This window comes from Toxorhynchites rutilus, chromosome 3 (genome assembly GCF_029784135.1).
Source record: "Toxorhynchites rutilus septentrionalis strain SRP chromosome 3, ASM2978413v1, whole genome shotgun sequence".
In the NCBI taxonomy this organism is placed as follows: Eukaryota; Metazoa; Arthropoda; class Insecta; order Diptera; family Culicidae; genus Toxorhynchites; species Toxorhynchites rutilus.
Window position 1 is genome coordinate 162519337 of NC_073746.1, and position 72089 is coordinate 162591425.

The 72089-nt window shown below is 44.3% G+C and overlaps 1 protein-coding gene across 1 annotated transcript; it reads right to left on the minus strand.

Annotated features, from left to right (window-relative positions):
* Positions 1-14379: 14379 nt before the first annotated feature.
* Positions 14380-20748, minus strand: LOC129773624 (uncharacterized). The gene has a single exon (XM_055777263.1). The coding sequence runs from the start codon at positions 20746-20748 to the stop codon at positions 14380-14382; it is 6369 nt and encodes a 2122-aa protein (XP_055633238.1).
* Positions 20749-72089: the final 51341 nt, after the last annotated feature.

Here is a 72089-nt window from a genome sequence, read left to right on the forward strand (position 1 = left end):
GTAAAGATAAGAATCTCCCCCCGCCCCTTTTCTCATTCGCAAATCTATTGAGAGCTGTGTTAAAGAAATCGAGGGCTTATGCCCTTAAAGTTCGCAATAAAAAAAGCGGAGGCTCTGTCACAGCTGACACAATTATCTGATGGTACAAACGTCAAGGTCACCTACCAAAAACACTTGAACAGCACCAAGTGTGTTGTTAGTTGCGCACAAACAATTAATATGTCGGAGGAGGACATTGTGGACTGCCTCAAAGACCAAAAAGTGACAGCGACTAGAAGACTCAAACGACGGACCGGTCCAGACGCGATAGAAAACACTCCTGCGTTAATCCTGACAGTTAATGGTACATGTACACCTGAATTAATCTATTTTGGCTATCCTCGAGTAAGAACGAGGCCGTATTACCCGTCGCCCATGCAATGCTTTAATTGCTGGGCATTTGGTCACACAAAAACAAAGTGTAGACAAAACACGCCAACCTGTAGGAATTGTTCCGTAACACATGTGATTCCAGCGGAAGGAGGCAGTCCTGGATCGACGAATAAATGACCTGGTGAAAAAAATAGAAGAAATAGATCTTACCATCGCGAACATGGCCGCTTCAATGGAGTTACAACGCATCGAGGCGTTAAAAAACACGGAGATGATCAAGTCTCTGGTGGATAAAATCGATCAGATGGCCAACACACTAGCGGCCATGGAGTAACGATTGACCCAGAAGGACAAAATCATCACTCTGCAACAGAAGAAGATATCTAGAGCCAGGTCATTATTGCCCCAAACAAAAAGTGCCGAAACATCCGGGTTAACAAAAGACACCCATTCCAGACCTTCCTCCTTGTTCAACACCCCTACATCCTCCCGACCGGCCAAATCCACAAGTATAATACCACAAAACTCCAGCTTGGTCATCTACTCCGACTCCGACATAGAATCCATCGAACTAGATGACACGCTTATGAAAACACAATCTCCGTCTACACCAGTACTTCTTACCAGCTTACCAGCCTGGAGATCGAACTACAAATGCAACACCCTCGAATAAAAGAAAACCCGAATCCCCGCTTATACAACCACCGAAGAACATTCGTCAGAGATCGTCAACAGTAGGCAAGCAACCCGCCTTGCCTCCAGATAACACTCGACCCAATCAGCGATCAGACTCTCAATACCCACCGCCGACTAGTGGTAAGGACCGTCAGCCCAAATAGTGTTTCGTCCAACTCTTACCTCACCTGTCGCCAACCACTACTCCACCAATCAGCTCTCCGGTAAGGGTGGCAACACCTATTCCCCGATGAACTACGTGGGAATTGTACCTGAACTCGGGACGCACAAGGGTGGCAACACCTGTTCCCTGAAGGACCACGTGGGACCAGCACCACAAATTGGGACGCACAAGGGCGGTAACGTCTATTCCCCGAAGGACTGCGTGGGAACTGCTTCAGATCTCGGGACGCACAAGAGTGGAATCAGTGGAATCTCGTTCCACGATCGATTTCACTGGAGTTTCTTCTTCCGACATTGTGCAACTTCCGTTACCCTGTGTCATTACCACCGAAGTATCCATCGCCAAATCACAAAGTAGCGCAGAGGATTGCAGTGACGCCGAACCGTTTTTTTCCGCCGTCGGGTCAAGTGAACGAACGCTGGTTTAGAATTCTACTCCCAGTTCCCGAGCACCGCTGTCTCGTTCGACAATACCACATATCGTTGCCATTGCGATCCTTCCAGCTGCCGACACAACACCATCCACAGTTGATGTCCCAATCCGCCGAAGATCCGCTCGTCTCGCCGCCAGGGCTAAGCCGGCCGCCACAACCATTCCACTTGAAGCTCATGCCAGGCCTGTCTCGCCTATGCCAGCCGAAGCGAGGTCCGATGCCAATATCTATGATGCATGGAGACGTAGCCGAGGAGATCCCACGCAAGCTATGGCCGGGAGTTTAAGCTCCCCAAATGAACCTCACCATCTTTCCTCGGCTGCTTCCGAGTGGAATGTGGTCCCTGTGAGTCATCCTAATAATCCTCTAAATCGGAACTTTCTGTCGCCCTATGTTCCGCAAAAAGTCAACTAGCCCGGAGACGTGATAGCCGAAGCCAACAGGAACCGTCAGCACATGTAGAGAACCTTTGAGGTCAAAATTGGTAACATCAGCTCCCGAGCTTTCCAAAAGGAAACAGGAGTACCTCAAGGTTCTGTGCTTGTCGTCACCCTCTTTCTCGTCGCCATGAGTAGCCTGTTCCAGGTCCTGCCTGGGAGAGTCTTCGTGTTTGTCTACGCGGACGACACTCTTTTGATGGCAGTGAGTGACACCCATAGGATTCCAAGCATCAGAATACAGGCAGCTACCAATGCCATCGGCCGGTGGGCGGCCGAGAGAGGATTTAGACTTTCAGCGCAGAAGAGCGACCAGAAGAGCGACCATACAGACATCAGGGTCCCAACTCCAGGGTCAAGCTATACAAAAACAACATTCCCCGCCGGAAAACGCTAAAGATCCTTGGAGTGTTTGTTGACCACAAACGTAACTTCCTCCGCCATTTCGAGGAAGTTAAGAACAGCTGTGCCACCCGGTTGAATCTATTGAAAACAATTTTCAAACCGCACCGAAGCAACAACAGAAATATCCGGCTACAGGTGGCCAAAGCCATCAGCAGCCGCCTCACCTATGGCCTTGAACTGACGTGTTTGGCTGGAGACAAGCTCCCAAAATCTCTGGCACCGATTTACAACAAAGCACTACTGACTGTCTCCGGTCTCCTGCCAACACCAGCTGCCTCTGTCTGCGCTAAAATTGGAGAACCTCCTTTCGATCCAGCCCAGGAGGCTGAAAACCTCTCAAATAAAGAATAACAAAAAAATCCTATTCGTTCGAAAATCAGAATAAGGGTGATAAACGAGCGACTTAAAAAAATAACAACGTAGTTCTACGTCAACAATGCGGTCGTATCTTGGACATAACCTCCTATAACTTTTTTCTTTCTATTATACAAAGGTTCAATCATAAAACTATTGCATAGCATGGAGGAATGGCTGTCCAACCTGTTATCGTCGGTGGAGTTCCACCGGGAATCATCACATCCAGTACCACTACATATCTGATTCCCCACCACACCGCCCATCACCAGGAAAGTATGTCCACCAACACATCCACCAACCTCGCTCTGCAATGGAACATCAATGGACTGTACAACAACTTGGGAGAACTGGAGACCCTTGACCGAGAGTTATGTCCGTCCATCATCGCACTCCAAGAGATAAATCGAGTTTCCCCAACAAACATACAGAAAATTGTCGGGGTTAAATTCCACTGGCACACTAAGCGGGGCTCCGTTTTGCAACACTCTGTTGCTTTGGGTGTCCGGAGAAACATTCTCCATTTGCGAAAAACAAATATCCACTGACCTGCCAATAATAGCCGTCCAAATCGAGGCCCCGATTCCGGTGACCATCATTTGTATATACCTGCCATGAGGCATAATCCCGGAACTACGACGGAAGCTGCTTGAGGCGTTAGCAAGCTTGGAGGACCCAAAAATCATCTTGGGGGACTTCAATGCTCATCACCGCAACTGGGGAATTCAAACACCAAATGTCAGAGGGAATATCATCGCCTACCTCTTGGAGGTGATGGAACTCTCGGTCTTAAATGACGGCACTGACACTTTCCGTAGAGGTACGAGCAACACAGCCTTTGATATTTCAGCCGCTAATCTCAACTTGGTGGATAGGTTAGGGTGGAACAAAGCCGACGACATTCATGGCAGTGACCATCACCCGATAACCATCAGCTTCAACGGCCCGCCGCCGCTCGCAACTCGCAGACCAAGATGGATCTTCGAAAGAGCTGACTGGACAGCTTTTCAAACATCTTCCGACTTCTTGATATATAGAGACAACCCAACCACCTTTGCCACTTTCAACAAAATCATTATGGAGGCGGCCGAAGCCTTCATCCCAAGAACGAAAACCACTCCGGGGAAGAAAGCGCTGCATTGATGGTCCGAGGACATCAAAGGGGAGGAGAAGCGGAGAAAGTTTCTGCGTACGGCCAAACGACTACCAGCAGGAGACCCAATGAAGGAAGTTGCCATGAACAGGTATCGAGCGCAACATATCAGAGTACGGCGGTTAATCCGGAAGGTGAAGTTAGACAGTTGGACTGGTTTTCTAGAGTCTATCAACGAAAACCAGTCCTCTGCGGATCTTTGGCGCAAAGTAAACGCACTAAATGGGAAGAGAAGGTCACACAACCCCATTCGTCAAGGTATTACTAGGCTGTGTCCCCAACCTGCAGCGATCCGGTTGATACTTCGAACACGCTCGGTGAATATTTCGCGGGATTGTCCTCGATCTCCGAATATGAGCTCGATTTCATCCGTCGACAGGGAGCGGCTATCACTTCGGTCAGCAACTTTGTGGTCCCTGTGAGTCATCCTAATAATCCTCTAAATCGGAACTTTCTGTCGCCCTATGTTCCGCAAAAAGTCAACTAGCCCTGACGGTATCGGCTACAAGATGCTGAAACATGGAATACACACGAATTTCCCGAGGGCTGGAGACACAGCCTAGAAATACCTATACCTAAGGTCGGTCAAAGCAGCAACAACGTGAAAGGCTACTGTCCAATTTCCTTAACCTCCTGTTCATCCAAGATCCTGGAAAGAATGGCGAATAGGCGCCTGGTCACCTTTCTAACGGAAAATAGAAAATTGCACTATCAACAGTTCGCCTTCCGACCAGGTATGGGCACCAACAACAACTTCGCGACCCTCGGAGACGTGATAGCCGAAGCCAACAGGAACCGTCAGCACATGTAGAGAACCTTTGAGGTCAAAATTGGTAACATCAGCTCCCGAGCTTTCCAAAAGGAAACAGGAGTACCTCAAGGTTCTGTGCTTGTCGTCACCCTCTTTCTCGTCGCCATGAGTAGCCTGTTCCAGGTCCTGCCTGGGAGAGTCTTCGTGTTTGTCTACGCGGACGACACTCTTTTGATGGCAGTGAGTGACACCCATAGGATTCCAAGCATCAGAATACAGGCAGCTACCAATGCCATCGGCCGGTGGGCGGCCGAGAGAGGATTTAGACTTTCAGCGCAGAAGAGCGACCAGAAGAGCGACCATACAGACATCAGGGTCCCAACTCCAGGGTCAAGCTATACAAAAACAACATTCCCCGCCGGAAAACGCTAAAGATCCTTGGAGTGTTTGTTGACCACAAACGTAACTTCCTCCGCCATTTCGAGGAAGTTAAGAACAGCTGTGCCACCCGGTTGAATCTATTGAAAACAATTTTCAAACCGCACCGAAGCAACAACAGAAATATCCGGCTACAGGTGGCCAAAGCCATCAGCAGCCGCCTCACCTATGGCCTTGAACTGACGTGTTTGGCTGGAGACAAGCTCCCAAAATCTCTGGCACCGATTTACAACAAAGCACTACTGACTGTCTCCGGTCTCCTGCCAACACCAGCTGCCTCTGTCTGCGCTAAAATTGGAGAACCTCCTTTCGATCCAGCCCAGGAGGCTGAAAACCTCTCAAATAAAGAATAACAAAAAAATCCTATTCGTTCGAAAATCAGAATAAGGGTGATAAACGAGCGACTTAAAAAAATAACAACGTAGTTCTACGTCAACAATGCGGTCGTATCTTGGACATAACCTCCTATAACTTTTTTCTTTCTATTATACAAAGGTTCAATCATAAAACTATTGCATAGCATGGAGAAACGATATGGATAAATGGGAAAAAATTTAATGAAACAGTATAAATTACATATTAAAGAAGTTTATTTCAAATTAACAATTCATTTATTGAACAACAAAAGTTTTGACGGCGCCAGTGGTTGTATGGTTAGCGTAACAGCCTCACAATCCGATCGGCCTGGGTTCAATCCCAGCTGGCGTCGTTGGGATTTTCTGAGGCGAAAAATCTCTGGTTACGTCTTCCTTCGGAGCGGAAGTAAAAGAAGTTGGCCCGGCTCATGAGTTGTTGAGTCTGATAGGTAGGAACAGGTGGAGTCGCCTCCCTGATGTCGGTGATTGGCACTAAAGTGGCGGAAATAGGCCGACGAAAAATAAGCGAAGATAAAAAAAAAAAAAAAAAACAAAAGTTTGAAACAAAATTTCAAAAAAGTGTCATTGTCCAAAAATACACGCTCTGTAGGATTCGCCTGGATCATCTATCATCTATCATTGGAAAGGAAATCGCTCGCTTGGTCCATCATCTGTGAGAAATAAATAATAATGTTACAAATTTGTAAATCATATAACTTTGAAATAAATACTCATGTCACATATCCTGTCTGTCATTTGTTGATAGCTGAGTCATCCGAAAAGGGCAACCCTAGCCAATAAGGCTCTCAGAAGCTCAGAAAGAAACAAGAGAAAGAAATATTAGTAATATTTTAAACGAAAAAACGAAAAAATAAATAAATAAAATATGAACTGGTAATAATAAATCAAATCCGCAACAGTATATAGAAAGATATAAAAAATAAATGCATGTGGAATAAAACAAAACTACAGAAAATGTAATACGACAATAACAATAAATAAATAGAATGAATTCATCCAAAGATCAAATGTTCCTTATGGAAAAAATAATAAACTGGTAACAATAAAATAAATCCGCTACAGTATATAGAAAGATATAAAAAAATGAATGCAACAAAAAACGAAACCAATATGTACAATAGAACTCGCAACAACAACAAAAAATCAAACAATAAATATTTAACAACTAATAACTCTGTCATCCGATCCATATATGCTTTAAGGGAAAAGCGACTGCGCCACCTCGCCTACCATAAGGATTATAAATTTAAAACAACATCGCTTTAGAAACTTTACCTCTTTCTCAGCTTTCAGTCGTCGATTTTCCTGCCGCAATTTTATATTTTCCGCTTCCATCCTCCGAAGTTCTCCTATAAGATTCCTGTTCTGGACAATCATATATTCCAACTCCGTTGCATCTACTGGTTCCCAGTAGTACAAATCTTCATCATCATCGACAAAAATTGTTTCACTGGGCACCAGTGGCGGAGGAACTTCATCCTCGATCATCACTTCGTTTTGATGCATCTGGATCCGAATTGGCTGTAAATAAAAGTTTTGTTAACACTGTACACACTCAGAAATATTTTTTCCTACCTTGATATCTTCATTCTGTGGTTTTCCACTACGTCTTTCATAACTTCCTGGTTCGCGGTTGGCCCAAGAACGCGTTGGAACCCTCAAGCTGACTGGAATCCTCGATGTAACGGTACCTCGCTTCATTTTGTGTGGTGATGGGATTATAACTGCTTCTCTCTTGATAATTATAATCCTCAGTGGAGAAAATGTTTGCATCAACACAATGCTTGCTTCGATTGAATCAAAACTTGGAAAATGGCACTAGCCTGCTTTGCACTGTTTTTTTTATCTCGTTATTGTATCTTACATTATGTGAAAAATGACTTTGGTGTGATTTTGAAGTTGATGAAACATAAAATTAATAGTTACTTAATTAGTTTTTAGATACTAAAAATGAGATGTTATTTTTCAACAATATAGGATCGGAGTTTAACAATTGTTTCTTGTTACGATCAAGCAAAAGCTATAAATAATTAATTTATTGGATAATCATGGATTTTCTTTTCGGTCGTTCTGTTACCATATCGCATATTTAACATAGTAATCTATTGCTTTGTTTGCAAACTGCGGTAACGAAATATTTTATGTATTTTCCTAGAATTTGAAAAAGTATGTGACTACAAAATGGTCTGTAACGAAAATGAAATCTGACATCCCTACCAACAACCGAAGGAACGAACCGTACAGAATACCAATCCCAAAATACCAATACACCTTCTTGAAACCACATCACTTTTGCAAGTGTCAAAACAGTGCCGAAATTATTGACGTGTAAGTTTCTTATCACATCAACAATTGGCAGCGAAAACTGTCTGTTTCTATGAAAAAATATTTAATTTCCTCCTGACAGTAGTAAATATTCGCTGATGAACTTTATAAAAAGTGGTTTGCAGTCAGTGCTGGGTTCTCAGGAACCTGGGGCGCTGCAAAGTGGTGCCAAAACTGTATGAAACAACGAAATTTGGGTCAGAAACTCATTCTAAACCTTTTAAATTATTATGCCCCTCTGGAACAGGTAGAACAAGTGAGTGCTTCGACACTACTCGAGGATCGCCGCGATGCTTGCAGAGCGCTCAGGGCTCTTTCGAAAAAAATATCGCGTGGAAGTGAGAGCCCAAGGTATGCACGCTCTTCTCCAAGTCATGGAAATGGATAGAGCCGATCCGGAGATAATTGGGTACTGCTTGGACACCCTCTGTCATATCACTTCTCAGGAACAGGAACGAAGAAGACAACCCGGACAACCCAAGCGTGACGGTCAACATAGGAGAACAATTTACGGAGATGTTCCTCAAGTCGAACGAGAATGTGAGCTTGATTTTGAATTGTCTGGAAGAGTACGATTTTTGGGTTCGCTGGTCGGCTATTAAGTTGTTGACCAGTTTGTTAGCGAACAAAACGAAGGACATACAGGAAATCGTTCTTGTTAGCCCAATGGACGTTTCCAAGTTGATGGATTTGCTGGTTGACAGCCGAGAAGTTATTAGAAATGATGTATTGCTACTGTTGATACAGCTTACCAAAGGAAACGCAAACATCCAAAAAATTGTAGCTTTTGAAAATGCTTTTGATCGATTGTTTGATGTTATCAAGGAGGAAGGATGCGCAGATGGTGGAATTGTCGTGGAGGATTGTTTATTTCTGATGATGAACTTGCTTAAAAACATTCCCAGTAATCAGCAGTTCTTCAAAGAAGGATCCTACATCCAGCGGTTGGCGCCAATGTTTGTTATTTCACAGGTTTCGTCACTAACTTCCGGTCAACTTTTGTGCGGGGGACTGTTCAGCAACCATCCGCTCTCCAATTGGTTCTCGGCTGTTTCTTTAGCGCATGCCCTCATTGTTAGTTAAGCGAGAAGGTAATCATGTTGAGTTCAATGGCCGAGTATTGGCTAACTTCAATTCAACCGTACGATAGTATGATAAGGATTTGCGACATGAATGTAGCCATTGTAATACCGTGTTGGCATTATATTGTAGAACCAATGGTAAACTAGATTAATGTTCTTTTTCGAACAGGCGACTTCATTTTGGTGGGTGATTTGATGCGATCTATCACGCTGTTGCATTACAAGCAAATGGGAGTAGTTGTGAGGAGATCGATTTCAACCAAATTTCTCAAAACTATTGATACAGCAGTAACAATATTGGATGACGATGCGTTCCTTGGGTGGACAACAGCAAGTATCTATTTGTTTGCCTAAAAGATGGGTAAGTAGGATTTCCGTAGCTCTGTTTATCATAAGAACACTTTTTGTATTTTTTTTAAGGACCACAACAACGGGCGACGAACGATAGCAAATGCCAGAGGTTCCTCAATTCATGCCATGGTTCGCTCGTGATGCAAAACATTGGTGAGCGAACGACGCCGACAACGGGCTGTGTGCTATTTGGCACGGTCTGATCACAAATAACACTCGATTATTATGAATTTCTTCGAAAGTTACGGGAAAGTTTGATACAATCAAATCTGTTGGTAAGACTGATTATTCGTATTGGCGTAGTTTCCATACCGAAATGGAAACGGAACGTTGCGAGGGATTTATTGATGGAGGATGAATAGTGGATAGTGGATAGTTTTCTGGATTTAACTCGGGAAATATATACGATGCATTGGGATTGCAGATCGACGGGGATGGAACTAAGAAGGAAGCGGCCGTAGATGATAAAATCAAGATTGTAGAAGACCTAACATGGACACATCAGGATGTCCAGTGTTGGTTATGATTATTGAATGAATGCTATCAGTTGTTGCTATAGTTGCGAAAAATAATTTCATGTTTGTAGGATAATAAAGAAATTCCAGTAAACGTATTGTTTACTACACATTATTTGAATTCGAATAGTCATGAACGACGGATTTCTCAAAATTATCTATGAGTTTTATCAAAACTTTATTATTTTTGGGAAGAAACGTGGAACATTCAGGGCAAGAGCGGGGATGTTGATCGAATCGTGATGCGTGTTTGGATTTGATGCTCTTTGAGTCGGTAGATATCAACCTGATTGCACTGCTGACGCTCCCTTGTATTCACTGTAAGAAGAATATTGAAATATGTTATGAGATACAATTTGAATGAAATATAGTGATCAGGTATACCTATAAGGTTGGATATTTCCTAGCGTTTGTAACTTCTCATCGGACTTGACACTATCAAGTGTCAAATCATATTCTGGAGAAATGTCGACCTTACGAATTAATAAATAGGTTAGTTGATCTTGGAATGCGATCATATTACTTATTCTTATTCGACAGCTTCTTTCGCTCAAGCTGATCCTGCAGCGCGATGCCTTTCTTGAACTCAACCGTGAACTGAAAGACCATTTGTAATGTCGAGGAATACTAGCTGCAGCACGGTAAGATCACGAGGCAGACGTACCGGTCATCGGGTAGGGGTCGAGCCTCTCTCGCAGTGCGTGATGATAAAAAAACATTTTAGTGGTGTCTGGCAGTGATTGAGTAGCCGCTGGGCCGCCGCCATGGTGGACGTCCCCGGCTCCGCACCTACGGTGTGGGGCCATAAAGGCGGTGCGAACTACCGTAATATTCAAGGCAGTTATTCAGGAGCAACGTTACCAGAACATATGGATCCGGCTGGTGAACACGGTGAGCTTATTGTACTGCGCATTACTGGTGTTGGCGATGACGGTAAAGATAAGAATCTCCCCCCGCCCCTTTTCTCATTCGCAAATCTATTGAGAGCTGTGTTAAAGAAATCGAGGGCTTATGCCCTTAAAGTTCGTAATAAAAAAAGCGGATGCTCTGTCACAGCTGACACAATTATCTGATGGTACAAACGTCAAGGTCACCTACCAAAAACACTTGAACAGCACCAAGTGTGTTGTTAGTTGCGCACAAACAATTAATATGTCGGAGGAGGACATTGTGGACTGCCTCAAAGACCAAAAAGTGACAGCGACTAGAAGACTCAAACGACGGACCGGTCCAGACGCGATAGAAAACACTCCTGCGTTAATCCTGACAGTTAATGGTACATGTACACCTGAATTCATCTATTTTGGCTATCTGCGAGTAAGAACGAGGCCGTATTACCCGTCGCCCATGCAATGCTTTAATTGCTGGGCATTTGGTCACACAAAAACAAAGTGTAGACAAAACACGCCAACCTGTAGGAATTGTTCCGTAACACATGTGATTCCAGCGGAAGGAGGCAGTCCTGGATCGACGAATAAATGACCTGGTGAAAAAAATAGAAGAAATAGATCTTACCATCGCGAACATGGCCGCTTCAATGGAGTTACAAAGCATCGAGGCGTTAAAAAACACGGAGATGATCAAGTCTCTGGTGGATAAAATCGATCAGATGGCCAACACACTAGCGGCCATGGAGTAACGATTAACCCAGAAGGACAAAATCATCACTCTGCAACAGAAGAAGATATCTAGAGCCAGGACATTATTGCCCCAAACAAAAAGTGCCGAAACATCCGGGGTAACAAAAGACACCCATTCCAGACCTTCCTCCTTGTTCAACACCCCTACATCCTCCCGACCGGCCAAATCCACAAGTATAATACCACAAAACTCCAGCTTGGTCATCTACTCCGACTCCGACATAGAATCCATCGAACTACAAATGCAACACCCTCGAATAAAAGAAAACCCGAATCCCCGCTTATACAACCACCGAAGAACATTCGTCAGAGATCGTCAACAGTAGGCAAGCAACCCGCCTTGCCTCCAGATAACACTCGACCCAATCAGCGATCAGACTCTCAATACCCACCGCCGACTAGTGGTAAGGACCGTCAGCCCAAATAGTGTTTCGTCCAACTCTTACCTCACCTGTCGCCAACCACTACTCCACCAATCAGCTCTCCGGTAAGGGTGGCAACACCTATTCCCCGACGAACTACGTGGGAATTGTACCTGAACTCGGGACGCACAAGGGTGGCAACACCTGTTCCCTGAAGGACCCCCTGAAAGAAGGATCCTACATCCAGCGGTTGGCGCCAATGTTTGTTATTTCACAGGTTTCGTCACTAACTTCCGGTCAACTTTTGTGCGGGGGACTGTTCAGCAACCATCCGCTCTCCAATTGGTTCTCGGCTGTTTCTTTAGCGCATGCCCTCATTGTTAGTTAAGCGAGAAGGTAATCATGTTGAGTTCAATGGCCGAGTATTGGCTAACTTCAATTCAACCGTACGATAGTATGATAAGGATTTGCGACATGAATGTAGCCATTGTAATATCGTGTTGGCATTATATGTGGGAATTGTACCTGAACTCGGGACGCACAAGGGTGGCAACACCTGTTCCCTGAAGGACCACGTGGGACCAGCACCACAAATTGGGACGCACAAGGGCGGTAACGTCTATTCCCCGAAGGACTGCGTGGGAACTGCTTCAGATCTCGGGACGCACAAGAGTGGAATCAGTGGAATCTCGTTCCACGATCGATTTCACTGGAGTTTCTTCTTCCGACATTGTGCAACTTCCGTTACCCTGTGTCATTACCACCGAAGTAACACCGTTTTGCAACACTCTGTTGCTTTGGGTGTCCGGAGAAACATTCTCCATTTGCGAAAAACAAATATCCACTGACCTGCCAATAATAGCCGTCCAAATCGAGGCCCCGATTCCGGTGACCATCATTTGTATATACCTGTCATGAGGCATAATCCCGGAACTACGACGGAAGCTGCTTGAGGCGTTAGCAAGCTTGGAGGACCCAAAAATCATCTTGGGGGACTTCAATGCTCATCACCGCAACTGGAGAATTCAAACACCAAATGTCAGAGGGAATATCATCGCCTACCTCTTGGAGGTGATGGAGCTCTCGGTCTTAAATGACGGCACTGACACTTTCCGTAGAGGTACGAGCAACACAGCCTTTGATATTTCAGCAGCTAATCTCAACTTGGTGGATAGGTTAGGGTGGAACAAAGCCGACGACATTCATGGCAGTGACCATCACCCGATAACCATCAGCTTCAACGGCCCGCCGCCGCTCGCAACTCGCAGACCAAGATGGATCTTCGAAAGAGCTGACTGGACAGCTTTTCAAACATCTTCCGACTTCTTGATATATAGAGACAACCCAACCACCTTTGCCACTTTCAACAAAATCATTATGGAGGCGGCCGAAGCCTTCATCCCAAGAACGAAAACCACTCCGGGGAAGAAAGCGCTGCATTGATGGTCCGAGGACATCAAAGGGGAGGTCAAGAAGCGGAGAAAGTTTCTGCGTACGGCCAAACGACTACCAGCAGGAGACCCAATGAAGGAAGTTGCCATGAACAGGTATCGAGCGCAACATATCAGAGTACGGCGGTTAATCCGGAAGGTGAAGTTAGACAGTTGGACTGGTTTTCTAGAGTCTATCAACGAAAACCAGTCTTCTGCGGATCTTTGGCGCAAAGTAAACGCACTAAATGGGAAGAGAAGGTCACACAACCCCATTCGTCAAGGTATTACTAGGCTGTGTCTCCAACCTGCAGCGATCCGGTTGATACTTCGAACACGCTCGGTGAATATTTCGCGGGATTGTCCTCGATCTCCGAATATGAGCCCGATTTCATCCGTCGACAGGGAGCGGCTATCACTTCGGTCAGCAACTTTGTGGTCCCTGTGAGTCATCCTAATAATCCTCTAAATCGGAACTTCATCATCGAGGAACTTTCTGTCGCCCTATGTTCCGCAAAAAGTCAACTGGCCCTGACGGTATCGGCTACAAGATGCTGAAACATGGAATACACACGAATTTCCCGAGGGTTGGAGACACAGCCTAGAAATACCTATACCTAAGGTCGGTCAAAGCAGCAACAACGTGAAAGGCTACTGTTGTTACGGGAGCGGTTTTCGTTTCGGACTTCTTTATAGCGAACTCGTATGTTTTGTTTGAGTATATGCTTTAAGCTGTAATTCAATTCTTTTAGTTCATTGTTTTTATGTTTTACATTTGTTCGTTGCTTACATTTATTCGTCCTCTACTCTAATCTACCCGCCGTGTCGTAACAATAAGTTGCGGTCCTGATGTGATTTATTCACCAATTAGGCACAATTAATTATGAACAATTTAAGGAATTCAGAATAACGTTTTGTAATCAATTTCAAGATGGTTGTTGTTTTTTTTTATTGATCTCTGAAACTGCCTTATCGATCTTACATTTGTCAGACTTTCGCCCATTTCACATCTCCCTGTGGTACATTGTTAGGGTGATAAGAAACTCGCGAATCCGTGTTGCCAACATACCCCCACCCGTACTGCTTCAGGTATCCTTAAGCTGTACCTGCTTCCCTGGCTACATCCAAGGTAGCGAGCTTAATCGCCGGTCTACGCATGATACCACCAGAAGTTTGCACATCCGCACTGCGAACTCGTCCATCACGTCCAGGATACACTTTGACAATCCTACCTCTGATCCAGCTATTCCTCACGCCGTCGTTCACAACAATGACCAGGTCTCCGATGTTAATGGGTTTCACCTCTCCAAACCACTTCGGTTGCCTGGAGATAACAGGCAAATATTCTTGGATCCACCGCTTCCAAAACCTGTCTAGCATAAGCTGTACATGCTTCCAATTGGATCTTAGCAGCGCACTGTCTTCCGTTGGCCGGACTTCTGGCTGAACCACTCCACTCGAACTCAACAGTAGGAAGTGATTTGGTGTCAAGGCCTCGCCTTCTTCACTGTCGACCGGTAGGTAAGTTAATGGACGCGAGTTCACCAAGGATTCCACCTCCACAAGGGCCGTTACCAAAGTTTCCTCATCTGGATTTCTTGACAACTCCATGTTCGCCAGGCCGGTCTTCACTGAGCGAATCAGTCGTTCCCATATGCCACCCATATGTGGGGCGTACGGTGGGTTGAGTTTCCATTGTGTTTCCGCATTTGTAAATGTCTCCGCTAGATCGCAACTGATGGTGCTTATCTGCTGTTTTAACTCCGCGCTCGCCCCTTGAAAGTTAGTTCCTTGGTCTGAATAAATTTCCTGTGGTGCTCCTCGACGGGCAATGAACCTGCGTATTGCCATCTTGCAGGATTCAGACGACAAGCTGTAAGTGAGTTCCAAGTGTACTGCTCGGGTTCCTAGGCAGGTAAACAACGCTACCCATCTTTTGACAACACCTCGTCCAAAGCGAACAGTTATTGGACCAAAATAATCCAGTCCCGTGAATGTGAAGGCTCTGACGTACGGCGTGAGACGGGCAAGAGGAAGGGGCGCCATTGGCGGAATTTGTGGCTTGCACTTATGAATTTTGCACCAGTTACAACATTTTGCCACCTTCTTGACGGCCGTTCGTAACTCTGAAACGTGGAACTTCTGTCGAAGTTCGTTTACTACGGTTTCATTGTTAGCGTGTCCATATTTCCTGTGGTACCAATTAATCACCAATTGTGTGACATAATGGTCCTTAGGCAAGATCACAGGAAATTTTCCACCATCAGGAATACAATCTGCTGCAGCGATGCGAGATCCCATTCGCATGACACCCGTTGGATCCATGAATGGGAGTAGTTTGAAGACACGACTGTTTTTCTGAATCTGTCTACGTTCTTCTGGATGCGCTTCTCGATTACTACGCAGTATGCGGCACTCTTCAGGATATTCACAACTTTGGATTATCTTAAATATAGTTGACTCCGCTCGTTGTAATTCTTTTTTTCTCAGGAACATGCCTTCATTCGACTTCGATTCATCTTGAGACAACTGTGGCAAAACAAACCGTAGGACGAATGCCATAGTGCGAAGTAACCTCTCCCACTTCGAGAAACGCTCAAATTCGATGACCTGCTGTGTTGATATCTGCTGTTGCAAATAGGCCACCCTTAACTCTTCAGTAGTAGGTTGTTCAATTGCTTCCTCTGGCCAATCAGACTCCGGTTTATACAAGAACTCCGGTCCGTTGAACCACCTGCTGTGTTCATCAAAGCATGGGCCTTGTCCCCACTTTGTAGCTTCATCAGCAACATTCATCTTTGTTGGCACCTTCCTCCAGTCACTGATCTCCGTTTCATCCAGGATTTCTGTTACCCTGAACGCTACGAACTGCTTGTAGTTCCGTGGATCTGCTCGTATCCAGTTAAGGACTGTAGCTGAATCACTCCATAAGATTTTACGCTTGATGCGTATCGTGTGATTTGAGATGATAGATTTCATAAGTCGTGTTCCAATCACGGCTGCCTGCAGCTCTAATCGCGGGACTGACAACAACTTGATAGGGGCTACCTTGCTCCTTGCAGCCACCAAACTACAGCGTACTTCTCCGTGGTCCAGAATCCGAAAGTACGCTGCGGCAGCATATGCGGAATTACTAGCATCGACGAAGACGTGCAGTTCAAGCGAATTGTATGCTTCCGGTTGGTATCCAGGAAAGTAGCATCTGGGTATTTTCACTGTATTAAGCGTTCCTAAAAGTTTTGCATATCGCTCCCATTGAGGTACGATATTCGCCGGTAACGGTTCGTCCCAGCCAATTCCGGATCTCCACACATCTTGGACTATTGTCTTACCATGCACCACAAACGGAGCGACCATTCCTAACGGGTCGAAAACGCTCATAACTAAGCTCAGCAATTGCCGTTTAGTTGGCACTATGGACTCTTCCAGTAGACGTTGTAAATCATTGCGGAAAGCCGACGAGAATACGAAGACATCCTCTTGTGGTCGCCATACCATTCCCAAAACCCGTTCCAGATTACTGCCCTTGTCCATCGTGAAGCTCTTAACTGACTTCGTGTTCTGCTCTCCGATTCGCAGTAACACCTCTGCGGAGTTGGACATCCAATGCCGAATAACGAATCCTGCCTTTTCATGAACTTGTTTAACGTCCAGAGCTAGCTGAACAGCTTGCTCGATCGTATCGACGCTGTCCAGATAATCATCCACATAATGGTTTTCCTGTATGGCCTGTGATGCTTCCGGATATTCTGCCGCATACTCCCGCGCATTCAAATTCTTCACGAACTGCGTTGAACTTGGTGAACACGTTGACCCAAATATAGCAACATCCATAACGTGCACTTCAATCGGGTCAGATGGACTGTCCCGCCAAAGGAACCATTGGGCTGTACGATCCTGCATTCTGATGAGCACTTGATGGAACATTTCCATGATATCGCCACTTATAGCGATTTTCCTTTGTCGATACCGACACAAGACACCTTGTAGAGATGTTAGTAGATCCGGTCCTTTCAGAAGAACGGAGTTCAACGATACCCCTTGTATAGACGCAGCAGCGTCCCAGACAACCCTAATTTTATCAGGTTTCTTGGGGTTCACTACGACACCCAATGGTAAAAACCACGTCCGCTTGGGATCCATCTCATCCAGCTCACATGTAGTTGCCTTGTGTGCGTACCCTTTGGATATGTAGTCAGTCATTTTTTGCCGAACGTTGTCGTACAAGTCTGGTGATTTAAGAAGCCGACGTTCCAAGCACCTCAATCTGCGCTCAGCCATGGGTCTGCTATCGGGAAACTTGACATTATCGAATCTCCACAAAAGCCCAGTTTCGAATCTGCCGGTTTCAGTTCTGATCGTTGTGGATTGAAGAATCTTCTGAGCGCGCATGTCGTCGGCCGATTCCTTCGTCTGAGTCACCGCAACGCCAATGCTTTCCATAGAGAAAAAACTCTTCACCAGTTCATGTAACTCGTCGTCTCGTGATTTCGTACGAATATGCAGAACTCGCTGTGAAGATGTACCTGTTTTATCCCCAGAACGACCATACAGAACCCAGCCCAACCTGGTTTTAGCGACTACTGGCTCGTGCTCGCGACCCTCCCTCAGCTTTAGTGTGGTCTTTAATCTGGTATTATCCAGTCCTATCAATAAACCGGGAACGGCTTCGTTGTAGCTTTGAACTGGCAGCCCTTTCATGTACGGGTATTTGCTCTGCAATTCCTCGAAATTCAAAGATTGGCGTGGTAGCTCGAGCCCGTCGATGGTTTGCACTCTGCGAATGGTAAATTGTTTGTCTATACTCAATCCTGAAATGTTCAGTTGAATTTGCTGAGATTCTTCTTCTACACGCTTGACCCCGTTGGTCCACTGCATACATAGTGGAGATGTTGGACCTTGTACACCTAGTTGTTCAGCCAAAGATCTCTCTACCAAAGTGGAATCAGAGCCACCGTCCAAGAATGCGAAAGTTCGTACTGATCGACCGTTGGCATGAAGGACTACCGGGATAATGCGAAAGAGTACTTGCTGCTGTTGTTGATGAACTGAGATTACGCCAGAAGTTGGAACCGAAATTTCTGTTTTCGGTTCTCGTGGTTCGCCTGGATGAAGCAATCGGTGATGCCGTTGCTGACAACCGTTAACCCCGCAACCCAATGCTTTACACGGCCATTTCCCATGCGGATATAAACAGCGTCTACAGAGACTCAAGCCTTGAGCCACCTTCCATCTGTCTTCTAACGTTTTCGACTTGAAAATTGTGCAATCCTTCGGTTTGTGTCCCCCTGTATGACAAACCACACAAGGACGTGCAGTTCTTGTTTGGATGTATGATTCTGGCTTCTCTGTTGCCTCATCGTTCTGAATGTTCATTGTATGTATCTCCGCTTTCCCTTTTGGTTTTTCGAGTTTAGCGGAAACTGGTGTAACGCTACTGGCAGCCGTTACGATCACATTCATATAATCTGCGAAGGTCTTCAAATCTACGTTCGGCACTCGTTGTTTATACATCGCCCAATCAAGCTTGATGTTTGCTGGAAGCTTCTCGACCAGTTCCTCAATCAAGATCGGGTTAGCCAAATGCAACTGCTGTCCCGTCGAAACTAGATGAGCGCAGAAATTTCTAACAGCCAGACCGAAACTGATAATGGTTCCCAGTTTATCTGGTCGTGGGGTCGGTGTTGCGCGCACTTCTGCTAAAAGGGAATTTATAATTGCTTCTGGCCGTCCATATAGAACTCGAAGCGTATTGATGATCTCTGGGACGTTCGAAGGATGAAGGAGAAAACTACTCACTGATTTCCTTGCGTCCCCCTTCAAGCAACGTTGCAGTCGCATCAAGTTCTCCGAATCATTATACCCACACATCTGCGTGGATGTTTCATAGCTGCTCCAGAACATCGGCCATTCGATTGGATCCCCAGCAAAACATGGAAGTTCTTTGGGAACAACGTGGCGTGCTGCCAACTGCTGGGTATTTGGACCGTATAACGACTGAGAATGAGACAGCTCGTACGGCCACTGTGTATTTGCTACAGCCGGTATGGGTGTTTGGTAACTTGACACACTCACTACAGGAGCACGAAGTGGAGGTCGAGGATCCCCCCATATTGTCGAAGGTGTATGAGAGACTGCTTGAAGAGCATTCTGGGGCACCAGAGGATTCGGGAAACCTACAGGCTGGTTTCTACTTATGAAATAGTTATCGGAACCGGTGTATAACAGTGGTTCATTCCTAGGTACCTGAGAGTGCCCTAACTGTCCTAACGATGGAGTGTAAATGTATGATGGTTGAACATAGCTATGTGCGATTGGTTCTCCAGTGCATCTTACTGAGGCTGAACTGCTGGTACTCACCATGGTCGATGTGGGTACTACATACAAATTGTACTGACCAGTGTGAGAATCCACCCATGTGCGCTTTTCATCTCGTGGTTGGATGTATTCGCTATATGCGGGAATCTGAGGAAGCAATGAACTGCTAACGACGGTTGCAGTTACTGCAGGAGTCAATTGTGGAGCTGCCGACGGATTCTGCCACGATACTTTACGCTGAACGATGGGAATACTCGTATACGATACAGGTGCTGTCCGGGGCGTTGATTGAACCAATGATGGGAGTGATAGGATTGGATTTCCGTCGCTAACGGAAGTTTCTCGGTTTACGTTGGTGATGGGTGAAGTGACGTCATCGAACAGTTTCGCAAGTACACTAGGCCGTGCGACAATATTACTCGCTTCCCCCGTTTTATTATTGACTCGAGCTGGAACAGTAGACGAACTGCTTTGAACTACTGTGTTTTCTACCGGTACTACTGGCTTTGGTACGACATCATCACCCGCTTCCGGTATGAATCCAGTGGAAATAACTTTTCCAGATTTGGTATTCATAATCCCTTGGTGGTTGTCGATCCAGCATCGAACCTTTTCGACACTTTTGGCTGTATCACCGCTTCTTACACTCACTCTTGAGCTCGTTCTGGCATCCTCGTTCAATTGCGCGTGAAGCAACTTATACTTCCGATCCATGAACTCCTTCTCTAACTTCAGTTGATCCGCCCTCACCTTCTCCTTCCTTTCCTTCTCCATTCGTATAGCTTTCTCCTGCAATTCCTTGTCCTGGTCTGCTTTTTCAGCCACCATCTTGGCCTGGAGTTCCTTTTCCTCTGCCAATTGCTGCATCTCCAACTGCAGTTTTGCTTGTCGTGCACTTGCGCTCGTCGACGCTGTCGATTTCGCCGTTGATGGTGCACGCGAACCCCTCGGTCGACATACTACGCAATGGTAACTTCTATCATCTGCTTCTATGCTATCGCCAACCCCGGCGCACGAAAAATGAATCCAGCGAGTGCATCCATCGCACTGCACCATCTTGGCATCTGCCTCATTTAGCTGCTTGCATACAATGCACAGAGCATCAGTGGATACTTCATTCGGAATTGGTTGATCTACCGGCATCATTTTACGAGGTCTTAATAAACTTCAAAGAATAAATCTTAAAGTTTGTTTGTTTTGTTTCCAAGTTTGTCCAATTTCCTTAACCTCCTGTTCATCCAAGATCCTGGAAAGAATGGCGAATAGGCGCCTGGTCACCTTTCTAACGGAAAATAGAAAATTGCACTATCAACAGTTCGCCTTCCGACCAGGTATGGGCACCAACAACAACTTCGCGACCCTCGGAGACGTGATAGCCGAAGCCAACAGGAACCGTCAGCACATGTAGAGAACCTTTGAGGTCAAAATTGGTAACATCAGCTCCCGAGCTTTCCAAAAGGAAACAGGAGTACCTCAAGGTTCTGTCCTTGTCGTCACCCTCTTTCTCGTCGCCATGAGTAGCCTATTCCAGGTCCTGCCTGGGAGAGTCTTCGTGTTTGTCTACGCGGACGACACTCTTTTGATGGCAGTGAGTGACACCCATAGGATTCCAAGCATCAGAATACAGGCAGCTACCAATGCCATCGACCGGTGGGCGGCCGAGAGAGGATTTAGACTTTCAGCGCAGAAGAGCGACCATATGGTGATTTGCAGCGACAGACATCAGGGTCCCAACTCCAGGGTCAAGCTATACAAAAACAACATTCCCCGCCGGAAAACGCTAAAGATCCTTATAGTGTTTGTTGACCACAAACGTAACTTCCTCCGCCATTTCGAGGAAGTTAAGAACAGCTGTGCCACCCGGTTGAATCTATTGAAAACCATTTTCAAACCGCACCGAAGCAACAACAGAAATATCCGGCTACAGGTGGCCAAAGCCATCATCAGCAGCCGCCTCACTTATGGCCTTGAACTGACGTGTTTGGCTGGAGACAAGCTCCCAAAATCTCTGGCACCGATTTACAACAAAGCACTACTGACTGTCTCCGGTCTCCTGCCAACACCAGCTGCCTCTGTCTGCGCTAAAATTGGAGAACCTCCTTTCGATCTAATCACAGACTCGGCGATCGTAGTCAGGACTGCCAGTTTCTTGTCAAAAACTAGCGGTAGAGGGGAGACCCACCTAACCGCCCTTAGCAACACGATCCTGCAGCGTTTGGCGCATCCCAACCTCCCCCCGGTGGCAAAACAATCCTGGTTTGGTGCGAACGACTGGAGGTTCCCAACTGTTCTCGTCGAGAACGGTATTCGGGACAACTTTCGAGCCGGGACGTGCTCGATCGGTCTGCTAGAATATTTCAAGGCCATCATAGCGGAAAAATACCGTCTCCACGAGATCAGATACTCGGACGGCTCAAAAGGACCATCGGGAGTTGGATTTGGGGTGAGCGATAATAAGAATAGTCTGATTTCCAGCAAGAAACTCGCGGACATCTGCCAGGTCTTCTCGTCCGAAGTGGTCGGCATCATCGAGGCAACTACAACTTCATCTTCCAAGCCGTTGTTGGTCGTCTCCGATTCGGCAAGCGCCATTGATGCCATCGGTGCGACCAGGTCCAAACATCCATGGGTACAGGCCATCAGGAAGTATATATTGCCCGACACTGTGCTCATGTGGGTCCCCGGACACAACGGCATCGCAGGGAATGAAGCGGCTGACCGGTTTGCCGGAATCGGTCACACAAGACCGTTCTTCATTCGGGATGTGCCGCTTGACGATGTGAAGTTGTGGATCTCCAACTCTTTCCGCACCTTTTGGACCGAAAGGTGGTTCGCAGAGAGGAGGCAGTTCCTCAGAAAAGTCAAGGGCACTATTATCAGGTTTGACGATGTGAAAGGAATGAGAGAACAACGAATCCTGTCCAGACTGAGGACCGGTCACTGCTCGGTCTCACACGGATTCAATAGAGGACCCTCCCATCTACTCTGCGACCTCTACCAAATCCACAACTCCGCGAACACTTCTTGTGTGGTTGCCCGAAATTTGATGATCTGCGAAACCTTCATGGAATCAGCGGGAGTGTAAGAGACATCTTAAGGGACGATCCAGCAAGAGTAGCACCGCTTGTCTGCTACCTAAAAGATGCAGAACTATTTTTTAAGATCTAGCGTCTGAACAATGGATCAGACAAGAAGATCCTTGTTCCTTCCCCTCCACGATGAAGGGGAATAAGAACGCTTCGGCATCTTCAGCGGCACGGATTCCTCTCCACTGGCCTGGAGCCATGGGTCGAGGACATCCTTGCCATCTGGTCCAACAAGCAAACAGCAAGTTCTTCGTTAAGTTATGTTTCGCAAAAGGATTTTTATGTGTTTAATTTTTACGTCCAATTTTTATGTGATAATTTTATGTGCAATCTGTTCCCAACGAAACCTTGCGGCAATGCCGTCGATAAAGAGGCGAACCAGCCCAGGAGGCTGAAAACCTCTCAAATAAAGAATAACAAAAAAATCCTATTCGTTCGAAAATCAGAATAAGGGTGATAAACGAGCGACTTAAAAAAATAACAACGTAGTTCTACGTCAACAATGCGGTCGTATCTTGGACATAACCTCCTATAACTTTTTTCTTTCTATTATACCATCGTTCAATCATAAAACTATTGCATAGCATGGAGAAACGATATGGATAAATGGGAAAAAATTTAATGAAACAGTATAAATTACATATTAAAGAAGTTTATTTCAAATTAACAATTCATTTATTGAACAACAAAAGTTAGAAACAAAATTTCAAAAAAGTGTCATTGTCCAAAAATACACGCTCTGTAGGATTCGCCTGGATCATCTATCATCTATCATTGGAAAGGAAATCGCTCGCTTGGTCCATCATCTGTGAGAAATAAATAATAATGTTACAAATTTGTAAATCATATAACTTTGAAATAAATACTCATGTCACATATCCTGTCTGTCATTTGTTGATAGCTGAGTCATCCGAAAAGGGCAACCCTAGCCAATAAGGCTCTCAGAAACTCAGAAAGAAACAAGAGAAAGAAATATTAGTAATATTTTAAACGAAAAAACGAAAAAATAAATAAATAAAATATGAACTGGTAATAATAAATCAAATCCGCAACAGTATATAGAAAGATATAAAAAATAAATGCATGTGGAATAAAACAAAACTACAGAAAATGTAATACGACAATAACAATAAATAAATAGAATGAAATCATCCAAAGATCAAATGTTCCTTATGGAAAAAATAATAAACTGGTAACAATAAAATAAATCCGCTACAGTATATAGAAAGATATAAAAAAATGAATGCAACAAAAAACGAAACCAATATGTACAATAGAACTCGCAACAACAACAAAAAATCAAACAATAAATATTTAACAACTAATAACTCTGTCATCCGATCCATATATGCTTTAAGGGAAAAGCGACTGCGCCACCTCGCCTACCATAAGGATTATAAATTTAAAACAACATCGCTTTAGAAACTTTACCTCTTTCTCAGCTTTCAGTCGTCGATTTTCCTGCCGCAATTTTATATTTTCCGCTTCCATCCTCCGAAGTTCTCCTATAAGATTCCTGTTCTGGACAATCATATATTCCAACTCCGTTGCATCTACTGGTTCCCAGTAGTACAAATCTTCATCATCATCGACAAAAATTGTTTCACTGGGCACCAGTGGCGGAGGAACTTCATCCTCGATCATCACTTCGTTTTGATGCATCTGGATCCGAATTGGCTGTAAATAAAAGTTTTGTTAACACTGTACACACTCAGAAATATTTTTTCCTACCTTGATATCTTCATTCTGTGGTTTTCCACTACGTCTTTCATAACTTCGTGGTTCGCGGTTGGCCCAAGAACGCGTTGGAACCCTCAAGCTGACTGGAATCCTCGATGTAACGGTACCTCGCTTCATTTTGTGTGGTGATGGGATTATAACTGCTTCTCTCTTGATAATTATAATCCTCAGTGGAGAAAATGTTTGCATCAACACAATGCTTGCTTCGATTGAATCAAAACTTGGAAAATGGCACTAGCCTGCTTTGCACTGTTTTTTTTATCTCGTTATTGTATCTTACATTATGTGAAAAATGACTTTGGTGTGATTTTGAAGTTGATTAAACATAAAATTAATAGTTACTTAATTAGTTTTTAGATACTAAAAATGAGATGTTATTTTTCAACAATATAGGATCGGAGTTTAACAATTGTTTCTTGTTACGATCAAGCAAAAGCTATAAATAATTAATTTATTGGATAATCATGGATTTTCTTTTCGGTCGTTCTGTTACCATATCGCATATTTAACATAGTAATCTATTGCTTTGTTTGCAAACTGCGGTAACGAAATATTTTATGTATTTTCCTAGAATTTGAAAAAGTATGTGACTACAAAATGGTCTGTAACGAAAATGAAATCTGACATCCCTACCAACAACCGAAGGAACGAACCGTACAGAATACCAATCCCAAAATACCAATACACCTTCTTGAAACCACATCACTTTTGCAAGTGTCGAAACAGTGCCGAAATTATTGACGTGTAAGTTTCTTATCACATCAACAATTGGCAGCAAAAACTGTCTGTTCCTATGAAAAAATATTTAATTTCCTCCTGACAGTAGTAAATATTCGCTGATGAACTTTATAAAAAGTGGTTTGCAGTCAGTGCTGGGTTCTCAGGAACCTGGGGCGCTGCAAAGTGGTGCCGAAACTGTATGAAACAACGAAATTTGGGTCAGAAACTCATTCTAAACCTTTTAAATTATTATGCCCCTCTGGAACAGGTAGAACAAGTGAGTGCTTCGACACTACTCGAGGATCGCCGCGATGCTTGCAGAGCGCTCAGGGCTCTTTCGAAAAAAATATCGCGTGGAAGTGGGAGCCCAAGGTATGCACGCTCTTCTCCAAGTCATGGAAATGGATAGAGCCGATCCGGAGATAATTGGGTACTGCTTGGACACCCTCTGTCATATCACTTCTCAGGAACAGTTCGAAGAAGACAACCCGGACAACCCAAGCGTGACGGTCAACATAGGAGAACAATTTACGGAGATGTTCCTCAAGTCGAACGAGAATGTGAGCTTGATTTTGAATTGTCTGGAAGAGTACGATTTTTGGGTTCGCTGGTCGGCTATTAAGTTGTTGACCAGTTTGTTAGCGAACAAAACGAAGGACATACAGGAAATCGTTCTTGTTAGCCCAATGGACGTTTCCAAGTTGATGGATTTGCTGGTTGACAGCCGAGAAGTTATTAGAAATGATGTATTGCTACTGTTGATACAGCTTACCAAAGGAAACGCAAACATCCAAAAAATTGTAGCTTTTGAAAATGCTTTTGATCGATTGTTTGATGTTATCAAGGAGGAAGGATGCGCAGATGGTGGAATGGTCGTGGAGGATTGTTTATTTCTGATGATGAACTTGCTTAAAAACATTCCCAGTAATCAGCAGTTCTTCAAAGAAGGATCCTACATCCAGCGGTTGGCGCCAATGTTTGTTATTTCGCAGGTTTCGTCACTAACTTCCGGTCAACTTTTGTGCGTGGGACTGTTCAGCAACCATCCGCTCTCCAATTGGTTCTCGGCTGTTTCTTTAGCGCATGCCCTCATTGTTAGTTAAGCGAGAAGGTAATCATGTTGAGTTCAATGGCCGAGTATTGGCTAACTTCAATTCAACCGTACGATAGTATGATAAGGATTTGCGACATGAATGTAGCCATTGTAATATCGTGTTGGCATTATATTGTAGAACCAATGGTAAACTAGATTAATGTTCTTTTTCGAACAGGCGACTTCATTTTGGTGGGTGATTTGATGCGATCTATCACGCTGTTGCATTACAAGCAAATGGGAGTAGTTGTGAGGAGATCGATTTCAACCAAATTTCTCAAAACTATTGATACCAAATTTCTCAAAACTATTGATACATTGGATGACGATGCGTTCCTTGGGTGGACAACAGCAAGTATCTATTTGTTTGCCTAAAAGATGGGTAAGTAGGATTTCCGTAGCTCTGTTTATCATAAGAACACTTTTTGTATTTTTTTTAAGGACCACAACAACGGGCGACGAACGATAGCAAATGCCAGAGGTTCCACAATTCATGCCATGGTTCGCTCGTGATGCAAAACATTGGTGAGCGAACGACGCCGACAACGGGCTGTGTGCTATTTGGCACGGTCTGATCACAAATAACACTCGATTATTATGAATTTCTTCGAAAGTTACGGGAAAGTTTGATACAATCAAATCTGTTGGTAAGACTGATTATTCGTATTGGCGTAGTTTCCATACCGAAATGGAAACGGAACGTTGCGAGGGATTTATTGATGGAGGATGGATAGTGGATAGTGGATAGTTTTCTGGATTTAACTCGGGAAATATATACGATGCATTGGGATTGCAGATCGACCGGGATGGAACTAAGAAGGAAGCGGCCGTAGATGATAAAATCAAGATTGTAGAAGACCTAACATGGACACATCAGGATGTCCAGTGTTGGTCATGATTATTGAATGAATGCTATCAGTTGTTGCTATAGTTGCGAAAAATAATTTCATGTTTGTAGGATAATAAAGAAACGTATTGTTTACTACACATTATTTGAATTCGAATAGTCATGAACGACGGATTTCTCAAAATTATCTATGAGTTTTATCAAAACTTTATTATTTTTGGGAAGAAACGTGGAACATTCAGGGCAAGAGCGGGGATGTTGATCGAATCGTGATGCGTGTTTGGATTTGATGCTCTTTGAGTCGGTAGATATCAACCTGATTGCACTGCTGACGCTCCCTTGTATTCACTGTAAGAAGAATATTGAAATATGAGATACAATTTGAATGAAATATAGTGATCAGGTATACCTATAAGGTTGGATATTTCCTAGCGTTTGTAACTTCTCATCGGACTTGACACTATCAAGTGTCAAATCATATTCTGGAGAAATGTCGACCTTACGAATTAATAAATAGGTTAGTTGATCTTGGAATGCGATCATATTACTTATTCTTATTCGACAGCTTCTTTCGCTCAAGCTGATCCTGCAGCGCGATGCCTTTCTTGAACTCAACCGTGAACTGAAAGACCATTTGTAATGTCGAGGAATACTAGCTGCAGCACGGTAAGATCACGAGGCAGACGTACCGGTCATCGGGTAGGGGTCGAGCCTCCCTCGCAGTGCGTGATGATAAAAAAACATTTTAGTGGTGTCTGGCAGTGATTGAGTAGCCGCTGGGCCGCCGCCATGGTGGACGTCCCCGGCTCCGCACCTACGGTGTGGGGCCATAAAGGCGGTGCGAACTACCGTAATATTCAAGGCAGTTATTCAGGAGCAACGTTACCAGAACATATGGATCCGGCTGGTGAACACGGTGAGCTTATTGTACTGCGCATTACTGGTGTTGGCGATGACGGTAAAGATAAGAATCTCCCCCCGCCCCTTTTCTCATTCGCAAATCTATTGAGAGCTGTGTTAAAGAAATCGAGGGCTTATGCCCTTAAAGTTCGTAATAAAAAAAGCGGAGGCTCTGTCACAGCTGACACAATTATCTGATGGTACAAACGTCAAGGTCACCTACCAAAAACACTTGAACAGCACCAAGTGTGTTGTTAGTTGCGCACAAACAATTAATATGTCGGAGGAGGACATTGTGGACTGCCTCAAAGACCAAAAAGTGGCAGCGACTAGCAGACTCAAACGACGGACCGGTCCAGACGCGATAGAAAACACTCCTGCGTTAATCCTGACAGTTAATGGTACATGTACACCTGAATTCATCTATTTTGGCTATCTGCGAGTAAGAACGAGGCCGTATTACCCGTCGCCCATGCAATGCTTTAATTGCTGGGCATTTGGTCACACAAAAACAAAGTGTAGACAAAACACGCCAACCTGTAGGAATTGTTCCGTAACACATGTGATTCCAGCGGAAGGAGGCAGTCCTGGATCGACGAATAAATGACCTGGTGAAAAAAATAGAAGAAATAGATCTTACCATCGCGAACATGGCCGCTTCAATGGAGTTACAACGCATCGAGGCGTTAAAAAACACGGAGATGATCAAGTCTCTGGTGGATAAAATCGATCAGATGGCCAACACACTAGCGGCCATGGAGTAACGATTAACCCAGAAGGACAAAATCATCACTCTGCAACAGAAGAAGATATCTAGAGCCAGGTCATTATTGCCCCAAACAAAAAGTGCCGAAACATCCGGGGTAACAAAAGACACCCATTCCAGACCTTCCTCCTTGTTCAACACCCCTACATCCTCCCGACCGGCCAAATCCACAAGTATAATACCACAAAACTCCAGCTTGGTCATCTACTCCGACTCCGACATAGAATCCATCGAACTACAAATGCAACACCCTCGAATAAAAGAAAACCCGAATCCCCGCTTATACAACCACCGAAGAACATTCGTCAGAGATCGTCAACAGTAGGCAAGCAACCCGCCTTGCCTCCAGATAACACTCGACCCAATCAGCGATCAGACTCTCAATACCCACCGCCGACTAGTGGTAAGGACCGTCAGCCCAAATAGTGTTTCGTCCAACTCTTACCTCACCTGTCGCCAACCACTACTCCACCAATCAGCTCTCCGGTAAGGGTGGCAACACCTATTCCCCGACGAACTACGTGGGAATTGTACCTGAACTCGGGACGCACAAGGGTGGCAACACCTGTTCCCTGAAGGACCACGTGGGACCAGCACCACAAATTGGGACGCACAAGGGCGGTAACGTCTATTCCCCGAAGGACTGCGTGGGAACTGCTTCAGATCTCGGGACGCACAAGAGTGGAATCAGTGGAATCTCGTTCCACGATCGATTTCACTGGAGTTTCTTCTTCCGACATTGTGCAACTTCCGTTACCCTGTGTCATTACCACCGAAGTATCCATCGCCAAATCACAAAGTAGCGCAGAGGATTGCAGTGACGCCGAACCGTTTTTTTCCGCCGTCGGGTCAAGTGAACGAACGCTGGTTTAGAATTCTACTCCCAGTTCCCGAGCACCGCTGTCTCGTTCGACAATACCACATATCGTTGCCATTGCGATCCTTCCAGCTGCCGACACAACACCATCCACAGTTGATGTCCCAATCCGCCGAAGATCCGCTCGTCTCGCCGCCAGGGCTAAGCCGGCCGCCACAACCATTCCACTTGAAGCTCATGCCAGGCCTGTCTCGCCTATGCCAGCCGAAGCGAGGTCCGATGCCAATATCTATGATGCATGGAGACGTAGCCGAGGAGATCCCACGCAAGCTATGGCCGGGAGTTTAAGCTCCCCAAATGAACCTCACCATCTTTCCTCGGCTGCTTCCGAGTGGAATGGCTGTCCAACCTGTTATCGTCGGTGGAGTTCCACCGGGAATCATCACATCCAGTACCACTACATATCTGATTCCCCACCACACCGCCCATCACCAGGAAAGTATGTCCACCAACACATCCACCAACCTCGCTCTGCAATGGAACATCAATGGACTGTACAACAACTTGGGAGAACTGGAGACCCTTGACCGAGAGTTATGTCCGTCCATCATCGCACTCCAAGAGATAAATCGAGTTTCCCCAACAAACATACAGAAAATTGTCGGGGTTAAATTCCACTGGCACACTAAGCGGGGCTCCGTTTTGCAACACTCTGTTGCTTTGGGTGTCCGGAGAAACATTCTCCATTTGCGAAAAACAAATATCCACTGACCTGCCAATAATAGCCGTCCAAATCGAGGCCCCGATTCCGGTGACCATCATTTGTATATACCTGCCATGAGGCATAATCCCGGAACTACGACGGAAGCTGCTTGAGGCGTTAGCAAGCTTGGAGGACCCAAAAATCATCTTGGGGGACTTCAATGCTCATCACCGCAACTGGGGAATTCAAACACCAAATGTCAGAGGGAATATCATCGCCTACCTCTTGGAGGTGATGGAGCTCTCGGTCTTAAATGACGGCACTGACACTTTCCGTAGAGGTACGAGCAACACAGCCTTTGATATTTCAGCAGCTAATCTCAACTTGGTGGATAGGTTAGGGTGGAACAAAGCCGACGACATTCATGGCAGTGACCATCACCCGATAACCATCAGCTTCAACGGCCCGCCGCCGCTCGCAACTCGCAGACCAAGATGGATCTTCGAAAGAGCTGACTGGACAGCTTTTCAAACATCTTCCGACTTCTTGATATATAGAGACAACCCAACCACCTTTGCCACTTTCAACAAAATCATTATGGAGGCGGCCGAAGCCTTCATCCCAAGAACGAAAACCACTCCGGGGAAGAAAGCGCTGCATTGATGGTCCGAGGACATCAAAGGGGAGGTCAAGAAGCGGAGAAAGTTTCTGCGTACGGCCAAACGACAAACGACCAGCAGGAGACCCAATGAAGGAAGTTGCCATGAACAGGTATCGAGCGCAACATATCAGAGTACGGCGGTTAATCCGGAAGGTGAAGTTAGACAGTTGGACTGGTTTTCTAGAGTCTATCAACGAAAACCAGTCCTCTGCGGATCTTTGGCGCAAAGTAAACGCACTAAATGGGAAGAGAAGGTCACACAACCCCATTCGTCAAGGTATTACTAGTCTGTGTCTCCAACCTGCAGCGATCCGGTTGATACTTCGAACACGCTCGGTGAATATTTCGCGGGATTGTCCTCTATCTCCGAATATGAGCCCGATTTCATCCGTCGACAGGGAGCGGCTATCACTTCGGTCAGCAACTTTGTGGTCCCTGTGAGTCATACTAATAATCCTCTAAATCGGAACTTCATCATCGAGGAACTTTCTGTCGCCCTATGTTCCGCAAAAAGTCAACTGGCCCTGACGGTATCGGCTACAAGATGCTGAAACATGGAATACACACGAATTTCCCGAGGGTTGGAGACACAGCCTAGAAATACCTATACCTAAGGTCGGTCAAAGCAGCAACAACGTGAAAGGCTACTGTCCAATTTCCTTAACCTCCTGTTCATCCAAGATCCTGGAAAGAATGGCGAATAGGCGCCTGGTCACCTTTCTAACGGAAAATAGAAAATTGCACTATCAACAGTTCGCCTTCCGACCAGGTATGGGCACCAACAACAACTTCGCGACCCTCGGAGACGTGATAACCGAAGCCAACAGGAACCGTCAGCACATGTAGAGAACCTTTGAGGTCAAAATTGGTAACATCAGCTCCCGAGCTTTCCAAAAGGAAACAGGAGTACCTCAAGGTTCTGTCCTTGTCGTCACCCTCTTTCTCGTCGCCATGAGTAGCCTGTTCCAGGTCCTGCCTGGGAGAGTCTTCGTGTTTGTCTACGCGGACGACACTCTTTTGATGGCAGTGAGTGACACCCATAGGATTCTAAGCATCAGAATACAGGCAGCTACCAATGCCATCGACCGGTGGGCGGCCGAGAGAGGATTTAGACTTTCAGCGCAGAAGAGCGACCATATGGTGATTTGCAGCGACAGACATCAGGGTCTCAACTCCAGGGTCAAGCTATACAAAAACAACATTCCCCGCCGGAAAACGCTAAAGATCCTTGGAGTGTTTGTTGACCACAAACGTAACTTCCTCCGCCATTTCGAGGAAGTTAAGAACAGCTGTGCCACCCGGTTGAATCTATTGAAAACCATTTTCAAACCGCACCGAAGCAACAACAGAAATATCCGGCTACAGGTGGCCAAAGCCATCATCAGCAGCCGCCTCACTTATGGCCTTGAACTGACGTGTTTGGCTGGAGACAAGCTCCCAAAATCTCTGGCACCGATTTACAACAAAGCACTACTGACTGTCTCCGGTCTCCTGCCAACACCAGCTGCCTCTGTCTGCGCTAAAATTGGAGAACCTCCTTTCGATCTAATCACAGACTCGGCGATCGTAGTCAGGACTGCCAGTTTCTTGTCAAAAACTAGCGGTAGAGGGGAGACCCACCTAACCGCCCTTAGCAACACGATCCTGCAGCGTTTGGCGCATCCCAACCTCCCCCCGGTGGCAAAACAATCCTGGTTTGGTGCGAACGACTGGAGGTTCCCAACTGTTCTCGTCGAGAACGGTATTCGGGACAACTTTCGAGCCGGGACGTGCTCGATCGGTCTGCTAGAATATTTCAAGGCCATCATAGCGGAAAAATACCGTCTCCACGAGATCAGATACTCGGACGGCTCAAAAGGACCATCGGGAGTTGGATTTGGGGTGAGCGATAATAAGAATAGTCTGATTTCCAGCAAGAAACTCGCGGACATCTGCCAGGTCTTCTCGTCCGAAGTGGTCGGCATCATCGAGGCAACTACAACTTCATCTTCCAAGCCGTTGTTGGTCGTCTCCGATTCGGCAAGCGCCATTGATGCCATCGGTGCGACCAGGTCCAAACATCCATGGGTACAGGCCATCAGGAAGTATATATTGCCCGACACTGTGCTCATGTGGGTCCCCGGACACAACGGCATCGCAGGGAATGAAGCGGCTGACCGGTTTGCCGGAATCGGTCACACAAGACCGTTCTTCATTCGGGATGTGCCGCTTGACGATGTGAAGTTGTGGATCTCCAACTCTTTCCGCACCTTTTGGACCGAAAGGTGGTTCGCAGAGAGGAGGCAGTTCCTCAGAAAAGTCAAGGGCACTATTATCAGGTTTGACGATGTTAAAGGAATGAGAGAACAACGAATCCTGTCCAGACTGAGGACCGGTCACTGCTCGGTCTCACACGGATTCAATAGAGGACCCTCCCATCTACTCTGCGACCTCTACCAAATCCACAACTCCGCGAACACTTCTTGTGTGGTTGCCCGAAATTTGATGATCTGCGAAACCTTCATGGAATCAGCGGGAGTGTAAGAGACATCTTAAGGGACGATCCAGCAAGAGTAGCACCGCTTGTCTGCTACCTAAAAGATGCAGAACTATTTTTTAAGATCTAGCGTCTGAACAATGGATCAGACAAGAAGATCCTTGTTCCTTCCCCTCCACGATGAAGGGGAATAAGAACGCTTCGGCATCTTCAACGGCACGGATTCCTCTCCACTGGCCTGGAGCCATGGGTCGAGGACATCCTTGCCATCTGGTCCAACAAGCAAACAGCAAGTTCTTCGTTAAGTTATGTTTCGCAAAAGGATTTTTATGTGTTTAATTTTTACGTCCAATTTTTATGTGATAATTTTATGTGCAATCTGTTCCCAACGAAACCTTGCGGCAATGCCGTCGATAAAGAGGCGAACCAGCCCAGGAGGCTGAAAACCTCTCAAATAAAGAATAACAAAAAAATCCTATTCGTTCGAAAATCAGAATAAGGGTGATAAACGAGCGACTTGAAAAAATAACAACGTAGTTCTACGTCAACAATGCGGTCGTATCTTGGACATAACCTCCTATAACTTTTTTCTTTCTATTATACAAGCGTTCAATCATAAAACTATTGCATAGCATGGAGAAACGATATGGATAAATGGGAAAAAATTTAATGAAACAGTATAAATTACATATTAAAGAAGTTTATTTCAAATTAACAATTCATTTATTGAACAACAAAAGTTAGAAACAAAATTTCAAAAAAGTGTCATTGTCCAAAAATACACGCTCTGTAGGATTCGCCTGGATCATCTATCATCTATCATTGGAAAGGAAATCGCTCGCTTGGTCCATCATCTGTGAGAAATAAATAATAATGTTACAAATTTGTAAATCATATAACTTTGAAATAAATACTCATGTCACATATCCTGTCTGTCATTTGTTGATAGCTGAGTCATCCGAAAAGGGCAACCCTAGCCAATAAGGCTCTCAGAAACTCAGAAAGAAACAAGAGAAAGAAATATTAGTAATATTTTAAACGAAAAAACGAAAAAATAAATAAATAAAATATGAACTGGTAATAATAAATCAAATCCGCAACAGTATATAGAAAGATATAAAAAATAAATGCATGTGGAATAAAACAAAACTACAGAAAATGTAATACGACAATAACAATAAATAAATAGAATGAAATCATCCAAAGATCAAATGTTTCTTATGGAAAAAATAATAAACTGGTAACAATAAAATAAATCCGCTACAGTATATAGAAAGATATAAAAAAATGAATGCAACAAAAAACGAAACCAATATGTACAATAGAACTCGCAACAACAACAAAAAATCAAACAATAAATATTTAACAACTAATAACTCTGTCATCCGATTCATATATGCTTTAAGGGAAAAGCGACTGCGCCACCTCGCCTACCATAAGGATTATAAATTTAAAACAACATCGCTTTAGAAACTTTACCTCTTTCTCAGCTTTCAGTCGTCGATTTTCCTGCCGCAATTTTATATTTTCCGCTTCCATCCTCCGAAGTTCTCCTATAAGATTCCTGTTCTGGACAATCATATATTCCAACTCCGTTGCATCTACTGGTTCCCAGTAGTACAAATCTTCATCATCATCGACAAAAATTGTTTCACTGGGCACCAGTGGCGGAGGAACTTCATCCTCGATCATCACTTCGTTTTGATGCATCTGGATCCGAATTGGCTGTAAATAAAAGTTTTGTTAACACTGTACACACTCAGAAATATTTTTTCCTACCTTGATATCTTCATTCTGTGGTTTTCCACTACGTCTTTCATAACTTCCTGGTTCGCGGTTGGCCCAAGAACGCGTTGGAACCCTCAAGCTGACTGGAATCCTCGATGTAACGGTACCTCGCTTCATTTTGTGTGGTGATGGGATTATAACTGCTTCTCTCTTGATAATTATAATCCTCAGTGGAGAAAATGTTTGCATCAACACAATGCTTGCTTCGATTGAATCAAAACTTGGAAAATGGCACTAGCCTGCTTTGCACTGTTTTTTTTATCTCGTTATTGTATCTTACATTATGTGAAAAATGACTTTGGTGTGATTTTGAAGTTGATGAAACATAAAATTAATAGTTACTGATTCTTAATTAGTTTTTAGATACTAAAAATGAAATGTTATTTTTCAACAATATAGGATCGGAGTTTAACAATTGTTTCTTGTTACGATCAAGCAAAAGCTATAAATAATTAATTTATTGGATAATCATGGATTTTCTTTTCGGTCGTTCTGTTACCATATCGCATATTTAACATAGTAATCTATTGCTTTGTTTGCAAACTGCGGTAACGAAATATTTTATGTATTTTCCTAGAATTTGAAAAAGTATGTGACTACAAAATGGTCTGTAACGAAAATGAAATCTGACATCCCTACCAACAACCGAAGGAACGAACCGTACAGAATACCAATCCCAAAATACCAATACACCTTCTTGAAACCACATCACTTTTGCAAGTGTCAAAACAGTGCCGAAATTATTGACGTGTAAGTTTCTTATCACATCAACAATTGGCAGCGAAAACTGTCTGTTTCTATGAAAAAATATTTAATTTCCTCCTGACAGTAGTAAATATTCGCTGATGAACTTTATAAAAAGTGGTTTGCAGTCAGTGCTGGGTTCTCAGGAACCTGGGGCGCTGCAAAGTGGTGCCAAAACTGTATGAAACAACGAAATTTGGGTCAGAAACTCATTCTAAACCTTTTAAATTATTATGCCCCTCTGGAACAGGTAGAACAAGTGAGTGCTTCGACACTACTCGAGGATCGCCGCGATGCTTGCAGAGCGCTCAGGGCTCTTTCGAAAAAAATATCGCGTGGAAGTGGGAGCCCAAGGTATGCACGCTCTTCTCCAAGTCATGGAAATGGATAGAGCCGATCCGGAGATAATTGGGTACTGCTTGGACACCCTCTGTCATATCACTTCTCAGGAACAGTTCGAAGAAGACAACCCGGACAACCCAAGCGTGACGGTCAACATAGGAGAACAATTTACGGAGATGTTCCTCAAGTCGAACGAGAATGTGAGCTTGATTTTGAATTGTCTGGAAGAGTACGATTTTTGGGTTCGCTGGTCGGCTATTAAGTTGTTGACCAGTTTGTTAGCGAACAAAACGAAGGACATACAGGAAATCGTTTTTGTTAGCCCAATGGACGTTTCCAAGTTGATGGATTTGCTGGTTGACAGCCGAGAAGTTATTAGAAATGATGTATTGCTACTGTTGATACAGATTACCAAAGGAAACGCAAACATCCAAAAAATTGTAGCTTTTGAAAATGCTTTTGATCGATTGTTTGATGTTATCAAGGAGGAAGGATGCGCAGATGGTGGAATTGTCGTGGAGGATTGTTTATTTCTGATGATGAACTTGCTTAAAAACATTCCCAGTAATCAGCAGTTCTTCAAAGAAGGATCCTACATCCAGCGGTTGGCGCCAATGTTTGTTATTTCACAGGTTTCGTCACTAACTTCCGGTCAACTTTTGTGCGTGGGACTGTTCAGCAACCATCCGCTCTCCAATTGGTTCTCGGCTGTTTCTTTAGCGCATGCCCTCATTGTTAGTTAAGCGAGAAGGTAATCATGTTGAGTTCAATGGCCGAGTATTGGCTAACTTCAATTCAACCGTACGATAGTATGATAAGGATTTGCGACATGAATGTAGCCATTGTAATATCGTGTTGGCATTATATTGTAGAACCAATGGTAAACTAGATTAATGTTCTTTTTCGAACAGGCGACTTCATTTTGGTGGGTGATTTGATGCGATCTATCACGCTGTTGCATTACAAGCAAATGGGAGTAGTTGTGAGGAGATCGATTTCAACCAAATTTCTCAAAACTATTGATACCAAATTTCTCAAAACTATTGATACATTGGATGACGATGCGTTCCTTGGGTGGACAACAGCAAGAATCTATTTGTTTGCCTAAAAGATGGGTAAGTAGGATTTCCGTAGCTCTGTTTATCATAAGAACACTTTTTGTATTTTTTTTAAGGACCACAACAACGGGCGACGAACGATAGCAAATGCCAGAGGTTCCTCAATTCATGCCATGGTTCGCTCGTGATGCAAAACATTGGTGAGCGAACGACGCTGACAACGGGCTGTGTGCTATTTGGCACGGTCTGATCACAAATAACACTCGATTATTATGAATTTCTTCGAAAGTTACGGGAAAGTTTGATACAATCAAATCTGTTGGTAAGACTGATTATTCGTATTGGCGTAGTTTCCATACCGAAATGGAAACGGAACGTTGCGAGGGATTTATTGATGGAGGATGGATAGTGGATAGTGGATAGTTTTCTGGATTTAACTCGGGAAATATATACGATGCATTGGGATTGCAGATCGACGGGGATGGAATTAAGAAGGAAGCGGCCGTAGATGATAAAATCAAGATTGTAGAAGACCTAACATGGACACATCAGGATGTCCAGTGTTGGTCATGATTATTGAATGAATGCTATCAGTTGCTATAGTTGCGAAAAATAATTTCATGTTTGTAGGATAATAAAGAAATTCCAGTAAACGTATTGTTTACTACACATTATTTGAATTCGAATAGTCATGAACGACGGATTTCTCAAAATTATCTATGAGTTTTATCAAAACTTTATTATTTTTGGGAAGAAACGTGGAACATTCAGGGCAAGAGCGGGGATGTTGATCGAATCGTGATGCGTGTTTGGATTTGATGCTCTTTGAGTCGGTAGATATCAACCTGATTGCACTGCTGACGCTCCCTTGTATTCACTGTAAGAAGAATATTGAAATATGTTATGAGATACAATTTGAATGAAATATAGTGATCAGGTATACCTATAAGGTTGGATATTTCCTAGCGTTTGTAACTTCTCATCGGACTTGACACTATCAAGTGTCAAATCATATTCTGGAGAAATGTCGACCTTACGAATTAATAAATAGGTTAGTTGATCTTGGAATGCGATCATATTACTTATTCTTATTCGACAGCTTCTCTCGCTCAAGCTGATCCTGCAGCGCGATGCCTTTCTTGAACTCAACCGTGAACTGAAAGACCATTTGTAATGTCGAGGAATACTAGCTGCAGCACGGTAAGATCACGAGGCAGACGTACCGGTCATCGGGTAGGGGTCGAGCCTCCCTCGCAGTGCGTGATGATAAAAAAACATTTTAGTGGTGTCTGGCAGTGATTGAGTAGCCGCTGGGCCGCCGCTATGGTGGACGTCCCCGGCTCCGCACCTACGGTGTGGGGCCATAAAGGCGGTGCGAACTACCGTAATATTCAAGGCAGTTATTCAGGAGCAACGTTACCAGAACATATGGATCCGGCTGGTGAACACGGTGAGCTTATTGTACTGCGCATTACTGGTGTTGGCGATGACGATAAAGATAAGAATCTCCCCCCGCCCCTTTTCTCATTCGCAAATCTATTGAGAGCTGTGTTAAAGAAATCGAGGGCTTATGCCCTTAAAGTTCGTAATAAAAAAAAGCGGAGGCTCTGTCACAGCTGACACAATTATCTGATGGTACAAACGTCAAGGTCACCTACCAAAAACACTTGAACAGCACCAAGTGTGTTGTTAGTTGCGCACAAACAATTAATATGTCGGAGGAGGACATTGTGGACTGCCTCAAAGACCAAAAAGTGACAGCGACTAGCAGACTCAAACGACGGACCGGTCCAGACGCGATAGAAAACACTCCTGCGTTAATCCTGACAGTTAATGGTACATGTACACCTGAATTAATCTATTTTGGCTATCTGCGAGTAAGAACGAGGCCGTATTACCCGTCGCCCATGCAATGCTTTAATTGCTGGGCATTTGGTCACACAAAAACAAAGTGTAGACAAAACACGCCAACCTGTGGGAATTGTTCCGTAACCCATGTGATTCCAGCGGAAGGAGGCAGTCCTGGATCGAAGAATAAATGACCTGGTGAAAAAAATAGAAGAAAAAGATCTTACCATCGCGAACATGGCCGCTTCAATGGAGTTACAACGCATCGAGGCGTTAAAAAACACGGAGATGATCAAGTCTCTGGTGGATAAAATCGATCAGATGGCCAACACACTAGCGGCCATGGAGTAACGATTGACCCAGAAGGACAAAATCATCACTCTGCAACAGAAGAAGATATCTAGAGCCAGGTCATTATTGCCCCAAACAAAAAGTGCCGAAACATCCGGGTTAACAAAAGACACCCATTCCAGACCTTCCTCCTTGTTCAACACCCCTACATCCTCCCGACCGGCCAAATCCACAAGTATAATACCACAAAACTCCAGCTTGGTCATCTACTCCGACTCCGACATAGAATCCATCGAACTAGATGACACGCTTATGAAAACACAATCTCCGTCTACACCAGTACTTCTTACCAGCTTACCAGCCTGGAGATCGAACTACAAATGCAACACCCTCGAATAAAAGAAAACCCGAATCCCCGCTTATACAACCACCGAAGAACATTCGTCAGAGATCGTCAACAGTAGGCAAGCAACCCGCCTTGCCTCCAGATCACACTCGACCCAATCAGCGATCAGACTCTCAATACCCACCGCCGACTAGTGGTAAGGACCGTCAGCCCAAATAGTGTATGGTCCAACTCTTACCTCACCTGTCGCCAACCACTACTCCACCAATCAGCTCTCCGGTAAGGGTGGCAACACCTATTCCCCGACGAACTACGTGGGAATTGTACCTGAACTCGGGACGCACAAGGGTGGCAACACCTGTTCCCTGAAGGACCACGTGGGACCAGCACCACAAATTGGGACGCACAAGGGCGGTAACGTCTATTCCCCGAAGGACTGCGTGGGAACTGCTTCAGATCTCGGGACGCACAAGAGTGGAATCAGTGGAATCTCGTTCCACGATCGATTTCACTGGAGTTTCTTCTTCCGACATTGTGCAACTTCCGTTACCCTGTGTCATTACCACCGAAGTATCCATCGCCAAATCACAAAGTAGCGCAGAGGATTGCAGTGACGCCGAACCGTTTTTTTCCGCCGTCGGGTCAAGTGAACGAACGCTGGTTTAGAATTCTACTCCCAGTTCCCGAGCACCGCTGTCTCGTTCGACAATACCACATATCGTTGCCATTGCGATCCTTCCAGCTGCCGACACAACACCATCCACAGTTTTTTTTTAATTAAAGATGATGATGGTCCCGCCTCCTTCCCCTACAGAGGTTTGAGCAAGACGAGTTATCTAAAAGATAATTTATTTTTTTTTCAACATTGAAATCAGTTTAGCAAACATGAAAAACGAACTGATTTTATTAACAGATATAAGTTCAAAAAATTGCAATGTCCAAAAAAGCCAATACTCAGTCATGTCCGCCACAGAGCCGATACGGTCCCGACGAGGCCCTTGCAGCCAAGTGGTCCACCAGAGCACAAGTCCAACCGCCAGCCTTGTTTTAGATTGACTTTGAATACCCTCATTCAGAGAAATCGAGAAAATTTCCTTTACGAAAAATTCCTAGACCGGCACTTAAAAAAAACTTTCAATTTAATATACTTTATATCTGTGTCTCGCGCGCGACGCTCAAACTTTTGTAGACTACTTTTATTTATTTTTTTTTTTTTTAAACTAATACAACTATAAGAACGACAAAATAAAAATAAAAATAGTCCATCATCACCAAGATCATGACAGACATAATAGAGATCAATACAAATTTAAAAAAGATGATTTAAAAAAAATTAAATAATCTACATAATATAATCCGTTCAAAAACTTCGTCAGATTCATTGAAAATATTGAAAACAAATTGCAAAAAAAATTGTCCACATTCAATTATCCGTTCGTATAAAACTTCGTCAGTAAAGATCTTCGTCATAAAAATAAACAAAAACTCGTTCAGCTGTTAAGAGAACACAGCTTTTACATGTGAAATACAGTGCCTCTTAAATTCTGTAAGTGTTGTTGCGCATTTAATATGTCTTGGCATCGAGTTGAACACATTTATTCCTTTGAAGTACAACGAATTTTGTGAAGCACATGACAAGAAATTAGGTGTTCTTATTTCATTCGCGTTTCTGGTGTTATAACTATGAAAGTCAATTCCTCTTTCAACTCGATCACACAAATATCGAGGCAGCAAACCTTTAACTACTTTGAAAATGAACACCATAGTTAAATAAACAATCCTTTGCTTCACGGATAACCATTGCAGAGCGTCCAACATTAAAGATGAGGAAGTGAATCTGTTACATTTTAGTATCAACCGCATTATTTTGTTTTGCAAGCGCTGTAATCTCGATATTTGTGTGTCATTGGCTAAAAATAAAATGGAAGAGCAAAAGTCTAAATGAGGAGAGATGATTGATTTGTATAGCTGTATTTTGCTGCAAATAGTTAAATCGTTTTTCAATCGACATAAGATTCCATACTTCTTGGCAATTTTCTTGATGACATTGTCAATGTGAGTGTTGAACTTGAGTTTGTCATCAATAATCACGCCAAGATATTTAATGTCCCGAACTCGATCAATAGTCTCATTATCAATAACGATGGAGACGTTTTCATTTAAACGATTTCGCGAGATTACCATATATTTAGTTTTACTTATGTTCAATTTCAATTGCTTATACTTCAACCATCTACTTAAAGAATGTAAATCTCCATTCAAATGTAAAACGACCTGATCTAAATCATTAGCTGCAATGAATAACACAGTATCATCTGCAAAAAGATTGATATCACAAAATCGTAAAACTCTTCCCATGTCATTGATATACATAATAAATAAAAGTTGATGTCCCAATCCGCCGAAGATCCGCTCGTCTCGCCGCCAGGGCTAAGCCGGCCGCCCCAACCACTCCACTTGAAGCTCATGCCATGCCTGTCTCGCCTATGCCAGCCGAAGCGAGGTCCGATGCCAATATCTATGATGCATGGAGACGTAGCCGAGGAGATCCCACGCAAGCTATGGCCGGGAGTTTAAGCTCCCCAAATGAACCTCACCATCTTTCCTCGGCTGCTTCCGAGTGGAATGGCTGTCCAACCTGTTATCGTCGGTGGAGTTCCACCGGGAATCATCACATCCAGTACCACTACATATCTGATTCCCCACCACACCGCCCATCACCAGGAAAGTATGTCCACCAACACATCCACCAACCTCGCTCTGCAATGGAACATCAATGGACTGTACAACAACTTGGGAGAACTGGAGACCCTTGACCGAGAGTTATGTCCGTCCATCATCGCACTCCAAGAGATAAATCGAGTTTCCCCAACAAACATACAGAAAATTGTCGGGGTTAAATTCCACTGGCACACTAAGCGGGGCTCCGTTTTGCAACACTCTGTTGCTTTGGGTGTCCGGAGAAACATTCTCCATTTGCGAAAAACAAATATCCACTGACCTGCCAATAATAGCCGTCCAAATCGAGGCCCCGATTCCGGTGACCATCATTTGTATATACCTGCCATGAGGCATAATCCCGGAACTACGACGGAAGCTGCTTGAGGCGTTAGCAAGCTTGGAGGACCCAAAAATCATCTTGGGGGACTTCAATGCTCATCACCGCAACTGGGGAATTCAAACACCAAATGTCAGAGGGAATATCATCGCCTACCTCTTGGAGGTGATGGAGCTCTCGGTCTTAAATGACGGCACTGACACTTTCCGTAGAGGTACGAGCAACACAGCCTTTGATATTTCAGCAGCTAATCTCAACTTGGTGGATAGGTTAGGGTGGAACAAAGCCGACGACATTCATGGCAGTGACCATCACCCGATAACCATCAGCTTCAACGGCCCGCCGCCGCTCGCAACTCGCAGACCAAGATGGATCTTCGAAAGAGCTGACTGGACAGCTTTTCAAACATCTTCCGACTTCTTGATATATAGAGACAACCCAACCACCTTTGCCACTTTCAACAAAATCATTATGGAGGCGGCCGAAGCCTTCATCCCAAGAACGAAAACCACTCCGGGGAAGAAAGCGCTGCATTGATGGTCCGAGGACATCAAAGGGGAGGTCAAGAAGCGGAGAAAGTTTCTGCGTACGGCCAAACGACTACCAGCAGGAGACCCAATGAAGGAAGTTGCCATGAACAGGTATCGAGCGCAACATATCAGAGTACGGCGGTTAATCCGGAAGGTGAAGTTAGACAGTTGGACTGGTTTTCTAGAGTCTATCAACGAAAACCAGTCCTCTGCGGATCTTTGGCGCAAAGTAAACGCACTAAATGGGAAGAGAAGGTCACACAACCCCATTCGTCAAGGTATTACTAGGCTGTGTCTCCAACCTGCAGCGATCCGGTTGATACTTCGAACACGCTCGGTGAATATTTCGCGGGATTGTCCTCGATCTCCGAATATGAGCCCGATTTCATCCGTCGACAGGGAGCGGGTATCACTTCGGTCAGCAACTTTGTGGTCCCTGTGAGTCATCCTAATAATCCTCTAAATCGGAACTTCATCATCGAGGAACTTTCTGTCGCCCTATGTTCCGCAAAAAGTCAACTGGCCCTGACGGTATCGGCTACAAGATGCTGAAACATGGAATACACACGAATTTCCCGAGGGTTGGAGACACAGCCTAGAAATACCTATACCTAAGGTCGGTCAAAGCAGCAACAACGTGAAAGGCTACTGTCCAATTTCCTTAACCTCCTGTTCATCCAAGATCCTGGAAAGAATGGCGAATAGGCGCCTGGTCACCTTTCTAACGGAAAATAGAAAATTGCACTATCAACAGTTCGCCTTCCGACCAGGTATGGGCACCAACAACAACTTCGCGACCCTCGGAGACGTGATAGCCGAAGCCAACAGGAACCGTCAGCACATGTAGAGAACCTTTGAGGTCAAAATTGGTAACATCAGCTCCCGAGCTTTCCAAAAGGAAACAGGAGTACCTCAAGGTTCTGTCCTTGTCGTCACCCTCTTTCTCGTCGCCATGAGTAGCCTGTTCCAGGTCCTGCCTGGGAGAGTCTTCGTGTTTGTCTACGCGGACGACACTCTTTTGATGGCAGTGAGTGACACCCATAGGATTCTAAGCATCAGAATACAGGCAGCTACCAATGCCATCGGCCGGTGGGCGGCCGAGAGAGGATTTAGACTTTCAGCGCAGAAGAGCGACCATATGGTGATTTGCAGCGACAGACATCAGGGTCCCAACTCCAGGGTCAAGCTATACAAAAACAACATTCCCCGCCGGAAAACGCTAAAGATCCTTGGAGTGTTTGTTGACCACAAACGTAACTTCCTCCGCCATTTCGAGGAAGTTAAGAACAGCTGTGCCACCCGGTTGAATCTATTGAAAACCATTTTCAAACCGCACCGAAGCAACAACAGAAATATCCGGCTACAGGTGGCCAAAGCCATCATCAGCAGCCGCCTCACTTATGGCCTTGAACTGACGTGTTTGGCTGGAGACAAGCTCCCAAAATCTCTGGCACCGATTTACAACAAAGCACTACTGACTGTCTCCGGTCTCCTGCCAACACCAGCTGCCTCTGTCTGCGCTAAAATTGGAGAACCTCCTTTCGATCTAATCACAGACTCGGCGATCGTAGTCAGGACTGCCAGTTTCTTGTCAAAAACTAGCGGTAGAGGGGAGACCCACCTAACCGCCCTTAGCAACACGATCCTGCAGCGTTTGGCGCATCCCAACCTCCCCCCGGTGGCAAAACAATCCTGGTTTGGTGCGAACGACTGGAGGTTCCCAACTGTTCTCGTCGAGAACGGTATTCGGGACAACTTTCGAGCCGGGACGTGCTCGATCGGTCTGCTAGAATATTTCAAGGCCATCATAGCGGAAAAATACCGTCTCCACGAGATCAGATACTCGGACGGCTCAAAAGGACCATCGGGAGTTGGATTTGGGGTGAGCGATAATAAGAATAGTCTGATTTCCAGAAAGAAACTCGCGGACATCTGCCAGGTCTTCTCGTCCGAAGTGGTCGGCATCATCGAGGCAACTACAACTTCATCTTCCAAGCCGTTGTTGGTCGTCTCCGATTCGGCAAGCGCCATTGATGCCATCGGTGCGACCAGGTCCAAACATCCATGGGTACAGGCCATCAGGAAGTATATATTGCCCGACACTGTGCTCATGTGGGTCCCCGGACACAACGGCATCGCAGGGAATGAAGCGGCTGACCGGTTTGCCGGAATCGGTCACACAAGACCGTTCTTCATTCGGGATGTGCCGCTTGACGATGTGAAGTTGTGGATCTCCAACTCTTTCCGCACCTTTTGGATCGAAAGGTGGTTCGCAGAGAGGAGGCAGTTCCTCAGAAAAGTCAAGGGCACTATTATCAGGTTTGACGATGTGAAAGGAATGAGAGAACAACGAATCCTGTCCAGACTGAGGACCGGTCACTGCTCGGTCTCACACGGATTCAATAGAGGACCCTCCCATCTACTCTGCGACCTCTACCAAATCCACAACTCCGCGAACACTTCTTGTGTGGTTGCCCGAAATTTGATGATCTGCGAAACCTTCATGGAATCAGCGGGAGTGTAAGAGACATCTTAAGGGACGATCCAGCAAGAGTAGCACCGCTTGTCTGCTACCTAAAAGATGCAGAACTATTTTTTAAGATCTAGCGTCTGAACAATGGATCAGACAAGAAGATCCTTGTTCCTTCCCCTCCACGATGAAGGGGAATAAGAACGCTTCGGCATCTTCAGCGGCACGGATTCCTCTCCACTGGCCTGGAGCCATGGGTCGAGAACATCCTTGCCATCTGGTCCAACAAGCAAACAGCAAGTTCTTCGTTAAGTTATGTTTCGCAAAAGGATTTTTATGTGTTTAATTTTTACGTCCAATTTTTATGTGATAATTTTATGTGCAATCTGTTCCCAACGAAACCTTGCGGCAATGCCGTCGATAAAGAGGCGAACCAGCCCAGGAGGCTGAAAACCTCTCAAATAAAGAATAACAAAAAAATCCTATTCGTTCGAAAATCAGAATAAGGGTGATAAACGAGCGACTTAAAAAAATAACAACGTAGTTCTACGTCAACAATGCGGTCGTATCTTGGACATAACCTCCTATAACTTTTTTCTTTCTATTATACAAGCGTTCAATCATAAAACTATTGCATAGCATGGAGAAAGAATATGGATAAATGGGAAAAAATTTAATGAAACAGTATAAATTACATATTAAAGAAGTTTATTTCAAATTAACAATTCATTTATTGAACAACAAAAGTTAGAAACAAAATTTCAAAAAAGTGTCATTGTCCAAAAATACACGCTCTGTAGGATTCGCCTGGATCATCTATCATCTATCATTGGAAAGGAAATCGCTCGCTTGGTCCATCATCTGTGAGAAATAAATAATAATGTTACAAATTTGTAAATCATATAACTTTGAAATAAATACTCATGTCACATATCCTGTCTGTCATTTGTTGATAGCTGAGTCATCCGAAAAGGGCAACCCTAGCCAATAAGGCTCTCAGAAACTCAGAAAGAAACAAGAGAAAGAAATATTAGTAATATTTTAAACGAAAAAACGAAAAAATAAATAAATAAAATATGAACTGGTAATAATAAATCAAATCCGCAACAGTATATAGAAAGATATAAAAAATAAATGCATGTGGAATAAAACAAAACTACAGAAAATGTAATACGACAATAACAATAAATAAATAGAATGAAATCATCCAAAGATCAAATGTTCCTTATGGAAAAAATAATAAACTGGTAACAATAAAATAAATCCGCTACAGTATATAGAAAGATATAAAAAAATGAATGCAACAAAAAACGAAACCAATATGTACAATAGAACTCGCAACAACAACAAAAAATCAAACAATAAATATTTAACAACTAATAACTCTGTCATCCGATCCATATATGCTTTAAGGGAAAAGCGACTGCGCCACCTCGCCTACCATAAGGATTATAAATTTAAAACAACATCGCTTTAGAAACTTTACCTCTTTCTCAGCTTTCAGTCGTCGATTTTCCTGCCGCAATTTTATATTTTCCGCTTCCATCCTCCGAAGTTCTCCTATAAGATTCCTGTTCTGGACAATCATATATTCCAACTCCGTTGCATCTACTGGTTCCCAGTAGTACAAATCTTCATCATCATCGACAAAAATTGTTTCACTGGGCACCAGTGGCGGAGGAACTTCATCCTCGATCATCACTTCGTTTTGATGCATCTGGATCCGAATTGGCTGTAAATAAAAGTTTTGTTAACACTGTACACACTCAGAAATATTTTTTCCTACCTTGATATCTTCATTCTGTGGTTTTCCACTACGTCTTTCATAACTTCCTGGTTCGCGGTTGGCCCAAGAACGCGTTGGAACCCTCAAGCTGACTGGAATCCTCGATGTAACGGTACCTCGCTTCATTTTGTGTGGTGATGGGATTATAACTGCTTCTCTCTTGATAATTATAATCCTCAGTGGAGAAAATGTTTGCATCAACACAATGCTTGCTTCGATTGAATCAAAACTTGGAAAATGGCACTAGCCTGCTTTGCACTGTTTTTTTTATCTCGTTATTGTATCTTACATTATGTGAAAAATGACTTTGGTGTGATTTTGAAGTTGATTAAACATAAAATTAATAGTTACTTAATTAGTTTTTAGATACTAAAAATGAGATGTTATTTTTCAACAATATAGGATCGGAGTTTAACAATTGTTTCTTGTTACGATCAAGCAAAAGCTATAAATAATTAATTTATTGGATAATCATGGATTTTCTTTTCGGTCGTTCTGTTACCATATCGCATATTTAACATAGTAATCTATTGCTTTGTTTGCAAACTGCGGTTACGAAATATTTTATGTATTTTCCTAGAATTTGAAAAAGTATGTGACTACAAAATGGTCTGTAACGAAAATGAAATCTGACATCCCTACCAACAACCGAAGGAACGAACCGTACAGAATACCAATCCCAAAATACCAATACACCTTCTTGAAACCACATCACTTTTGCAAGTGTCAAAACAGTGCCGAAATTATTGACGTGTAAGTTTCTTATCACATCAACAATTGGCAGCAAAAACTGTCTGTTCCTATGAAAAAATATTTAATTTCCTCCTGACAGTAGTAAATATTCGCTGATGAACTTTATAAAAAGTGGTTTGCAGTCAGTGCTGGGTTCTCAGGAACCTGGGGCGCTGCAAAGTGGTGCCGAAACTGTATGAAACAACGAAATTTGGGTCAGAAACTCATTCTAAACCTTTTAAATTATTATGCCCCTCTGGAACAGGTAGAACAAGTGAGTGCTTCGACACTACTCGAGGATCGCCGCGATGCTTGCAGAGCGCTCAGGGCTCTTTCGAAAAAAATATCGCGTGGAAGTGGGAGCCCAAGGTATGCACGCTCTTCTCCAAGTCATGGAAATGGATAGAGCCGATCCGGAGATAATTGGGTACTGCTTGGACACCCTCTGTCATATCACTTCTCAGGAACAGTTCGAAGAAGACAACCCGGACAACCCAAGCGTGACGGTCAACATAGGAGAACAATTTACGGAGATGTTCCTCAAGTCGAACGAGAATGTGAGCTTGATTTTGAATTGTCTGGAAGAGTACGATTTTTGGGTTCGCTGGTCGGCTATTAAGTTGTTGACCAGTTTGTTAGCGAACAAAACGAAGGACATACAGGAAATCGTTCTTGTTAGCCCAATGGACGTTTCCAAGTTGATGGATTTGCTGGTTGACAGCCGAGATGTTATTAGAAATGATGTATTGCTACTGTTGATACAGCTTACCAAAGGAAACGCAAACATCCAAAAAATTGTAGCTTTTGAAAATGCTTTTGATCGATTGTTTGATGTTATCAAGGAGGAAGGATGCGCAGATGGTGGAATGGTCGTGGAGGATTGTTTATTTCTGATGATGAACTTGCTTAAAAACATTCCCAGTAATCAGCAGTTCTTCAAAGAAGGATCCTACATCCAGCGGTTGGCGCCAATGTTTGTTATTTCGCAGGTTTCGTCACTAACTTCCGGTCAACTTTTGTGCGTGGGACTGTTCAGCAACCATCCGCTCTCCAATTGGTTCTCGGCTGTTTCTTTAGCGCATGCCCTCATTGTTAGTTAAGCGAGAAGGTAATCATGTTGAGTTCAATGGCCGAGTATTGGCTAACTTCAATTCAACCGTACGATAGTATGATAAGGATTTGCGACATGAATGTAGCCATTGTAATATCGTGTTGGCATTATATTGTAGAACCAATGGTAAACTAGATTAATGTTCTTTTTCGAACAGGCGACTTCATTTTGGTGGGTGATTTGATGCGATCTATCACGCTGTTGCATTACAAGCAAATGGGAGTAGTTGTGAGGAGATCGATTTCAACCAAATTTCTCAAAACTATTGATACCAAATTTCTCAAAACTATTGATACATTGGATGACGATGCGTTCCTTGGGTGGACAACAGCAAGTATCTATTTGTTTGCCTAAAAGATGGGTAAGTAGGATTTCCGTAGCTCTGTTTATCATAAGAACACTTTTTGTATTTTTTTTAAGGACCACAACAACGGGCGACGAACGATAGCAAATGCCAGAGGTTCCACAATTCATGCCATGGTTCGCTCGTGATGCAAAACATTGGTGAGCGAACGACGCCGACAACGGGCTGTGTGCTATTTGGCACGGTCTGATCACAAATAACACTCGATTATTATGAATTTCTTCGAAAGTTACGGGAAAGTTTGATACAATCAAATCTGTTGGTAAGACTGATTATTCGTATTGGCGTAGTTTCCATACCGAAATGGAAACGGAACGTTGCGAGGGATTTATTGATGGAGGATGGATAGTGGATAGTGGATAGTTTTCTGGATTTAACTCGGGAAATATATACGATGCATTGGGATTGCAGATCGACCGGGATGGAACTAAGAAGGAAGCGGCCGTAGATGATAAAATCAAGATTGTAGAAGACCTAACATGGACACATCAGGATGTCCAGTGTTGGTCATGATTATTGAATGAATGCTATCAGTTGTTGCTATAGTTGCGAAAAATAATTTCATGTTTGTAGGATAATAAAGAAACGTATTGTTTACTACACATTATTTGAATTCGAATAGTCATGAACGACGGATTTCTCAAAATTATCTATGAGTTTTATCAAAACTTTATTATTTTTGGGAAGAAACGTGGAACATTCAGGGCAAGAGCGGGGATGTTGATCGAATCGTGATGCGTGTTTGGATTTGATGCTCTTTGAGTCGGTAGATATCAACCTGATTGCACTGCTGACGCTCCCTTGTATTCACTGTAAGAAGAATATTGAAATATGAGATACAATTTGAATGAAATATAGTGATCAGGTATACCTATAAGGTTGAATATTTCCTAGCGTTTGTAACTTCTCATCGGACTTGACACTATCAAGTGTCAAATCATATTCTGGAGAAATGTCGACCTTACGAATTAATAAATAGGTTAGTTGATCTTGGAATGCGATCATATTACTTATTCTTATTCGACAGCTTCTTTCGCTCAAGCTGATCCTGCAGCGCGATGCCTTTCTTGAACTCAACCGTGAACTGAAAGACCATTTGTAATGTCGAGGAATACTAGCTGCAGCACGGTAAGATCACGAGGCAGACGTACCGGTCATCGGGTAGGGGTCGAGCCTCCCTCGCAGTGCGTGATGATAAAAAAACATTTTAGTGGTGTCTGGCAGTGATTGAGTAGCCGCTGGGCCGCCGCCATGGTGGACGTCCCCGGCTCCGCACCTACGGTGTGGGGCCATAAAGGCGGTGCGAACTACCGTAATATTCAAGGCAGTTATTCAGGAGCAACGTTACCAGAACATATGGATCCGGCTGGTGAACACGGTGAGCTTATTGTACTGCGCATTACTGGTGTTGGCGATGACGGTAAAGATAAGAATCTCCCCCCGCCCCTTTTCTCATTCGCAAATCTATTGAGAGCTGTGTTAAAGAAATCGAGGGCTTATGCCCTTAAAGTTCGTAATAAAAAAAGCGGAGGCTCTGTCACAGCTGACACAATTATCTGATGGTACAAACGTCAAGGTCACCTACCAAAAACACTTGAACAGCACCAAGTGTGTTGTTAGTTGCGCACAAACAATTAATATGTCGGAGGAGGACATTGTGGACTGCCTCAAAGACCAAAAAGTGGCAGCGACTAGCAGACTCAAACGACGGACCGGTCCAGACGCGATAGAAAACACTCCTGCGTTAATCCTGACAGTTAATGGTACATGTACACCTGAATTCATCTATTTTGGCTATCTGCGAGTAAGAACGAGGCCGTATTACCCGTCGCCCATGCAATGCTTTAATTGCTGGGCATTTGGTCACACAAAAACAAAGTGTAGACAAAACACGCCAACCTGTAGGAATTGTTCCGTAACACATGTGATTCCAGCGGAAGGAGGCAGTCCTGGATCGACGAATAAATGACCTGGTGAAAAAAATAGAAGAAATAGATCTTACCATCGCGAACATGGCCGCTTCAATGGAGTTACAACGCATCGAGGCGTTAAAAAACACGGAGATGATCAAGTCTCTGGTGGATAAAATCGATCAGATGGCCAACACACTAGCGGCCATGGAGTAACGATTAACCCAGAAGGACAAAATCATCACTCTGCAACAGAAGAAGATATCTAGAGCCAGGTCATTATTGCCCCAAACAAAAAGTGCCGAAACATCCGGGGTAACAAAAGACACCCATTCCAGACCTTCCTCCTTGTTCAACACCCCTACATCCTCCCGACCGGCCAAATCCACAAGTATAATACCACAAAACTCCAGCTTGGTCATCTACTCCGACTCCGACATAGAATCCATCGAACTACAAATGCAACACCCTCGAATAAAAGAAAACCCGAATCCCCGCTTATACAACCACCGAAGAACATTCGTCAGAGATCGTCAACAGTAGGCAAGCAACCCGCCTTGCCTCCAGATAACACTCGACCCAATCAGCGATCAGACTCTCAATACCCACCGCCGACTAGTGGTAAGGACCGTCAGCCCAAATAGTGTTTCGTCCAACTCTTACCTCACCTGTCGCCAACCACTACTCCACCAATCAGCTCTCCGGTAAGGGTGGCAACACCTATTCCCCGACGAACTACGTGGGAATTGTACCTGAACTCGGGACGCACAAGGGTGGCAACACCTGTTCCCTGAAGGACCACGTGGGACCAGCACCACAAATTGGGACGCACAAGGGCGGTAACGTCTATTCCCCGAAGGACTGCGTGGGAACTGCTTCAGATCTCGGGACGCACAAGAGTGGAATCAGTGGAATCTCGTTCCACGATCGATTTCACTGGAGTTTCTTCTTCCGACATTGTGCAACTTCCGTTACCCTGTGTCATTACCACCGAAGTATCCATCGCCAAATCACAAAGTAGCGCAGAGGATTGCAGTGACGCCGAACCGTTTTTTTCCGCCGTCGGGTCAAGTGAACGAACGCTGGTTTAGAATTCTACTCCCAGTTCCCGAGCACCGCTGTCTCGTTCGACAATACCACATATCGTTGCCATTGCGATCCTTCCAGCTGCCGACACAACACCATCCACAGTTGATGTCCCAATCCGCCGAAGATCCGCTCGTCTCGCCGCCAGGGCTAAGCCGGCCGCCACAACCACTCCACTTGAAGCTCATGCCAGGCCTGTCTCGCCTATGCCAGCCGAAGCGAGGTCCGATGCCAATATCTATGATGCATGGAGACGTAGCCGAGGAGATCCCACGCAAGCTATGGCCGGGAGTTTAAGCTCCCCAAATGAACCTCACCATCTTTCCTCGGCTGCTTCCGAGTGGAATGGCTGCCCAACCTGTTATCGTCGGTGGAGTTCCACCGGGAATCATCACATCCAGTACCACTACATATCTGATTCCCCACCACACCGCCCATCACCAGGAAAGTATGTCCACCAACACATCCACCAACCTCGCTCTGCAATGGAACATCAATGGACTGTACAACAACTTGGGAGAACTGGAGACCCTTGACCGAGAGTTATGTCCGTCCATCATCGCACTCCAAGAGATAAATCGAGTTTCCCCAACAAACATACAGAAAATTGTCGGGGTTAAATTCCACTGGCACACTAAGCGGGGCTCCGTTTTGCAACACTCTGTTGCTTTGGGTGTCCGGAGAAACATTCTCCATTTGCGAAAAACAAATATCCACTGACCTGCCAATAATAGCCGTCCAAATCGAGGCCCCGATTCCGGTGACCATCATTTGTATATACCTGCCATGAGGCATAATCCCGGAACTACGACGGAAGCTGCTTGAGGCGTTAGCAAGCTTGGAGGACCCAAAAATCATCTTGGGGGACTTCAATGCTCATCACCGCAACTGGGGAATTCAAACACCAAATGTCAGAGGGAATATCATCGCCTACCTCTTGGAGGTGATGGAGCTCTCGGTCTTAAATGACGGCACTGACACTTTCCGTAGAGGTACGAGCAACACAGCCTTTGATATTTCAGCAGCTAATCTCAACTTGGTGGATAGGTTAGGGTGGAACAAAGCCGACGACATTCATGGCAGTGACCATCACCCGATAACCATCAGCTTCAACGGCCCGCCGCCGCTCGCAACTCGCAGACCAAGATGGATCTTCGAAAGAGCTGACTGGACAGCTTTTCAAACATCTTCCGACTTCTTGATATATAGAGACAACCCAACCACCTTTGCCACTTTCAACAAAATCATTATGGAGGCGGCCGAAGCCTTCATCCCAAGAACGAAAACCACTCCGGGGAAGAAAGCGCTGCATTGATGGTCCGAGGACATCAAAGGGGAGGTCAAGAAGCGGAGAAAGTTTCTGCGTACGGCCAAACGACTACCAGCAGGAGACCCAATGAAGGAAGTTGCCATGAACAGGTATCGAGCGCAACATATCAGAGTACGGCGGTTAATCCGGAAGGTGAAGTTAGACAGTTGGACTGGTTTTCTAGAGTCTATCAACGAAAACCAGTCCTCTGCGGATCTTTGGCGCAAAGTAAACGCACTAAATGGGAAGAGAAGGTCACACAACCCCATTCGTCAAGGTATTACTAGTCTGTGTCTCCAACCTGCAGCGATCCGGTTGATACTTCGAACACGCTCGGTGAATATTTCGCGGGATTGTCCTCTATCTCCGAATATGAGCCCGATTTCATCCGTCGACAGGGAGCGGCTATCACTTCGGTCAGCAACTTTGTGGTCCCTGTGAGTCATACTAATAATCCTCTAAATCGGAACTTCATCATCGAGGAACTTTCTGTCGCCCTATGTTCCGCAAAAAGTCAACTGGCCCTGACGGTATCGGCTACAAGATGCTGAAACATGGAATACACACGAATTTCCCGAGGGTTGGAGACACAGCCTAGAAATACCTATACCTAAGGTCGGTCAAAGCAGCAACAACGTGAAAGGCTACTGTCCAATTTCCTTAACCTCCTGTTCATCCAAGATCCTGGAAAGAATGGCGAATAGGCGCCTGGTCACCTTTCTAACGGAAAATAGAAAATTGCACTATCAACAGTTCGCCTTCCGACCAGGTATGGGCACCAACAACAACTTCGCGACCCTCGGAGACGTGATAACCGAAGCCAACAGGAACCGTCAGCACATGTAGAGAACCTTTGAGGTCAAAATTGGTAACATCAGCTCCCGAGCTTTCCAAAAGGAAACAGGAGTACCTCAAGGTTCTGTCCTTGTCGTCACCCTCTTTCTCGTCGCCATGAGTAGCCTGTTCCAGGTCCTGCCTGGGAGAGTCTTCGTGTTTGTCTACGCGGACGACACTCTTTTGATGGCAGTGAGTGACACCCATAGGATTCTAAGCATCAGAATACAGGCAGCTACCAATGCCATCGACCGGTGGGCGGCCGAGAGAGGATTTAGACTTTCAGCGCAGAAGAGCGACCATATGGTGATTTGCAGCGACAGACATCAGGGTCCCAACTCCAGGGTCAAGCTATACAAAAACAACATTCCCCGCCGGAAAACGCTAAAGATCCTTGGAGTGTTTGTTGACCACAAACGTAACTTCCTCCGCCATTTCGAGGAAGTTAAGAACAGCTGTGCCACCCGGTTGAATCTATTGAAAACCATTTTCAAACCGCACCGAAGCAACAACAGAAATATCCGGCTACAGGTGGCCAAAGCCATCATCAGCAGCCGCCTCACTTATGGCCTTGAACTGACGTGTTTGGCTGGAGACAAGCTCCCAAAATCTCTGGCACCGATTTACAACAAAGCACTACTGACTGTCTCCGGTCTCCTGCCAACACCAGCTGCCTCTGTCTGCGCTAAAATTGGAGAACCTCCTTTCGATCTAATCACAGACTCGGCGATCGTAGTCAGGACTGCCAGTTTCTTGTCAAAAACTAGCGGTAGAGGGGAGACCCACCTAACCGCCCTTAGCAACACGATCCTGCAGCGTTTGGCGCATCCCAACCTCCCCCCGGTGGCAAAACAATCCTGGTTTGGTGCGAACGACTGGAGGTTCCCAACTGTTCTCGTCGAGAACGGTATTCGGGACAACTTTCGAGCCGGGACGTGCTCGATCGGTCTGCTAGAATATTTCAAGGCCATCATAGCGGAAAAATACCGTCTCCACGAGATCAGATACTCGGACGGCTCAAAAGGACCATCGGGAGTTGGATTTGGGGTGAGCGATAATAAGAATAGTCTGATTTCCAGCAAGAAACTCGCGGACATCTGCCAGGTCTTCTCGTCCGAAGTGGTCGGCATCATCGAGGCAACTACAACTTCATCTTCCAAGCCGTTGTTGGTCGTCTCCGATTCGGCAAGCGCCATTGATGCCATCGGTGCGACCAGGTCCAAACATCCATGGGTACAGGCCATCAGGAAGTATATATTGCCCGACACTGTGCTCATGTGGGTCCCCGGACACAACGGCATCGCAGGGAATGAAGCGGCTGACCGGTTTGCCGGAATCGGTCACACAAGACCGTTCTTCATTCGGGATGTGCCGCTTGACGATGTGAAGTTGTGGATCTCCAACTCTTTCCGCACCTTTCGGACCGAAAGGTGGTTCGCAGAGAGGAGGCAGTTCCTCAGAAAAGTCAAGGGCACTATTATCAGGTTTGACGATGTTAAAGGAATGAGAGAACAACGAATCCTGTCCAGACTGAGGACCGGTCACTGCTCGGTCTCACACGGATTCAATAGAGGACCCTCCCATCTACTCTGCGACCTCTACCAAATCCACAACTCCGCGAACACTTCTTGTGTGGTTGCCCGAAATTTGATGATCTGCGAAACCTTCATGGAATCAGCGGGAGTGTAAGAGACATCTTAAGGGACGATCCAGCAAGAGTAGCACCGCTTGTCTGCTACCTAAAAGATGCAGAACTATTTTTTAAGATCTAGCGTCTGAACAATGGATCAGACAAGAAGATCCTTGTTCATTCCCCTCCACGATGAAGGGGAATAAGAACGCTTCGGCATCTTCAACGGCACGGATTCCTCTCCACTGGCCTGGAGCCATGGGTCGAGGACATCCTTGCCATCTGGTCCAACAAGCAAACAGCAAGTTCTTCGTTAAGTTATGTTTCGCAAAAGGATTTTTATGTGTTTAATTTTTACGTCCAATTTTTATGTGATAATTTTATGTGCAATCTGTTCCCAACGAAACCTTGCGGCAATGCCGTCGATAAAGAGGCGAACCAGCCCAGGAGGCTGAAAACCTCTCAAATAAAGAATAACAAAAAAATCCTATTCGTTCGAAAATCAGAATAAGGGTGATAAACGAGCGACTTGAAAAAATAACAACGTAGTTCTACGTCAACAATGCGGTCGTATCTTGGACATAACCTCCTATAACTTTTTTCTTTCTATTATACAAGCGTTCAATCATAAAACTATTGCATAGCATGGAGAAACGATATGGATAAATGGGAAAAATTTAATGAAACAGTATAAATTACATATTAAAGAAGTTTATTTCAAATTAACAATTCATTTATTGAACAACAAAAGTTAGAAACAAAATTTCAAAAAAGTGTCATTGTCCAAAAATACACGCTCTGTAGGATTCGCCTGGATCATCTATCATCTATCATTGGAAAGGAAATCGCTCGCTTGGTCCATCATCTGTGAGAAATAAATAATAATGTTACAAATTTGTAAATCATATAACTTTGAAATAAATACTCATGTCACATATCCTGTCTGTCATTTGTTGATAGCTGAGTCATCCGAAAAGGGCAACCCTAGCCAATAAGGCTCTCAGAAACTCAGAAAGAAACAAGAGAAAGAAATATTAGTAATATTTTAAACGAAAAAACGAAAAAATAAATAAATAAAATATGAACTGGTAATAATAAATCAAATCCGCAACAGTATATAGAAAGATATAAAAAATAAATGCATGTGGAATAAAACAAAACTACAGAAAATGTAATACGACAATAACAATAAATAAATAGAATGAAATCATCCAAAGATCAAATGTTCCTTATGGAAAAAATAATAAACTGGTATCAATAAAATAAATCCGCTACAGTATATAGAAAGATATAAAAAAATGAATGCAACAAAAAACGAAACCAATATGTACAATAGAACTCGCAACAACAACAAAAAATCAAACAATAAATATTTAACAACTAATAACTCTGTCATCCGATCCATATATGCTTTAAGGGAAAAGCGACTGCGCCACCTCGCCTACCATAAGGATTATAAATTTAAAACAACATCGCTTTAGAAACTTTACCTCTTTCTCAGCTTTCAGTCGTCGATTTTCCTGCCGCAATTTTATATTTTCCGCTTCCATCCTCCGAAGTTCTCCTATAAGATTCCTGTTCTGGACAATCATATATTCCAACTCCGTTGCATCTACTGGTTCCCAGTAGTACAAATCTTCATCATCATCGACAAAAATTGTTTCACTGGGCACCAGTGGCGGAGGAACTTCATCCTCGATCATCACTTCGTTTTGATGCATCTGGATCCGAATTGGCTGTAAATAAAAGTTTTGTTAACACTGTACACACTCAGAAATATTTTTTCCTACCTTGATATCTTCATTCTGTGGTTTTCCACTACGTCTTTCATAACTTCCTGGTTCGCGGTTGGCCCAAGAACGCGTTGGAACCCTCAAGCTGACTGGAATCCTCGATGTAACGGTACCTCGCTTCATTTTGTGTGGTGATGGGATTATAACTGCTTCTCTCTTGATAATTATAATCCTCAGTGGAGAAAATGTTTGCATCAACACAATGCTTGCTTCGATTGAATCAAAACTTGGAAAATGGCACTAGCCTGCTTTGCACTGTTTTTTTTTATCTCGTTATTGTATCTTACATTATGTGAAAAATGACTTTGGTGTGATTTTGAGGTTGATGAAACATAAAATAGTTACTGATTCTTAATTAGTTTTTAGATACTAAAAATGAAATGTTATTTTTCAACAATATAGGATCGGAGTTTAACAATTGTTTCTTGTTACGATCAAGCAAAAGCTATAAATAATTAATTTATTGGATAATCATGGATTTTCTTTTCGGTCGTTCTGTTACCATATCGCATATTTAACATAGTAATCTATTGCTTTGTTTGCTGCGGTAACGAAATATTTTATGTATTTTCCTAGAATTTGAAAAAGTATGTGACTACAAAATGGTCTGTAACGAAAATGAAATCTGACATCCCTACCAACAACCGAAGGAACGAACCGTACAGAATACCAATCCCAAAATACCAATACACCTTCTTGAAACCACATCACTTTTGCAAGTGTCAAAACAGTGCCGAAATTATTGACGTGTAAGTTTCTTATCACATCAACAATTGGCAGCGAAAACTGTCTGTTTCTATGAAAAAATATTTAATTTCCTCCTGACAGTAGTAAATATTCGCTGATGAACTTTATAAAAAGTGGTTTGCAGTCAGTGCTGGGTTCTCAGGAACCTGGGGCGCTGCAAAGTGGTGCCAAAACTGTATGAAACAACGAAATTTGGGTCAGAAACTCATTCTAAACCTTTTAAATTATTATGCCCCTCTGGAACAGGTAGAACAAGTGAGTGCTTCGACACTACTCGAGGATCGCCGCGATGCTTGCAGAGCGCTCAGGGCTCTTTCGAAAAAAATATCGCGTGGAAGTGGGAGCCCAAGGTATGCACGCTCTTCTCCAAGTCATGGAAATGGATAGAGCCGATCCGGAGATAATTGGGTACTGCTTGGACACCCTCTGTCATATCACTTCTCAGGAACAGTTCGAAGAAGACAACCCGGACAACCCAAGCGTGACGGTCAACATAGGAGAACAATTTACGGAGATGTTCCTCAAGTCGAACGAGAATGTGAGCTTGATTTTGAATTGTCTGGAAGAGTACGATTTTTGGGTTCGCTGGTCGGCTATTAAGTTGTTGACCAGTTTGTTAGCGAACAAAACGAAGGACATACAGGAAATCGTTCTTGTTAGCCCAATGGACGTTTCCAAGTTGATGGATTTGCTGGTTTTTTTTTTTTTATCTTCGCTTATGTTTCGTCGGCCTATTTCCGCCACTTTAGTGCCAATCACCGACATCAGGGAGGCGACTCCACCTGTTCCTACCTATCAGACTCAACAACTCATGAGCCGGGCCAACTTCTTTTACTTCCGCTCCGAAGGAAGACGTAACCAGAGATTTTTCGCCTCAGAAAATCCCAACGACGCCAGCTGGGATTGAACCCAGGCCGATCGGATTGTGAGGGATTTGCTGGTTGACAGCCGAGAAGTTATTAGAAATGATGTATTGCTACTGTTGATACAGCTTACCAAAGGAAACGCAAACATCCAAAAAATTGTAGCTTTTGAAAATGCTTTTGATCGATTGTTTGATGTTATCAAGGAGGAAGGATGCGCAGATGGTGGAATTGTCGTGGAGGATTGTTTATTTCTGATGATGAACTTGCTTAAAAACATTCCCAGTAATCAGCAGTTCTTCAAAGAAGGATCCTACATCCAGCGGTTGGCGCCAATGTTTGTTATTTCACAGGTTTCGTCACTAACTTCCGGTCAACTTTTGTGCGTGGGACTGTTCAGCAACCATCCGCTCTCCAATTGGTTCTCGGCTGTTTCTTTAGCGCATGCCCTCATTGTTAGTTAAGCGAGAAGGTAATCATGTTGAGTTCAATGGCCGAGTATTGGCTAACTTCAATTCAACCGTACGATAGTATGATAAGGATTTGCGACATGAATGTAGCCATTGTAATATCGTGTTGGCATTATATTGTAGAACCAATGGTAAACTAGATTAATGTTCTTTTTCGAACAGGCGACTTCATTTTGGTGGGTGATTTGATGCGATCTATCACGCTGTTGCATTACAAGCAAATGGGAGTAGTTGTGAGGAGATCGATTTCAACCAAATTTCTCAAAACTATTGATACAGCAGTAACAATATTGGATGACGATGCGTTCCTTGGGTGGACAACAGCAAGTATCTATTTGTTTGCCTAAAAGATGGGTAAGTAGGATTTCCGTAGCTCTGTTTATCATAAGAACACTTTTTGTATTTTTTTTAAGGACCACAACAACGGGCGACGAACGATAGCAAATGCCAGAGGTTCCTCAATTCATGCCATGGTTCGCTCGTGATGCAAAACATTGGTGAGCGAACGACGCCGACAACGGGCTGTGTGCTATTTGGCACGGTCTGATCACAAATAACACTCGATTATTATGAATTTCTTCGAAAGTTACGGGAAAGTTTGATACAATCAAATCTGTTGGTAAGACTGATTATTCGTATTGGCGTAGTTTCCATACCGAAATGGAAACGGAACGTTGCGAGGGATTTATTGATGGAGGATGGATAGTGCATAGTGGATAGTTTTCTGGATTTAACTCGGGAAATATATACGATGCATTGGGATTGCAGATCGACGGGGATGGAACTAAGAAGGAAGCGGCCGTAGATGATAAAATCAAGATTGTAGAAGACCTAACATGGACACATCAGGATGTCCAGTGTTGGTCATGATTATTGAATGAATGCTATCAGTTGTTGCTATAGTTGCGAAAAATAATTTCATGTTTGTAGGATAATAAAGAAATTCCAGTAAACGTATTGTTTACTACACATTATTTGAATTCGAATAGTCATGAACGACGGATTTCTCAAAATTATCTATGAGTTTTATCAAAACTTTATTATTTTTGGGAAGAAACGTGGAACATTCAGGGCAAGAGCGGGAATGTTGATCGAATCGTGATGCGTGTTTGGATTTGATGCTCTTTGAGTCGGTAGATATCAACCTGATTGCACTGCTGACGCTCCCTTGTATTCACTGTAAGAAGAATATTGAAATATGTTATGAGATACAATTTGAATGAAATATAGTGATCAGGTATACCTATAAGGTTGGATATTTCCTAGCGTTTGTAACTTCTCATCGGACTTGACACTATCAAGTGTCAAATCATATTCTGGAGAAATGTCGACCTTACGAATTAATAAATAGGTTAGTTGATCTTGGAATGCGATCATATTACTTATTCTTATTCGACAGCTTCTTTCGCTCAAGATGATCCTGCAGCGCGATGCCTTTCTTGAACTCAACCGTGAACTGAAAGACCATTTGTAATGTCGAGGAATACTAGCTGCAGCACGGTAAGATCACGAGGCAGACGTACCGGTCATCGGGTAGGGGTCGAGCCTCCCTCGCAGTGCGTGATGATAAAAAAACATTTTAGTGGTGTCTGGCAGTGATTGAGTAGCCGCTGGGCCGCCGCCATGGTGGACGTCCCCGGCTCCGCACCTACGGTGTGGGGCCATAAAGGCGGTGCGAACTACCGTAATATTCAAGGCAGTTATTCAGGAGCAACGTTACCAGAACATATGGATCCGGCTGGTGAACACGGTGAGCTTATTGTACTGCGCATTACTGGTGTTGGCGATGACGGTAAAGATAAGAATCTCCCCCCGCCCCTTTTCTCATTCGCAAATCTATTGAGAGCTGTGTTAAAGAAATCGAGGGCTTATGCCCTTAAAGTTCGTAATAAAAAAAGCGGATGCTCTGTCACAGCTGACACAATTATCTGATGGTACAAACGTCAAGGTCACCTACCAAAAACACTTGAACAGCACCAAGTGTGTTGTTAGTTGCGCACAAACAATTAATATGTCGGAGGAGGACATTGTGGACTGCCTCAAAGACCAAAAAGTGACAGCGACTAGAAGACTCAAACGACGGACCGGTCCAGACGCGATAGAAAACACTCCTGCGTTAATCCTGACAGTTAATGGTACATGTACACCTGAATTAATCTATTTTGGCTATCTGCGAGTAAGAACGAGGCCGTATTACCCGTCGCCCATGCAATGCTTTAATTGCTGGGCATTTGGTCACACAAAAACAAAGTGTAGACAAAACACGCCAACCTGTGGGAATTGTTCCGTAACCCATATGATTCCAGCGGAAGGAGGCAGTCCTGGATCGAAGAATAAATGACCTGGTGAAAAAAATAGAAGAAAAAGATCTTACCATCGCGAACATGGCCGCTTCAATGGAGTTACAACGCATCGAGGCGTTAAAAAACACGGAGATGATCAAGTCTCTGGTGGATAAAATCGATCAGATGGCCAACACACTAGCGGCCATGGAGTAACGATTGACCCAGAAGGACAAAATCATCACTCTGCAACAGAAGAAGATATCTAGAGCCAGGTCATTATTGCCCCAAACAAAAAGTGCCGAAACATCCGGGGTAACAAAAGACACCCATTCCAGACCTTCCTCCTTGTTCAACACCCCTACATCCTCCCGACCGGCCAAATCCACAAGTATAATACCACAAAACTCCAGCTTGGTCATCTACTCCGACTCCGACATAGAATCCATCGAACTAGATGACACGCTTATGAAAACACAATCTCCGTCTACACCAGTACTTCTTACCAGCTTACCAGCCTGGAGATCGAACTACAAATGCAACACCCTCGAATAAAAGAAAACCCGAATCCCCGCTTATACAACCACCGAAGAACATTCGTCAGAGATCGTCAACAGTAGGCAAGCAACCCGCCTTGCCTCCAGATAACACTCGACCCAATCAGCGATCAGACTCTCAATACCCACCGCCGACTAGTGGTAAGGACCGTCAGCCCAAATAGTGTTTCGTCCAACTCTTACCTCACCTGTCGCCAACCACTACTCCACCAATCAGCTCTCCGGTAAGGGTGGCAACACCTATTCCCCGACGAACTACGTGGGAATTGTACCTGAACTCGGGACGCACAAGGGTGGCAACACCTGTTCCCTGAAGGACCACGTGGGACCAGCACCACAAATTGGGACGCACAAGGGCGGTAACGTCTATTCCCCGAAGGACTGCGTGGGAACTGCTTCAGATCTCGGGACGCACAAGAGTGGAATCAGTGGAATCTCGTTCCACGATCGATTTCACTGGAGTTTCTTCTTCCGACATTGTGCAACTTCCCTTACCCTGTGTCATTACCACCGAAGTATCCATCGCCAAATCACAAAGTAGCGCAGAGGATTGCAGTGACGCCGAACCGTTTTTTTCCGCCGTCGGGTCAAGTGAACGAACGCTGGTTTAGAATTCTACTCCCAGTTCCCGAACACCGCTGTCTCGTTCGACAATACCACATATCGTTGCCATTGCGATCCTTCCAGCTGCCGACACAACACCATCCACAGTTGATGTCCCAATCCGCCGAAGATCCGCTCGTCTCGCCGCCAGGGCTAAGCCGGCCGCCACAACCATTCCACTTGAAGCTCATGCCAGGCCTGTCTCGCCTATGCCAGCCGAAGCGAGGTCCGATGCCAATATCTATGATGCATGGAGACGTAGCCGAGGAGATCCCACGCAAGCTATGTCGGGAGTTTAAGCTCCCCAAATGAACCTCACCATCTTTCCTCGGCTGCTTCCGAGTGGAATGGCTGTCCAACCTGTTATCGTCGGTGGAGTTCCACCGGGAATCATCACATCCAGTACCACTACATATCTGATTCCCCACCACACCGCCCATCACCAGGAAAGTATGTCCACCAACACATCCACCAACCTCGCTCTGCAATGGAACATCAATGGACTGTACAACAACTTGGGAGAACTGGAGACCCTTGACCGAGAGTTATGTCCGTCCATCATCGCACTCCAAGAGATAAATCGAGTTTCCCCAACAAACATACAGAAAATTGTCGGGGTTAAATTCCACTGGCACACTAAGCGGGGCTCCGTTTTGCAACACTCTGTTGCTTTGGGTGTCCGGAGAAACATTCTCCATTTGCGAAAAACAAATATCCACTGACCTGCCAATAATAGCCGTCCAAATCGAGGCCCCGATTCCGGTGACCATCATTTGTATATACCTGCCATGAGGCATAATCCCGGAACTACGACGGAAGCTGCTTGAGGCGTTAGCAAGCTTGGAGGACCCAAAAATCATCTTGGGGGACTTCAATGCTCATCACCGCAACTGGGGAATTCAAACACCAAATGTCAGAGGGAATATCATCGCCTACCTCTTGGAGGTGATGGAGCTCTCGGTCTTAAATGACGGCACTGACACTTTCCGTAGAGGTACGAGCAACACAGCCTTTGATATTTCAGCAGCTAATCTCAACTTGGTGGATAGGTTAGGGTGGAACAAAGCCGACGACATTCATGGCAGTGACCATCACCCGATAACCATCAGCTTCAACGGCCCGCCGCCGCTCGCAACTCGCAGACCAAGATGGATCTTCGAAAGAGCTGACTGGACAGCTTTTCAAACATCTTCCGACTTCTTGATATATAGAGACAACCCAACCACCTTTGCCATTTTCAACAAAATCATTATGGAGGCGGCCGAAGCCTTCATCCCAAGAACGAAAACCACTCCGGGGAAGAAAGCGCTGCATTGATGGTCCGAGGACATCAAAGGGGAGGTCAAGAAGCGGAGAAAGTTTCTGCGTACGGCCAAACGACTACCAGCAGGAGACCCAATGAAGGAAGTTGCCATGAACAGGTATCGAGCGCAACATATCAGAGTACGGCGGTTAATCCGGAAGGTGAAGTTAGACAGTTGGACTGGTTTTCTAGAGTCTATCAACGAAAACCAGTCCTCTGCGGATCTTTGGCGCAAAGTAAACGCACTAAATGGGAAGAGAAGGTCACACAACCCCATTCGTCAAGGTATTACTAGGCTGTGTCTCCAACCTGCAGCGATCCGGTTGATACTTCGAACACGCTCGGTGAATATTTCGCGGGATTGTCCTCGATCTCCGAATATGAGCCCGATTTCATCCGTCGACAGGGAGCGGCTATCACTTCGGTCAGCAACTTTGTGGTCCCTGTGAGTCATCCTAATAATCCTCTAAATCGGAACTTCATCATCGAGGAACTTTCTGTCGCCCTATGTTCCGCAAAAAGTCAACTGGCCCTGACGGTATCGGCTACAAGATGCTGAAACATGGAATACACACGAATTTCCCGAGGGTTGGAGACACAGCCTAGAAATACCTATACCTAAGGTCGGTCAAAGCAGCAACAACGTGAAAGGCTACTGTCCAATTTCCTTAACCTCCTGTTCATCCAAGATCCTGGAAAGAATGACGAATAGACGCCTGGTCACCTTTCTAACGGAAAATAGAAAATTGCACTATCAACAGTTCGCCTTCCGACCAGGTATGTGGCCAACAACAACAACGCGACCCTCGGAGACGTGATAGCCGAAGCCAACAGGAACCGTCAGCACATGGAGATGGTAGCACTGGATCTGGAAAAGGCATACAACAGAACATGGATCCCGTTAGTGCTGAAAACTCTGGCAGATTGGGGCGTTGACGGGAAATTACTGCACTTCATCAGGAACTTCGCCACACGCCGAACCTTTGAGGTCAAAATTGGTAACATCAGCTCCCGAGCTTTCCAAAAGGAAACAGGAGTACCTCAAGGTTCTGTCCTTGTCGTCACCCTCTTTCTCGTCTCCATGAGTAGCCTGTTCCAGGTCCTGCCTGGGAGAGTCTTCGTGTTTGTCTACACACTCTTTTGATGGCAGTGAGTGACACCCATAGGATTCCACGCATCAGAACACAGGCAGCTACCAATGCCATCGGCCGGTGGGCGGCCGAGAGAGGATTTAGACTTTCAGCGCAGAAGAGCGACCATATGGTGATTTGCAGCGACAGACATCAGGGTCCCAACTCCAGGGTCAAGCTATACAAAAACAACATTCCCCGCCGGAAAACGCTAAAGATCCTTGGAGTGTTTGTTGACCACAAACGTAACTTCCTCCGCCATTTCGAGGAAGTTAAGAACAGCTGTGCCACCCGGTTGAATCTAATGAAAACCATTTTCAAACCGCACCGAAGCAACAACAGAAATATCCGGCTACAGGTGGCCAAAGCCATCATTAGCAGCCGCCTCACCTATGGCCTTGAACTGACGTGTTTGGCTGGAGACAAGCTCCCAAAATCTCTGGCACCGATTTACAACAAAGCACTACTGACTGTCTCCGGTCTCCTGCCATCAACACCAGCTGCCTCTGTCTGCGCTAAAATTGGAGAACCTCCTTTCGATCTAATCACAGACTCGGCGATCGTAGTCAGGACTGCCAGTTTCTTGTCAAAAACTAGCGGTAGAGGGGAGACCCACCTAACCACCCTTAGCAACACGATCCTGCAGCGTTTGGCGCATCCCAACCTCCCCCCGGTGGCAAAACAATCCTGGTTTGGTGCGAACGACTGGAGGTTCCCAACTGTTCTCGTCGAGAACGGTATTCGGGACAACTTTCGAGCCGGGGCGTGCTCGATCGGTCTGCTAGAATATTTCAAGGCCATCATAGCGGAAAAATACCGTCTCCACGAGATCAGATACTCGGACGGCTCAAAAGGACCATCGGGAGTTGGATTTGGGGTGAGCGATAATAAGAATAGTCTGATTTCCAGCAAGAAACTCGCGGACATCTGCCAGGTCTTCTCGGCCGAAGTGGTCGGCATCATCGAGGCAACTACAACTTCATCTTCCAAGCCGTTGTTGGTCGTCTCCGATTCGGCAAGCGCCATTGATGCCATCGGTGCGACCAGGTCCAAACATCCATGGGTACAGGCCATCAGGAAGTATATATTGCCCGACACTGTGCTCATGTGGGTCCCCGGACACAACGGCATCGAAGCGGCCGACCGGTTTGCCGGAATCGGTCACACAAGACCGTTCTTCATTCGGGATGTGCCGCTTGACGATGTGAAGTTGTGGATCTCCAACTCTTTCCGCACCTTTTGGACCGAAAGGTGGTTCGCAGAGAGGAGGCAGTTCCTCAGAAAAGTCAAGGGCACTATTATCAGGTTTGACGATGTTAAAGGAATGAGAGAACAACGAATCCTGTCCAGACTGAGGACCGGTCACTGCTCGGTCTCACACGGATTCAATAGAGGACCCTCCCATCTACTCTGCGACCTCTACCAAATCCACAACTCCGCGAACACTTCTTGTGTGGTTGCCCGAAATTTGATGATCTGCGAAACCTTCATGGAATCAGCGGGAGTGTAAGAGACATCTTAAGGGACGATCCAGCAAGAGTAGCACCGCTTGTCTGCTACCTAAAAGATGCAGAACTATTTTTTAAGATCTAGCGTCTGAACAATGGATCAGACAAGAAGATCCTTGTTCCTTCCCCTCCACGATGAAGGGGAATAAGAACGCTTCGGCATCTTCAACGGCACGGATTCCTCTCCACTGGCCTGGAGCCATGGGTCGAGGACATCCTTGCCATCTGGTCCAACAAGCAAACAGCAAGTTCTTCGTTAAGTTATGTTTCGCAAAAGGATTTTTATGTGTTTAATTTTTACGTCCAATTTTTATGTGATAATTTTATGTGCAATCTGTTCCCAACGAAACCTTGCGGCAATGCCGTCGATAAAGAGGCGAACCAGCCCAGGAGGCTGAAAACCTCTCAAATAAAGAATAACAAAAAAATCCTATTCGTTCGAAAATCAGAATAAGGGTGATAAACGAGCGACTTGAAAAAATAACAACGTAGTTCTACGTCAACAATGCGGTCGTATCTTGGACATAACCTCCTATAACTTTTTTCTTTCTATTATACAAGCGTTCAATCATAAAACTATTGCATAGCATGGAGAAACGATATGGATAAATGGGAAAAAATTTAATGAAACAGTATAAATTACATATTAAAGAAGTTTATTTCAAATTAACAATTCATTTATTGAACAACAAAAGTTAGAAACAAAATTTCAAAAAAGTGTCATTGTCCAAAAATACACGCTCTGTAGGATTCGCCTGGATCATCTATCATCTATCATTTGAAAGGAAATCGCTCGCTTGGTCCATCATCTGTGAGAAATAAATAATAATGTTACAAATTTGTAAATCATATAACTTTGAAATAAATACTCATGTCACATATCCTGTCTGTCATTTGTTGATAGCTGAGTCATCCGAAAAGGGCAACCCTAGCCAATAAGGCTCTCAGAAACTCAGAAAGAAACAAGAGAAAGAAATATTAGTAATATTTTAAACGAAAAAACGAAAAAATAAATAAATAAAATATGAACTGGTAATAATAAATCAAATCCGCAACAGTATATAGAAAGATATAAAAAATAAATGCATGTGGAATAAAACAAAACTACAGAAAATGTAATACGACAATAACAATAAATAAATAGAATGAAATCATCCAAAGATCAAATGTTCCTTATGGAAAAAATAATAAACTGGTATCAATAAAATAAATCCGCTACAGTATATAGAAAGATATAAAAAAATGAATGCAACAAAAAACGAAACCAATATGTACAATAGAACTCGCAACAACAACAAAAAATCAAACAATAAATATTTAACAACTAATAACTCTGTCATCCGATCCATATATGCTTTAAGGGAAAAGCGACTGCGCCACCTCGCCTACCATAAGGATTATAAATTTAAAACAACATCGCTTTAGAAACTTTACCTCTTTCTCAGCTTTCAGTCGTCGATTTTCCTGCCGCAATTTTATATTTTCCGCTTCCATCCTCCGAAGTTCTCCTATAAGATTCCTGTTCTGGACAATCATATATTCCAACTCCGTTGCATCTACTGGTTCCCAGTAGTACAAATCTTCATCATCATCGACAAAAATTGTTTCACTGGGCACCAGTGGCGGAGGAACTTCATCCTCGATCATCACTTCGTTTTGATGCATCTGGATCCGAATTGGCTGTAAATAAAAGTTTTGTTAACACTGTACACACTCAGAAATATTTTTTCCTACCTTGATATCTTCATTCTGTGGTTTTCCACTACGTCTTTCATAACTTCCTGGTTCGCGGTTGGCCCAAGAACGCGTTGGAACCCTCAAGCTGACTGGAATCCTCGATGTAACGGTACCTCGCTTCATTTTGTGTGGTGATGGGATTATAACTGCTTCTCTCTTGATAATTATAATCCTCAGTGGAGAAAATGTTTGCATCAACACAATGCTTGCTTCGATTGAATCAAAACTTGGAAAATGGCACTAGCCTGCTTTGCACTGTTTTTTTTATCTCGTTATTGTATCTTACATTATGTGAAAAATGACTTTGGTGTGATTTTGAAGTTGATGAAACATAAAATTAATAGTTACTTAATTAGTTTTTAGATACTAAAAATGAGATGTTATTTTTCAACAATATAGGATCGGAGTTTAACAATTGTTTCTTGTTACGATCAAGCAAAAGCTATAAATAATTAATTTATTGGATAATCATGGATTTTCTTTTCGGTCGTTCTGTTACCATATCGCATATTTAACATAGTAATCTATTGCTTTGTTTGCAAACTGCGGTAACGAAATATTTTATGTATTTTCCTAGAATTTGAAAAAGTATGTGACTACAAAATGGTCTGTAACGAAAATGAAATCTGACATCCCTACCAACAACCGAAGGAACGAACCGTACAGAATACCAATCCCAAAATACCAATACACCTTCTTGAAACCACATCACTTTTGCAAGTGTCAAAACAGTGCCGAAATTATTGACGTGTAAGTTTCTTATCACATCAACAATTGGCAGCGAAAACTGTCTGTTTCTATGAAAAAATATTTAATTTCCTCCTGACAGTAGTAAATATTCGCTGATGAACTTTATAAAAAGTGGTTTGCAGTCAGTGCTGGGTTCTCAGGAACCTGGGGCGCTGCAAAGTGGTGCCAAAACTGTATGAAACAACGAAATTTGGGTCAGAAACTCATTCTAAACCTTTTAAATTATTATGCCCCTCTGGAACAGGTAGAACAAGTGAGTGCTTCGACACTACTCGAGGATCGCCGCGATGCTTGCAGAGCGCTCAGGGCTCTTTCGAAAAAAATATCGCGTGGAAGTGGGAGCCCAAGGTATGCACGCTCTTCTCCAAGTCATGGAAATGGATACAGCCGATCCGGAGATAATTGGGTACTGCTTGGACACCCTCTGTCATATCACTTCTCAGGAACAGTTCGAAGAAGACAACCCGGACAACCCAAGCGTGACGGTCAACATAGGAGAACAATTTACGGAGATGTTCCTCAAGTCGAACGAGAATGTGAGCTTGATTTTGAATTGTCTGGAAGAGTACGATTTTTGGGTTCGCTGGTCGGCTATTAAGTTGTTGACCAGTTTGTTAGCGAACAAAACGAAGGACATACAGGAAATCGTTCTTGTTAGCCCAATGGACGTTTCCAAGTTGATGGATTTGCTGGTTGACAGCCGAGAAGTTATTAGAAATGATGTATTGCTACTGTTGATACAGCTTACCAAAGGAAACGCAAACATCCAAAAAATTGTAGCTTTTGAAAATGCTTTTGATCGATTGTTTGATGTTATCAAGGAGGAAGGATGCGCAGATGGTAGAATTGTCGTGGAGGATTGTTTATTTCTGATGATGAACTTGCTTGAAAACATTCCCAGTAATCAGCAGTTCTTCAAAGAAGGATCCTACATCCAGCGGTTGGCGCCAATGTTTGTTATTTCACAGGTTTCGTCACTAACTTCCGGTCAACTTTTGTGCGTGGGACTGTTCAGCAACCATCCGCTCTCCAATTGGTTCTCGGCTGTTTCTTTAGCGCATGCCCTCATTGTTAGTTAAGCGAGAAGGTAATCATGTTGAGTTCAATGGCCGAGTATTGGCTAACTTCAATTCAACCGTACGATAGTATGATAAGGATTTGCGACATGAATGTAGCCATTGTAATATCGTGTTGGCATTATATTGTAGAACCAATGGTAAACTAGATTAATGTTCTTTTTCGAACAGGCGACTTCATTTTGGTGGGTGATTTGATGCGATCTATCACGCTGTTGCATTACAAGCAAATGGGAGTAGTTGTGAGGAGATCGATTTCAACCAAATTTCTCAAAACTATTGATACAGCAGTAACAATATTGGATGACGATGCGTTCCTTGGGTGGACAACAGCAAGTATCTATTTGTTTGCCTAAAAGATGGGTAAGTAGGATTTCCGTAGCTCTGTTTATCATAAGAACACTTTTTGTATTTTTTTTAAGGACCACAACAACGGGCGACGAACGATAGCAAATGCCAGAGGTTCCTCAATTCATGCCATGGTTCGCTCGTGATGCAAAACATTGGTGAGCGAACGACGCCGACAACGGGCTGTGTGCTATTTGGCACGGTCTGATCACAAATAACACTCGATTATTATGAATTTCTTCGAAAGTTACGGGAAAGTTTGATACAATCAAAT

Coding starts and splice junctions, on each gene's coding strand:
- LOC129773624 (XM_055777263.1), bottom strand. CDS start 20,748: ATGATGCCGGTAGATCAACCAATTCCGAATGAAGTATCCACTGATGCT.